A 72,089-nucleotide genomic window follows, 5' to 3' on the forward strand; every position below is an offset into this window, starting at 1 on the left:
GTGAGAAAATCTTTGATATAAAATAATCATTCTGTAAGCACCTAAGCAAGCCAACAAAATTACCAAGCATATGACCAAACGACGCTTCAAACGTCGACATGCCACAACATGGTAAAATAACAGCCACAAATATTGAATTTTCTATACAATAGACTTCTCTTCCGATTCTCGTGTCAAAACACAAATCAAATCGAAATAGTTTTCTCAATAAAACCATGAAACCAACGCGTGACCAGACAACGCGTAGCCACAACACAAGCTTAAAGATTTATCACAAAAATCCTTTAAAAACCAGATATGGCCAACGCCTAACGTATCATAGTACGTGCCAGCCTATTTGGCACACAACCACACAGCAAAACCAACTATGCTCACCGACAAGGTGAAAACAATCCAATTATAATCAAAATCATCAAAGGCGTAAAAGCCAAGAACTAATCACCCAAGGTAAAAATCATATAACGAACAACATCGTAGAAAGCATCACCCTAAGTAGACACCATATAAGGCACAACAGTCAACCAAAACGTCAACCGAAGTAAACACCATATAAGGTGCAAAAGCCGACAAAATATCACCCAATGTATATCTCATATATGGCACAACAGCCAACAAAAAAATTGCTCAAGTATATCTCATATATGGCACAACAGCCAACAAGTCAGCCAATATATAAGCAGTAAACATTCCAAAGCAAGGCATCAGTAACACATAAGACCGACACTCAACATCCCTATAGATGAAGGTAGGCAGTTTTGAAAACAAATGATGACGTTTCAAAGACAAGACTTGAATCCTAATTCCGCAGTAGATCCTATGACACAACAACACTTAACATACCTCAAAGCGATAAACACATAACATGCAAATATTTGGCCTTAGTTCGAAACTAAAGTTCTGATACCAAGTTTGTCACGACCCATTTTCATGAATCGCGACCGGCGCTAGGGTATGGGTAATGTAGTACCGAAACCCGTAGCTAGCCTTCCATTTATCACATAAACACATAAACCTGCAGAAAACCAATACTCAGGGGCAACTGAGACTTCAGCCTAAAACTAACAGTTATAATATTCAACAGTTAATATAACATGCTTAATCAATTCCGAGCCTAAAATAGGTTTATCATCAACCAATGTAAATAATATAACATGCCAAAGCAATAAAATCAGCCGAACCAATCCGACAAAAATATAATAATTATAAAGACGTCTAGTTACTACTGCGGTCTAAGAATAAAACAGTTTTACAGTTTTATTAAAAATAAAAGAAACCTCCGAGGAAAAGTAAATGCGGAGATCACCAGACTCTCTCAGATCATAACCCTGGGGAAAATTGGGAAAACAACGGGGTCAGATATACTGAGATGAGTTTATACCACTATCTACATTTATTAAGTGGAAACCTTTAAAACCGTTTAAAACGTTTAAATACGATATTACGAATAATAGTTGGAACCCTAATCCACAATTCTAAATAATAAACATAATCCAACAGGTCTGGTCCCGAGAGCTGAGCTACACCGAGTTACCACTGACCACAATTATACTAGAGTCCCGAGAGCTGAGCTACACCGAGTTACTCTACTTGGTCCCGAGAGCTATGCTCACACCGAGTTACCACATTACCATAATTATCTTTCCCAGATCATTACCGGTGCGCACGCAGTCCTAATGATGCCCATTAGGTAGCATGTTCCAACTAAGAGCCATAATACAAAAACAGTTCGAAATATACGTACTGTATATATACTTAATATTAAAATAGCAATTTACTTAATAAAGCGGTAAATAGCAAGTACAAACTCACTGCTTGCTTGTCCACGTGAATCTTGGCAAACAGCTAACCCTGCGTAGACTCCGAAGCACGAGCAGTGGACGGGTCTAAAACATATATAAGTTAAAATCTGATCAACCCCTAACTCTAAGATTACTAGACACCACGTAGGACTAGCATTTCAAAACACAACCAAGGTACAACCAAAGTATCCATACAAACCAAATAACAAAATTAGGCAAGTTAAGCTTAGGTGAGTTCTTATCTTTTAAAACGAAATCAAAGTTCTTAAATACTTTTATAGTCCTTTCAAAATCCAAGAGTTTTCCCAAAGTAGTGTGCTAGCCTTAACTGTAGTATAGCTCAACACAATATGTCGGGCGACACAAGTCTAACCCGACCCAACCATAAGCCAAAGTAAAACCATAGTAAATCTGATCCTTAAATAAAACTAAGTTTAAAATAAGAACTCATTCCCTAACTTAATAATGCCAAAATCATGATAAGCAAATAAGCCAAATAACTTGCCAACACTAGGCAAGTAACACCCAAAGTACATACACTTAAATACACCACTTAAATGGAATCAAAAGATTTAACGCCTTTCAAGTCTCATCTTGAACCTAAAATAGTTTAGCCAAAACAATACACACAATATAACACCTTACATGCCTTTAACAAAATTGTTTAACCCAACAACCTAAGATGAAACTAATATCTTTATATGTGTTCAAAACCGTTTTATAAACAAAGTTTCCAGCCATTAACAATTTGATAAAACCAAAATTAAGCCAAAGCACACAAATAATCAAACATGGCAATTTTGCCGAAAATTGCCTAAACTAGCCAAACGATTCAAAACCAATAATCGACAAACCAAAGTATGTTATTACTGATTTAAAACCTTTAAAACATCACTTAGAATATATTATATCAGTAGGTATAGCATTTGAAACCATTTTGCAATTATAGCGTTTAACTTTCATAAAATTGTCAATTTCGCAAATCGTAGAGATTTTTACAAAATAGATCAAACCCAATTCTCACTTCTAGATCTTAAATCATTAGATCATTAGCCATTGTAGCACAAACACATAATATCCCAAATAACTCAGATTCAACACTTTAACAAATCATTAAACAAATCAATTTCATACAAACCTAGAATTAGCCAATTCGTTGTTTAAATCATGCAAATCCAATTCCAATCATAATACATCATCATATTATAATAATATTAAAATATATTTAAAACATATTATTCAAATCATAAATCTCAGACCATTGAACAATAAGTTCCAAACTCCAAAACACCCTAAATCATGCCATTCTACGCAAAACACATGACAACGATTCACCAATACATAAGAGATTGAAATCATTACCTTAGAATGAAGAATAACAAGATTAAATAAGTATTAAACCCTAGGGAAGGGTCTGGACAAGAAGCAACAAGAGTCACAATCACACCAACGAAGAACACCACAAGCAAATCGCGTAGAAATCGCAAAACGAATATATAATCACCAATCAATTGTTAAAAACCATCAAGGATCATAAAGGAATGATAGAAATAGGGTTTATCTGAATGTAGGGTCGCATTAGGTTTGATAGGGTGAAAAAGGGCTGAAAGAATCGAGTTAAGGAGCTATTTATAGCAAAACAGCGAACCCTACAGTGCCGCGTCGCGCCCAAGATGTCTCAATCGCGCCCGTGATGGTGTATCACGACCGTGATGCTCCTGGCACGACCGTGATACACCCCCTGCTTCCAAAAATATTAATTTTCTGGGCCTTAAGCCCAAGGTCGATCCACACGGCCTAAACCGCACTCAAAACAAGCTCAAACATCGAAATAACTATTTTGCAACCCAAACCAAAGTTCAAAGGAACTAAACCACCAAACATCAACCCAAAACACATTGAAAAACTCATCGTAACAAGCCGGAAAAATACGGGGTGTTACAAGCAAAATGTTTATAAACGCTACGAAACAAATCCAAACGTTTCCCCTTTATAGCATTTTAAGCCAAACGTTTACAAACGTTATGAAACAAATCAAATCGTTTCACCTTTTTAGCAATTTAAGCCAAATGTTAGAAATCAAATCCAAACCTTTCACCTTTTTAGCGATTGAATCCAAATGTTTACAAACGATACGAAATAAATTTAAACGTTTCGCCTCTTTAGCGATTTATGCCAAACTTTTACAAACGTTACGAAAAAATCCAAACGTTTCATCTTTTTAGCGATTTAAGCCAAACGTTTACAAACGTTTTGAAACACATCCACACATTTTGCCTTTATAGCGATTTAAGCCAAACGTTTACAAACGTTACGAAACAAATACAAACGTTTCACCTTTTTAGCAATCTAAGCCAATCGTGTACAAACGTTACGAAACAACACCAAATGTTAAAAACGTTACAAAACAAATTCAAACGTTTCACATTTTTAGCGATTTAAGCAAAACCTTTAGAAACATTACGAAATAAACCAAGCATTTCACCTTTTTAGCATTTGAAGCCAAACGTTTACAAACATTATGAAATAAATCCAAGCGTTTCACCTTTTTAGCAATTTAAGCCAAACGTTTACAAACATTCTGAAACAAATCCAAGCGTTTCACCTTTTTAGTAATTTAAGCCAAACATTTACAAACATTACGAAACAAATACAAAAGTTTCACCTTTTTAGCGATTGAAGCGAAACGTTTACAAATTTTACGCAACAAATCCAAACGTATCCCCTTTTTAGTGATTTAAGCTAAACGTTTACAAACGTTACGAAATAGAATCCAAACGTTTCACCTTTATTGCGATTTAAGGCAAACGTTTACAAAGGTTATGAAACAAATCCAAATGTTTCAAGTTTTTAGCAAGTTAAGCCAAACGTTTACAAATGTTTCGAAACAAATCCAAGCGTTTCACCTTTTTAGGAATTTAAGCCAAGCGTTTACAAACGTTACGAAACAAATCCAAACGTTTCACATTTTTAGCAATTTAAGCCAAACATTTACAAACGCTACTAAACAAATCCAAACGTTTCCCCTTTTTAGCGATTTAAAACAAACGATAACAAACGTTACGAAACAAAACCAAATGTTTTAAACGTTACGAAAAAAATCCAAACGTTTCACATTTTTAGCAATTTAAGCCAAACCTTTACAAACGTTACGAAACAAAACCAAACGTTTAAAACGTTACGAAACAAATCCAAACGTTTCACATTTTTAGCGCTTTAAGGCAAACCTTTACAAACGTTACGAAACAAAACCAAGCGTTTCACCTTTTTATCAATTTAAGCCAAACGTTTACAAATGTTACGAAACAAATCAAAGCGTTTCACCTTTTTAGCAATTTAAGCCAAACGTACAAAACAAATCCAAACGTTTCGCCTTTTTAGCGATTTAAGCCAAACGTTACAAACGATACGAAATAAATCAAAACGATTCACCTTTTTAGCGATTTAAGCCAAACGTTTACAAACGTTACGAAACAAATCCAAACGTTTCATCTTTTTAGCGATTTAAGCGAAACGTTACGAAACAAATCAAAACGTTTCGCCTTTATTGCGATTTATGCCAAACGTTTACAAACTTTACGAAACAAATCCAAACGTTTCTCCTTTTTAGCGATTTTAGCCAAACGTTTACAAACGTTACAAAACAAAACCAAACTTTTAAAACATTATGAAACCTATTCAAAGATTTCACATTTTTAGCGATTTAAGCCAAACCTTTACAAACGTTACAAAACAAAACCAAGCATTTCACCTTTTTAGCAATTTAAGCCAAACTTTTACCAACGTTACGAAACAAATTCAAAAGGTTTTCCTTTATAGCGATTTAAGCTAAACGTTTACAAACGTTACGACACAAATCCAAACGTTTCTCCTTTTTAGCGATTTTAGCCAAACGCTTATAAACGTTACGAAACAAAACCAAACATTTAAAACGTTACAAAACCTATCCAAACATTTCACTTTTTTAGCGATTTAAGCCAAACCTTTACAAACGTTACGAAACAAAACCAAGCATCTCACCTTTTTAGCAATTTAAGCCAAACGTTTACAAACGTTCCGAAACAAATCCAAGCGTTTCACCTTTTAACAAATTTAAGTCAAACGTTTACAAACGTAACGAAACAAATCCAAGCGTTTAACCCTTTTAGCAATCCAAGCCAAACGTTTACAAACGTTGCGAAAGAAATCCAAACATTTCACCTTTTAGTGATTTAAGCCGAACGTTTACAAATATTACGAAACAAATCCGAACGTTTCACCCTTTTAGCAATTTAGACAAAACGTTTGCAAACGTTGCAAAACAAATCGAAATTGTTCCCCATTTTAGCGATTTGAGCCAAACGTTTACAAACGTTACGAAACAAATCCAAAAACTTTTCCCCTTTCTCCGATTGAAGCCAAACGTTTACAAACATTACGAAACAAATTCAAAGCGTTTCACCGTTTTAGAAATATAATCCAAACGTTTACAAACGTTACAAAACAAATCCAAACGTTTCACCTTTTTAGTGATATAAGTCAAACGTTTACAAACGTTACGAAACAAATCAAAATGTTTTCCCATATTTGCGATTTAAAGCAAACGTATAAAACATACCGAAAGAAATCCAAACGTTTCACCTTTTTAGAGATTTAAGCCAATTGTTTACAAATGTTACGAAACAAATCCAAACATTACACCTTTTCAGCGATGTAAGCAAAACGTTTACAAACGTTACGAAACAAATCCAAATGTTTTCCCATTTTAGCTATTTAGGCCAAACGTTTTGAAATTAAACCAAACGTTTCCCCTTTTTAGCGATTTAAGTGAAAAGTTTACAAACGTTACGGAACAAAAACCAATATTTCACCTTTTTAGCGATTTAAGCCAAACGTTTAAAATGTTGCGAAACAAATCCAAGCGTTTCACCTTATTTGCAATTTATGCCAAACATTTACATACGTTACGAAAAAAATCTAAACGTTACAACCTTTTAGAGATTTAAGCCAAACGTTTACAAACGTTGCGAAACAAACCCAAACATTTTCCCATTTTAGCGATTTAAGCCAAACGTTTACAAATATTACGAAACATATCCAAGCGTTTCACCTTTTTAGCGATTTAAGCCAAAATTTTACAAACGATACAAAACAAAACCAAACGTTTAAAATGTTACGAAACAAATCCAAACGTTTCACCTTTTTAGCATTTCACCGTTTTAGCATTATAAACCAAACGTTTACAAACGTTTTAAAAGAAATCCAAGCGTTTCACCTTTTTAGCAATTTAAGCCAAACGTTTACAAGCATTACGAAACAAATCCAAACGTTTCACCTTCTTAGCGATTGAAGCAAACGCTTACAAACATTGTGAAACAAAACAAACGTTTACAAACGTTACGAAGCAAATGCAAGCATTTAACCTTTTTAGCAATTTAAGCCAAAAGTTTACAAACATTCCGAAACAAATCCAAAGGTTTAACCTTTTTTGTTATTTAAGCCAAACGTTTGCAATTTTTTAGTGAATGAAGCCAAATGTTACGAAACAGATCCAAACGTTTCACGTTTTTAGCTAATTAAGCCAAACATTTACAAACATTACGAAACAAATCCAAACGTTTCCCCATTTTAGCGATTGAAGCCAAACATTTACAAACGTTGCGAAACAAGTCCCAACGTTTTTCCTTTTTAGCGATTTAAGCCAAACGTTTACAAACGTTATGAAACAAATCCAAAAGTTTCCCCATTTTAGCGATTTAAGACAAACGTTTACAAACGTTACGAATCAAATACAAACGTTTCACCTTTTTAACGATTTAAGCTAAACGTTTATAAACGTTAAGAAACAAAACCAAACGTTTAAAACGTTACGAAAATCCAAACGTTTCATATTTTTAGCTATTTAAGCCAAACGTTTAAACGTTACGGAACAAAACAAAACGTTTCCCATTTTCGATTTAAGCCAAACGTTTGCAAATGTTACGAAACAAATCCAAGCATTTCACCTTTTTAGCGATTTAAGCCAAACGTTTACACAAGTTACGAAAAAAATCCAAGCGTTTCACCTTTTTAACAATTTAAGCCAAATGTTTACAAACGTTACGAAATAAATCCAAACATTTCACCTTTTTAGCAATTTAAGCCAAACGTTTACAAACGTTACGAAACAAAATCAAAACGTTTACAAACGTTACGAAATAAAATCCAAACGTTTACAAACGTTACGAAAAAAATCTAACATTTTCCTATTTCAACGATTTAAGCCAAACGTTTACAAACGTTACGAAAAAATCCAAACTTTTCACCTTTTTAGCGATTTAAGCCAAACGTTTACCAACGTTACGAAACAAATCCAAACCTTTACAAATATTACGGAACAAAAACAAACTATTCTCATTTTGAGCAATTTAAGCCAAACATTTACAAACGTTACAAAACAAATCCAAACGTTTTACCTTTTTAGCGGTTGAAGCCAAACATTTACATATGCTAAGAAACAAATCCAAACTATTCCCCATTTTAGCGATTTAAGCCAAATGTTTATAAACGTTACAAAACAAAACCCAAACGTTCACAAACGTTACGAAACATATCCAAATGTGTACAAACGTTACAAAACAAATCCAAACGTTTCACCATTTTTAGCGATTTAAGCCAAACGTTTACAAACGTCACGAAACAAATCCAAATGTTTCACCTTTTTAGCGATTTAAGCCAAACGTTTACAAATGTTACGAAATAAATCCAAAGGTTTTCCAATTTTAGCTATTTAAGCCAAACGTTTATAAACGTTACGAAACAAATCCAAAAGTTTCCTCAATTTTAAGATTGAAGGCAAACGTTTACAAATATTACGAAACAAATCCAAAAGTTTCACCTTTTTATCAATATAATCCAAATTTTTACAAACGTTACGAAACAAATCCAATCGTTTATTTCCCCTTTTTATGAATATAAGCCAAACGTTTACAAACGTTACGAAACAAATCCAAATGTTTCACCTTTTTAGCGATTTAAGCCAAACGTTTACAAACGTCACGAAACAAATCCAACCGTTTCACCTTTTTAGCGATTTAAGCCAAACGTTTACAAATGTTACGAAATAAATCCAAAGGTTTTCCAATTTTAGCAATTTAAGCCAAACGTTTACAAACGTTACGAAACAAATCCAAACGTTTCCCCTTTTTCGCAATTGAAGGCAAACGTTTATAAATATTACGAAACAAATCCAAAAGTATCACCTTTTTAGCAATATAATCCAAACTTTTACAAACGTTACGAAACAAATCCAAGCGTTTATTTCCCCTTTTTATCAATATAAGACAAACGTTTACAAACATTACGAAACAAATCCAAATGTTTCACCTTTTTAGTGATTTAAGTCAAACGTTTACAAACGTTACGAAACAATTCCAAATGTTTCCCCATTTTTAGCAATTTAAGCCAGACGTTTACAAACGTTACGAAACAAATCCTAACGTTTCACCTTTTTAGAGACTTAAGCCAAACGTTTACAAACGTTACTAAACATAGCCAAACGTTTCACCTTTTTAGAGATTGAAGCCAAACGTTTACAAATGTTACGAAATAAATCCAAACGTTTCACCTTTTTAGCAATTTAAGACAAACTATTACAAACTTTACGAAACAAATCCAAATGTTTCACCTTTTTAACGATTTATGCCAAACGTTTACAAACGTCACGAAACAATACCAAACGTTTAAAACATTACAAAACAAATTAGAAAATTTCACATTTTTAGCGATTTAAGCCAAACATTTACAAACATTACGAAACAAAACCAATCATTTACAAACATTACGAAACAAATCAAAACGTTTCCCCTTTTTAACAATTCAAGCCAAACAGTTACAAACGTTACGGAACAAATCCAAACGTTTCCCCTTCATAGCGATTTAAGCCAAACGTTTACGAATGTTACGAAACAAAACCAAACGTTTCACCTTTTTAGCTATTTAAGCAGCACGTTTACAAACGTTACTAAACAAAACCAAACATTTCACCTTTTTAGCGATTTAAGCCGAACGTTTACAAACATTACGAAACAAAACCAAACGTTTTGCCTTTTTAGCAATTTAAGCCAAACGTTTACAAACGTTGCAAAAAAAATCCAAACATTTCACCTTTTAAGCGATTTAAGCCGAACAATTACAAACGCTACGAAACAAATCTAAACGTTTCACCTTTTTGTCAATTTAAGCCGATCGTTTACAAACGTTACTAAACAAAACCAAACCTTTACAAACATTACGGAACAAAAACAAACTTTTCTCATTTTTAGCAATTTAAGCCAAACATTTACAAACTGACAAAACAAATCCAAACGTTTCACCTTTTTAGCGATTGAAGCCAAACATTTACACACGTTAAGAAACAAATCCAAACTTTTCCCCATTTTAGCGATTTAAGCCAAATGTTTATGAACGTTACGAAACAAAACCCAAACGATTACAAACGTTACGAAACATATCCAAATGTGTACAAACATTACAATACAAATCCAAACGTTTCACTATTTTTAGCGATTTAAGCCAAACGTTCACAAACGTCACGAAACAAATCCAAACGTTTCACCTTTTTAGCGATTTAAGCCAAACGTTTACAAATGTTACGAAATAAATCCAAAGGTTTTCCAATTTTAGCGATTTAAACCAAACGTTTACAAACGTTACGAAACAAATCCAAACGTTTCCCCAATTTAGAGATTGAAGGCAAACGTTTACAAATATTACGAAACAAATCCAAAAGTTTCACCTTTTTAGCAACATAATCCAAACTTTTACAAACGTTACGAAACAAATCCAAGCGTTTATTTCCCCTTTTTATCAATATCAGTCAAACGTTTACAAATGTTAAGAAACAAATCCAAATGTTTTAACTTTTTAGCAATTTAAGTAAAACGTTTACAAACGTTACGAAACAAATCCAAATGTTTCCCCATTTTAGCGATTTAAGCCAAACATTTAAAACGTTATGAAACAAATCTAAACGTTTCACGTTTTTAGCGATTTAAGCCAAACGTTTACAAACGTTACTAAACAAATCCAAACGTTTCACCTTTTTAGAGATTGAAGCCAAACGTTTACAAATGTTACGAAACAAATCCAAACGTTTCACCTTTTTAGCAATTTAAGGCAAACTATTATAAACTTTACGAAACAAATCCAAATGTTTCACCTTTTTAGCGATTTAAGCCAAACGTTTACAAACGCTACGAAACAATACCAAACGTTTAAAACATTGCAAAAAAAATTAAAAAAATTCACATTTTTAGCGATTTAAGCCAAACATTTACAAACATTGCGAAACAAAACCAATCGTTTACAAACATTACGAAACAAATCAAAACGTTCCCCCTTTTTAGCAATTTAAGCCAAACATTTACAAACGTTACGGAACAAATCCAAACGTTTCCCCTTCATAGCAATTTAAGCCAAACGTTTACGAATGTTACGAAACAAAACCAAACGTTTCCCCTTTTTAGCTATTTAAGCCGAACGTTTACAAACGTTACTAAACAAAACCAAACATTTTACCTTTTTAGCCATTTAAGCCGAACGTTTACAAACATTACGAAACAAACCCAAACATTTCGCCTTTTTAGCAATTTAAGCCAAAGGTTTACAAACGTTACAAAAAAATCCAAACATTTCACCTTTTTAGCGATTTATGGCAAACGTATACAAACATTACGTAACAAATCCAAACGTTTCACCTTTTAAGCGATTCAAAGCCAAACATTTACAAACGTTACGAAAAAAACCAAACGTTTCACCTTTTTCGCAATTTAAGCCAAACGTTTACAAACGTTACGAAACAAATCCAAGCATTTCACCTTTTTAGCAATATAAACCAAACGTTTACAAACGTTAAGAAACAAATCAAAGTGTTTCACATTTTTAGCAATTTAAGCCAAACGTTTACAAACGTTACGAAACAAATCCAAGCGTTTCACCTTTTTAGCAATTTAAACCAAACGTTTACAAACGTTATCAAACAAATCCAAGAGGTTCACCTTTTTAGAAATTTAAGCCAAACGTTTACAAACGTTAGGAAACAAATCCAATCGTTTCACCTTTATAGCGATATAAGCCAAACGTTTACAAACGTTACCAAACAAATCCCAACATTTCACCTTTTTAGCGATTTAAGCCAAACGTTTACAAACGTTACGAAACAAATCCTAATGTTTCAGCTTTTAGCTATTTAAGCCAAACGTAAAAAAACGTTACGAAAAAAAACAAAACGTTTAAAATGTTACGAAGCAAATCCAAACGTTTTACCTTTTTAGCGATTTAATCCAAACTTTTAGAAACGATACAAAACAAATCCAAACGTTTCACCTTTTTAGCGATTTAAGCCAAACGTTTACAAATGTTACGAAATAAATCCAAAGGTTTTCCAATTTTAGCGATTTAAACCAAACGTTTGCAAACGTTACGAAACAAATCCAAACGTTTCCCCAATTTTGAGATTGAAGGCAAACGTTTACAAATGTTACGAAACAAATCCAAAAGTTTCACCTTTTTAGCAACATAATCCAAACTTTTACAAACGTTACGAAACAAATCCAAGAGTTTATTTCCCCTTTTTATCAATATAAGTCAAACGTTTACAAATGTTACGAAACAAATCCAAATGTTTTACCTTTTTAGCAATTTAAGTAAAACGTTTACAAACGTTACGAAACAAATCCAAATGTTTCCCTATTTTAGCGATTTAAGCCAAACATTTAAAACGTTATGAAACAAATCTAAACGTTTCACCTTTTTAGCGATTGAAGCCAAACGTTTACAAACGTTACTAAACAAATCCAAACGTTTCCCCTTTTTAGAGATTGAAGCCAAACGTTTACAAATGTTACGAAACAAATCCAAACGTTTCACCTTTTTAGCAATTTAAGGCAAACTATTATAAACTTTACGAAACAAATCCAAATGTTTCACCTTTTTAGCGATTTAAGCCAAACGTTTACAAACGCTACGAAACAATACCAAACGTTTAAAACATTGCAAAAAAAATTAAAAAAATTCACATTTTTAGCGATTTAAGCCAAACATTTACAAACATTGCGAAACAAAACCAATCGTTTACAAACATTACGAAACAAATCAAAACGTTCCCCCTTTTTAGCAATTTAAGCCAAACATTTACAAACGTTACGGAACAAATCCAAACGGTTCCCCTTCATAGCAATTTAAGCCAAACGTTTACGAATGTTACGAAACAAAACCAAACGTTTCCCCTTTTTAGCTATTTAAGCCGAACGTTTACAAACGTTACTAAACAAAACCAAACATTTTACCTTTTTAGCCATTTAAGCCGAACGTTTACAAACATTACGAAACAAACCCAAACATTTCGCCTTTTTAGCAATTTAAGCCAAAGGTTTACAAACGTTACAAAAAAAATCCAAACATTTCACCTTTTTAGCGATTTATGGCAAACGTATACAAACATTACGTAACAAATCCAAACGTTTCACCATTTAAGCGATTCAAAGCCAAACATTTACAAACGTTACGAAAAAAACCAAACGTTTCACCTTTTTCGCAATTTAAGCCGAACGTTTACAAACGTTACGAAACAAATCCAAGCGTTTCACCTTTTTAGCAATATAAACCAAACGTTTACAAACGTTAAGAAACAAATCAAAGTGTTTCACATTTTTAGCAATTTAAGCCAAACGTTTACAAACGTTACGAAACAAATCCAAGCGTTTCACCTTTTTAGCAATTTAAACCAAACGTTTACAAACGTTATCAAACAAATCCAAGAGGTTCACCTTTTTAGAAATTTAAGCCAAACGTTTACAAACGTTAGGAAACAAATCCAATCGTTTCACCTTTATAGCGATATAAGCCAAACGTTTGCAAACGTTACCAAACAAATCCCAACATTTCACCTTTTTAGCGATTTAAGCCAAACGTTTACAAACGTTACGAAACAAATCCAAATGTTTCACCTTTTTAGCAATATAAACCAAACGTTTACAAACGTTAAGAAACAAATCAAAGTGTTTCACATTTTTAGCAATTTAAGCCAAACGTTTACAAACGTTACGAAACAAATCCAAGCGTTTCACCTTTATAGCAATTTAAGCCAAACATTTACAAACGTTACGGAACAAATCCAAACGGTTCCCCTTCATAGCAATTTAAGCCAAACGTTTACGAATGTTACGAAACAAAACCAAACGTTTCCCCTTTTTAGCTATTTAAACCGAACGTTTACAAACGTTACTAAACAAAACCAAACATTTTACCTTTTTAGCCATTTAAGCCGAACGTTTACAAACATTACGAAACAAACCCAAACATTTCGCCTTTTTAGCAATTTAAGCCAAAGGTTTACAAACGTTACAAAAAAAATCCAAACATTTCACCTTTTTAGCGATTTATGGCAAACGTATACAAACATTACGTAACAAATCCAAACGTTTCACCATTTAAGCGATTCAAAGCCAAACATTTACAAACGTTACGAAAAAAACCAAACGTTTCACCTTTTTCGCAATTTAAGCCGAACGTTTACAAACGTTACGAAACAAATCCAAGCGTTTCACCTTTTTAGCAATATAAACCAAACGTTTACAAACTTTAAGAAACAAATCAAAGTGTTTCACATTTTTAGCAATTTAAGCCAAACGTTTACAAACGTTACGAAACAAATCCAAGCGTTTCACCTTTTTAGCAATTTAAACCAAACGTTTACAAACGTTATCAAACAAATCCAAGAGGTTCACCTTTTTAGAAATTTAAGCCAAACGTTTACAAACGTTACGAAACAAATCCAATCGTTTCACCTTTATAGCGATATAAGCCAAACGTTTGCAAACGTTACCAAACAAATCCCAACATTTCACCTTTTTAGCGATTTAAGCCAAACGTTTACAAACGTTACGAAACAAATCCAAATGTTTCACCTTTTAGATATTTAAGCCAAACGTCAAAAAACGTTACGAAAAAAAACAAAACGTTTAAAATGTTACGAAGCAAATCCAAACGTTTTACCTTTTTAGCGATTTAATCCAAACTTTTAGAAACGATACAAAACAAATCCAAACGTTTCACCTTTTTAGCGATTTAAGCCAAACGTTTACAAATGTTACGAAATAAATCCAAAGGTTTTCCAATTTTAGCGATTTAAACCAAACGTTTACAAACGTTACGAAACAAATCCAAACGTTTCCCCAATTTTGAGATTGAAGGCAAACGTTTACAAATGTTACGAAACAAATCCAAAAGTTTCACCTTTTTAGCAACATAATCCAAACTTTTACAAACGTTACGAAACAAATCCAAGAGTTTATTTCCCCTTTTTATCAATATAAGTCAAACGTTTACAAATGTTACGAAACAAATCCAAATGTTTTACCTTTTTAGCAATTTAAGTAAAACGTTTACAAACGTTACGAAACAAATCCAAATGTTTCCCTATTTTAGCGATTTAAGCCAAACATTTAAAACGTTATGAAACAAATCTAAACGTTTCACCTTTTTAGCGATTGAAGCCAAACGTTTACAAACGTTACTAAACAAATCCAAACGTTTCACCTTTTTAGAGATTGAAGCCAAACGTTTACAAATGTTACGAAACAAATCCAAACGTTTCACCTTTTTAGCAATTTAAGGCAAACTATTATAAACTTTACGAAACAAATCCAAATGTTTCACCTTTTTAGCGATTTAAGCCAAACGTTTACAAACGTTACGAAACAATACCAAACGTTTAAAACATTGCAAAACAAATTAAAAAATTTCACATTTTTAGCGATTTAAGCTAAACATTTACAAACATTGCGAAACAAAACCAATCGTTTACAAACATTACGAAACAAATCAAAATGTTTCCCCTTTTTAGAAATTTAAGCCAAACATTTACAAACGTTACGGAACAAATCCAAACGTTTCCCCTTCATAGCGATTTAAGCCAAACGTTTACGAATGTTACGAAACAAAACCAAACGTTTCCCCTTTTTAGCTATTTATGCCGAACGTTTACAAACGTTACTAAACAAAACCAAACATTTTACCTTTTTAGCCATTTAAGATGAACATTTACAAACATTACGAAACAAACCCAAACGTTTCGCCTTTTTAGCAATTTAAGCCAAACGTTTACAAACGTTACAAAAAAATCCAAACATTTCACCTTTTTAGCGATTTATGGCAAACGTATACAAACATTACGTAACAAATCCAAATGTTTCACCTTTTAAGCGATTTAAAGCCAAACATTTACAAACGTTACGAAAAAAACCAAACGTTTCACATTTTTAGAAAATTTAAGCCAAACGTTTACAAACGTTACGAAACAAATCCAAGCGTTTCACCTTTTTAGCAATATAAACCAAACGTTTACAAACGTTACGAAAAATCCAAGTGTTTCACATTTTTAGCAATTTAAGCCAAACGTTTACAAACGTTACGAAACAAATCCAAGCGTTTCACCTTTTTAGCAATTTAAACCAAACGTTTACAAACGTTATCAAACAAATCCAAGAGGTTCACCTTTTTAGAAATTTAAGCCAAACATTTACAAACGTTAGGAAACAAATCCAAACGTTTCACCTTTATAGCGATATAAGCCAAACGTTTACAAAAGTTACCAAACAAATCCAAACGTTTCACCTTTTTAGCGATTTAAGCCAAACGTTTACAAACGTTACGAAACAAATCCAAATGTTTCACCTTTTAGTTATTTAAGCAAAACGTCAAAAAACGTTACGAAAAAAAAACAAAACGTTTAAAATGTTACGAAGCAAATCCAAACGTTTTACCGTTTTAGCGATTTAATCCAAACTTTTAGAAACGATACAAAACAAATCCAAACGTTTCACCTTTTTAGCGATTTAAGCCAAACGTTTACAAGCGGTACGAAACAAATCCAAAAGTTTTCCCTTTTTAGCGATTTAAGCCAAACGTTTACAAACACTACGAAATCAATCTAAACGTTTCCCCTTTTTAGCAATATAAGCCAAACGTTTAAAAACATTACGAAATAAATCCAAACGTTTCACCTTTTTAACGATTTAAGACAAACATTTGCAAATGTTACGAAACAAATCCAAACGTTTAACCTTTTTCGCGATTTAAGCCGAATATTTACACACGTTACGAAACCAATTCAAACGTTTCACCTTTTTAGCGATTTAAGGCGAACGTTTCCAAACGTTACGAAACAAATCCAAAAACTTACCCTATTTAGCGTTGCAAGCCAAACATTTACAAACGTTACGACACCAATCCAAACGTTTCACATTTTTAGCGATTGAAACCAAACCTTTACAAACGTTACGAAACAAATTCAAATGTTTCTCATATTTAACAATTTAAGCCAAACGTTTACAAAATTTACGAAACAAAACCAAGAGGTTTACCTTTAAGCAATTTAAGCCAAATGTTTACAAACGTTACGAAACAAATCCAAATGTTTCATATTTTTAGCGATTTAAGCCAAACGTTTACAAACGGTACGAAAGAAATCCAAACGTTTCCCCTTTTTAGCGATTTAAGCCAAACGTTTACAAACGCTATGAAACAAATCCAAACGTTTCACCTTTTTAGCGATTTAAGCCAAACGTTTACAAACGCTAAGAAACAAATCCAAATGTTTCCCCATTTTAGCGATTTAACCAAACGTTTAAAACGTTTCAAAACAAATCCAAACATTTCACCTTTTTAGCGATTTAAGCCAAACGTTTACAAACGTTACGAAACAAATCCAAATGTTTCACCTTTTAGCTATTTAAGCCAAACGTCAAAAAACGTTACGATTTAAGCCAAACGTTTAAAATGTTACGAACCAAATCCAAACATTTTACCTTTTTAGCTATTTAATCCAAACTTTTAGAAACGATATAAAAAAATCCAAACGTTTCATCTTTTTAGCGATTTAAGCCAAACGTTTACAAACGTTACGAAATAAATCCAAACGTTTCACCTTTTTAACAATTTAAGACAAACGTTTGCAAACGTTACGAAACAAATCCAAACGTTTAACCTTTTTAGCGATTTAAGCCGAACATTTACACACGTTATGAAACAAATTCAAACGTGTCACCTTTTTAGCGATTTAAGGCGAACGTTTCCAAACGTTACGAAACAAATCCAAACACTTCCCCTATTTAGCGTTGAAAGACAAACATTAACAAACGTTACGACACAAATCCAAAGGTTTCACATTTTTAGCGATTGAAACCAAACCTTTACAAACGTTACGAAACAAATTCAAATGTTTCTCATATTTAACAATTTAAGCCAAACGTTTACAAAATTTACGAAACAAAACCAAGAGTTTCAACTTTTTAGCAATTTAAGCCAAACGTTTACAAACGTTACGAAACAAATCCAAACGTTTCATATTTTTAGCGATTTAAGCCAAACATTTACAAACGGTACGAAAGAAATCCAAACATTTCACCTTTTTAGCGATTTAAGCCAAACGTTTACAAACGCTACGAAACAAATCCAAACGTTTCACCTTTTTAGCGATTTAAGCCAAACGTTTACAAACGTTAAGAAACAAATCCAAATGTTTCCCCATTTTAGCGATTTAACCAAACGTTTAAAACGTTTCAAAAGAAATCCAAACATTTCAACTTTTTAGCGATTTATGCCAAGCGTTTACAAACGTTACGAACAAATCCAAACGTTTCACCTTTTTAGCGATTTAAGCCAAACGTTTACAAACGTTACGAAACAAATCCAAACGTTTCACCTTTTTAGCAATTTAAGCCAAATGTATACAAACCTTACGAAACAAATCAAAACGTGTCACCTTTTAGCGATATAAGCCAAACGTTTACAAATGTTGGAAAACAAAACCAAACGTTTCTCATATTTAATAATTTAAGCCAAACGTTTACAAACGTTACGAAACAAAACCAAGTGTTTCACCTTTTCAGCAATTTAAGCCAAACATTAACAAACGTTACGAAACAAATCCAAACGTTTCACCTTTTTATCGATTTAAGCCAAACGTTTCACCTTTTTAGCGATTTAAGCCATACGTTTATAAACGTTAAAACCAAACTTTCAAAACGTTACGAAATGAATCCAAACGTTTACAAAAGTTACAAAACAACACCAAATTAATGTTTCCCCATTTTAGCAATTTAAACCAAACGTTTACAAACATTGCGAAACAAAACCAAACGATGCTAAACGTTACGAAACAAATCCAAACGTTTCCCATTTTTAGTGATTTAAGCCAAACGTTTACAAACGTTACGCAACAAATCCGAACGTTTCACCATTTTAGTTATTGAAGCCTAACATTTACAAACATTATGAAAAAAATCCAAACGTTTCGAAACAAATTTAAAACGTTAAAAACGTTACAAACAAATCCAACCGTTTCACGTTTTTAGCAATTTAAGCCGAACGTTAACAAAGGTTACAAAACAAATCCAAATGTTTCACCTTTTCAATAATTTAAGCCAAACGTTTACAAACGTTACAAAACTAATCAAAACGTTTAAAATGTTAAGAAACATTTATTAGCATTGTAAGCCAAATGTTTACAAACCATACAAAACAAATCCAAACGTTTCACCTCTTTAGCGATATAAAACAAATGTTTACAAACATTACGAAACAAATTCAAACGTTTCACCTTTTTAGTGATTTAAGCCAAATGTTTACAAACGTAACAAAACAAAACCAAACATTTTACCTTTTTAATGATTTAAGCCAAATATTTACAAACGTTACGAAACAAATCCAAAAGTTTCACCTTTTTAGCGATTTAAGCCAAACATTTACAAATGTTACGAAACAAATCTAAACGTTTCCCCTTTTTATCTATTTAAGCCAAATGTTTATAAATCCAAGCGTTTCACCTTTTTGCGATTTAAGCCAAACGTTTCAAAACGTTACGAAACAAATCCAAACGTTCCTGCTTTTTAGCGAATTAAGTCAAACGTTTACAAAGATTATGAAACAAATCCAAACGTTTCACCTTTTTAGCGATTTAAGCCAAACATTTACAAAAGTTACGAAACAAAACAGGACGTTTCACCTTTTTTACGATTTTAGTCAAACGTTTACAAACATTACGAAACAAAACAGGACGTTTCACCTTATTAGCGATTTAAGCCAAACATTTACAAACATTATGAAACAAATCCAAAAGTTTCGCCTTTTAGCGATTTAAGCCAAAAGTTTACAAACTTTATGAAACAAATCCAAACGTTTCACATATTTAACAATTTAAGCCAAACGTTTACAAACGTTATGAAATAAAACAAAGTGTTTTCAAATATTACGAAACAAAACAGGATGTTTCACCTTTTTTAGCGATATAAGCCAAACGTTTACAAACATTACGAAACATAACATGACGTTTATCCATTTTTAGAATTTAAGCCAAACGTTTACAAACATTACGATATGAAACCAAACGTTTAAAACGTTACGAAACAAATCCAAACATTTCACCTTTTTAGCGATTTAAGCCAAACGTTTACAAACGCTACGAAACAAATCCAAACGTTTCACCTTTTTAGCTATTTAAGCCAAACGTTTACAAACGTTTCCAAACATTACGAAACAAATCCAAGCGTTTCACCTTTTTTAGCAATATAAGACAAACGTTTACAAAAGTTGCGAACAAATCCAATTATTTCACATTTTTAGCGATTTAAGCCAAACCTTTACAAAATGTTACGAAACAAATCCAAACGTTTCGCCTTTTAAGCAATTTAAGCCAAACGTTTACAAACGTTACCAAACAAATCTAAACGTTTTCCCATTTTAGCAATTTAAGCCAAACGTTTAAAAAGTTACGAAACAAATCCAAACGTTTCACCTTTTTAGCGATTTAAGCCAAACGTTTACAAACGCTAAGAAACAAATCCAAATGTTTCCCCATTTTAGCGATTTAACCAAACGTTTAAAACGTTTCAAAACAAATCCAAACATTTCACCTTTTTAGCGATTTAAGCCAAACGTTTACAAACGTTACGAAACAAATCCAAATGTTTCACCTTTTAGCTATTTAAGCCAAACGTCAAAAAACGTTACGATTTAAGCCAAACGTTTAAAATGTTACGAACCAAATCCAAACATTTTACCTTTTTAGCTATTTAATCCAAACTTTTAGAAACGATATAAAAAAAATCCAAACGTTTCATCTTTTTAGCGATTTAAGCCAAACGTATACAAACGTTACGAAATAAATCCAAACGTTTCACCTTTTTAACAATTTAAGACAAACGTTTGCAAACGTTACGAAACAAATCCAAACGTTTAACCTTTTTAGCGATTTAAGCCGAACATTTACACACGTTATGAAACAAATTCAAACGTGTCACCTTTTTAGCGATTTAAGGCAAACGTTTCCAAACGTTACGAAACAAATCCAAACACTTCCCCTATTTAGCGTTGAAAGACAAACATTAACAAACGTTACGACACAAATCCAAAGGTTTCACATTTTTAGCGATTGAAACCAAATCTTTACAAACGTTACGAAACAAATTCAAATGTTTCTCATATTTAACAATTTAAGCCAAACGTTTACAAAATTTACGAAACAAAACCAAGAGTTTCAACTTTTTAGCAATTTAAGCCAAACGTTTACAAACGTTACGAAACAAATCCAAACGTTTCATATTTTTAGCGATTTAAGCCAAACATTTACAAACGGTACGAAAGAAATCCAAACATTTCACCTTTTTAGCGATTTAAGCCAAACGTTTACAAACGCTACGAAACAAATCCAAACGTTTCACCTTTTTAGCGATTTAAGCCAAACGTTTACAAACGTTAAGAAACAAATCCAAATGTTTCCCCATTTTAGCGATTTAACCAAACGTTTAAAACGTTTCAAAAGAAATCCAAACATTTCAACTTTTTAGCGATTTATGCCAAGCGTTTACAAACGTTACGAACAAATCCAAACGTTTCACCTTTTTAGCGATTTAAGCCAAACGTTTACAAACGTTACGAAACAAATCCAAACGTTTCACCTTTTTAGCAATTTAAGCCAAATGTATACAAACCTTACGAAACAAATCAAAACGTGTCACCTTTTAGCGATATAAGCCAAACGTTTACAAATGTTGGAAAACAAAACCAAACGTTTCTCATATTTAATAATTTAAGCCAAACGTTTACAAACGTTACGAAACAAAACCAAGTGTTTCACCTTTTCAGCAATTTAAGCCAAACATTAACAAACGTTACGAAACAAATCCAAACGTTTCACCTTTTTATCGATTTAAGCCAAACGTTTCACCTTTTTAGCGATTTAAGCCATACGTTTATAAACGTTAAAACCAAACTTTCAAAACGTTACGAAATGAATCCAAACGTTTACAAAAGTTACAAAACAACACCAAATTAATGTTTCCCCATTTTAGCAATTTAAACCAAACGTTTACAAACATTGCGAAACAAAACCAAACGATGCTAAACGTTACGAAACAAATCCAAACGTTTCCCATTTTTAGTGATTTAAGCCAAACGTTTACAAACGTTACGAAACAAATCCGAACGTTTCACCATTTTAGTTATTGAAGCCTAACATTTACAAACATTATGAAAAAAATCCAAACGTTTCGAAACAAATTTAAAACGTTAAAAACGTTACAAACAAATCCAATCGTTTCACGTTTTTAGCAATTTAAGCCGAACGTTAACAAAGGTTACAAAACAAATCCAAATGTTTCACCTTTTCAATAATTTAAGCCAAACGTTTACAAACGTTACAAAACTAATCAAAACGTTTAAAATGTTAAGAAACATTTATTAGCATTGTAAGCCAAATGTTTACAAACCATACAAAACAAATCCAAACGTTTCACCTCTTTAGCGATATAAAACAAATGTTTACAAACATTACGAAACAAATTCAAACGTTTCACCTTTTTAGTGATTTAAGCCAAATGTTTACAAACGTAACAAAACAAAACCAAACATTTTACCTTTTTAATGATTTAAGCCAAATATTTACAAACGTTACGAAACAAATCCAAAAGTTTCACCTTTTTAGCGATTTAAGCCAAACATTTACAAATGTTACGAAACAAATCTAAACGTTTCCCCTTTTTATCTATTTAAGCCAAATGTTTATAAATCCAAGCGTTTCACCTTTTTGCGATTTAAGCCAAACGTTTCAAAACGTTACGAAACAAATCCAAACGTTCCTGCTTTTTAGCGAATTAAGTCAAACGTTTACAAACATTATGAAACAAATCCAAACGTTTCACCTTTTTAGCGATTTAAGCCAAACATTTACAGAAGTTACGAAACAAAACAGGACGTTTCACCTTTTTTACGATTTTAGTCAAACGTTTACAAACATTACGAAACAAAACAGGACGTTTCACCTTATTAGCGATTTAAGCCAAACATTTACAAACATTATGAAACAAATCCAAAAGTTTCGCCTTTTAGCGATTTAAGCCAAAAGTTTACAAACGTTATGAAACAAATCCAAACGTTTCACATATTTAACAATTTAAGCCAAACGTTTACAAACGTTATGAAATAAAACAAAGTGTTTTCAAATATTACGAAACAAAACAGGATGTTTCACCTTTTTTAGCGATATAAGCCAAACGTTTACAAACATTACGAAACAAAACATGACGTTTATCCATTTTTAGAATTTAAGCCAAACGTTTACAAACATTACGATATGAAACCAAACGTTTAAAACGTTACGAAACAAATCCAAACATTTCACCTTTTTAGCGATTTAAGCCAAACGTTTACAAACGCTACGAAACAAATCCAAACGTTTCACCTTTTTAGCTATTTAAGCCAAACGTTTACAAACGTTTCCAAACATTACGAAACAAATCCAAGCGTTTCACCTTTTTTAGCAATATAAGACAAACGTTTACAAAAGTTGCGAACAAATCCAATTATTTCACATTTTTAGCGATTTAAGCCAAACCTTTACAAAATGTTACGAAACAAATCCAAACGTTTCGCCTTTTAAGCAATTTAAGCCAAACGTTTACAAACGTTACCAAACAAATCTAAACGTTTTCCCATTTTAGCAATTTAAGCCAAACGTTTAAAAAGTTACGAAACAAATCCAAACGTTTCACCTTTTTAGCGATTTAAGCCAAACGTTTACAAACGCTAAGAAACAAATCCAAATGTTTCCCCATTTTAGCGATTTAACCAAACGTTTAAAACGTTTCAAAACAAATCCAAACATTTCACCTTTTTAGCGATTTAAGCCAAACGTTTACAAACGTTACGAAACAAATCCAAATGTTTCACCTTTTAGCTATTTAAGCCAAACGTCAAAAAACGTTACGATTTAAGCCAAACGTTTAAAATGTTACGAACCAAATCCAAACATTTTACCTTTTTAGCTATTTAATCCAAACTTTTAGAAACGATATAAAAAAAATCCAAACGTTTCATCTTTTTAGCGATTTAAGCCAAACGTTTACAAACGTTACGAAATAAATCCAAACGTTTCACCTTTTTAACAATTTAAGACAAACGTTTGCAAACGTTACGAAACAAATCCAAACGTTTAACCTTTTTAGCGATTTAAGCCGAACATTTACACACGTTATGAAACAAATTCAAACGTGTCACCTTTTTAGCGATTTAAGGCAAACGTTTCCAAACGTTACGAAACAAATCCAAACACTTCCCCTATTTAGCGTTGAAAGACAAACATTAACAAACGTTACGACACAAATCCAAAGGTTTCACATTTTTAGCGATTGAAATCAAACCTTTACAAACGTTACGAAACAAATTCAAATGTTTCTCATATTTAACAATTTAAGCCAAACGTTTACAAAATTTACGAAACAAAACCAAGAGTTTCAACTTTTTAGCAATTTAAGCCAAACGTTTACAAACGTTACGAAACAAATCCAAACGTTTCATATTTTTAGCGATTTAAGCCAAACATTTACAAACGGTACGAAAGAAATCCAAACATTTCACCTTTTTAGCGATTTAAGCCAAACGTTTACAAACGCTACGAAACAAATCCAAACGTTTCACCTTTTTAGCGATTTAAGCCAAACGTTTACAAACGTTAAGAAACAAATCCAAATGTTTCCCCATTTTAGCGATTTAACCAAACGTTTAAAACGTTTCAAAAGAAATCCAAACATTTCAACTTTTTAGCGATTTATGCCAAGCGTTTACAAACGTTACGAACAAATCCAAACGTTTCACCTTTTTAGCGATTTAAGCCAAACGTTTACAAACGTTACGAAACAAATCCAAACGTTTCACCTTTTTAGCAATTTAAGCCAAATGTATACAAACCTTACGAAACAAATCAAAACGTGTCACCTTTTAGCGATATAAGCCAAACGTTTACAAATGTTGGGAAACAAAACCAAACGTTTCTCATATTTAATAATTTAAGCCAAACGTTTACAAACGTTACGAAACAAAACCAAGTGTTTCACCTTTTCAGCAATTTAAGCCAAACATTAACAAACGTTACGAAACAAATCCAAACGTTTCACCTTTTTATCGATTTAAGCCAAACGTTTCACCTTTTTAGCGATTTAAGCCATACGTTTATAAACGTTAAAACCAAACTTTCAAAACGTTACGAAATGAATCCAAACGTTTACAAAAGTTACAAAACAACACCAAATTAATGTTTCCCCATTTTAGCAATTTATACCAAACGTTTACAAACCTTACGAAACAAAACCAAACGATGCTAAACGTTACGAAACATATCCAAACGTTTCCCATTTTTAGTGATTTAAGCCAAACGTTTACAAACGTTACGAAACAAATCCGAACGTTTCACCATTTTAGTTATTGAAGCCTAACATTTACAAACATTATGAAAAAAATCCAAACGTTTCGAAACAAATTTAAAACGTTAAAAACGTTACAAACAAATCCAACCGTTTCACGTTTTTAGCAATTTAAGCCGAACGTTAACAAAGGTTACAAAACAAATCCAAATGTTTCACCTTTTCAATAATTTAAGCCAAACGTTTACCAACGTTACAAAACTAATCAAAACGTTTAAAATGTTAAGAAACATTTATTAGCATTGTAAGCCAAATGTTTACAAACCATACGAAACAAATCCAAACGTTTCACCTCTTTAGCGATATAAAACAAATGTTTACAAACGTTACGAAACAAATTCAAACGTTTCACCTTTTTAGTGATTTAAGCCAAATGTTTACAAACGTAACAAAACAAAACCAAACATTTTACCTTTTTAATGATTTAAGCCAAATATTTACAAACGTTACGAAACAAATCCAAAAGTTTCACCTTTTTAGCGATTTAAGCCAAACATTTACAAATGTTACGAAACAAATCTAAACGTTTCCCCTTTTTATCTATTTAAGCCAAATGTTTATAAATCCAAGCGTTTCACCTTTTTTGCGATTTAAGCCAAACGTTTCAAAACGTTACGAAACAAATCCAAACGTTTCACCTTTTTAGCGATTTAAGCCAAACATTTACAAAAGTTACGAAACAAAACAGGACGTTTCACCTTTTTTACGATTTTAGTCAAACGTTTACAAACATTACGAAACAAAACAGGACGTTTCACCTTATTAGCGATTTAAGCCAAACATTTACAAACATTATGAAACAAATCCAAAAGTTTCGCCTTTTAGCGATTTAAGCCAAAAGTTTACAAACGTTATGAAACAAATCCAAACGTTTCACATATTTAACAATTTAAGCCAAACGTTTACAAACGTTATGAAATAAAACAAAGTGTTTTCAAATATTACGAAACAAAACAGGATGTTTCACCTTTTTTAGCGATATAAGCCAAACGTTTACAAACATTACGAAACAAAACATGACGTTTATCCATTTTTAGAATTTAAGCCAAACGTTTACAAACATTACGATATGAAACCAAACGTTTAAAACGTTACGAAACAAATCCAAACATTTCACCTTTTTAGCGATTTAAGCCAAACGTTTACAAACGCTACGAAACAAATCCAAACGTTTCACCTTTTTAGCTATTTAAGCCAAACGTTTACAAACGTTTCCAAACATTACGAAACAAATCCAAGCGTTTTACCTTTTTTAGCAATATAAGACAAACGTTTACAAAAGTTGCGAACAAATCCAATTATTTCACATTTTTAGCGATTTAAGCCAAACCTTTACAAAATGTTACGAAACAAATCCAAACGTTTCGCCTTTTAAGCAATTTAAGCCAAACGTTTACAAACGTTACCAAACAAATCTAAACGTTTTCCCATTTTAGCGATTTAAGCCAAACGTTTAAAAAGTTACGAAACAAATCCAAACGTTTTACCTTTTTAGCAATTTATGCCAAACGTTTACAAACGTTACGAAACAAATCCAAACATTTCACATTTTTAGCGATTGAAGCCAAACAAATCCAAACGTTAAGAACCAAATTTAAATGTTTCACATTTTTAGCAATATAAGCCAAACATTTACAAAAGTTACAAAACAAAAACCAAGAGTTTAACATTTTTTGCAATTTAAGCCAAACGTTTACAAACGCTACGAAACAAATCCAAGCGTTTCACCTTTTTAGCAATTTAAACCAAACGTTTAAAAACATTATCAAACAAATCCAAGAGTTTCACCTTTTTAGCAATTTAAGCCAAACGTTTACAAACGTTAGGAAACAAATCCAAACGTTTTACCTTTATAGCGAATTAAGCCAAACGTTTACAAACGTTACGAAACAAATCCAAACGTTTCACCTTTTTAGCGATTTAAGCCAAACGTTTACAAACGTTACGAAACAAATCCAAACGTTTCACCTTATAGCGATTTAAGCCAAATGTCGAAAAACGTTATGAAAAAAACCAAACGTTTAAAATGTTACGAAACAAATCCAAACGTTTCACCTTTTTAGCGATTTAAGCCAAACTTTTAGAAATAATACAAAACAAATCCAAACGTTTCACCTTTTTAGCGATTTAAGCCAAACGTTTACAATCGGTACGAAAAAATCTAAACGTTTCCCCTTTTTAGCGATTTAAGCCAAATGTTTACAAACGCTACGAAATCAATCTAAACGTTTCACCTTTTTAGCAATATTAGCCAAACGTTTACAAAGTTACGAAATAAATCCAAACGTTTCACCTTTTTAGCGATTTAAGACAAACGTTTGCAAACGATACGAAAGAAATCCAAACGTTTAACCTTTTTAGCGATTTAAGCCGAACGTTTACACACGTTACGAAACGAATTCAAACGTTTCACATTTTTAGCGATTTAAGCCGAACGTTTTCAAACGGTACGAAACAAATCCAAACGATTCCCCTTTTTAGCGATGAAAGCCAAACGTTTACAAACGTTACGAAACAAATCCAAACATCTCACATTTTTAGCGATTGAAACCAAACCTTTACAAACGTTACGAAACAAATTTAAATGTTTCTCATATTTAACAATTTAAGCCAAAAATTTACAAAATTTACGAAACAAAACCAAGAGTTTCACCTTTTTAGCAATTTAAGGCAAACGTTTACAAACGTTACGAAACAAATCCAAATGTTTCACCTTTTCAGTAATTTAAGCCAAACGTTTACAAACGGTACGAAAGAAATCCAAACGTTTCCACTTTTTAGCGATTTAAGCCAAACGTTTACAAACGCTACGAAACAAATCCAAACGTTTCACCTTTTTAGCGATTTAAGCCAAACGTTTACAAACGTTAAGAAACAAATCCAAATGTTTCCCCATTTTAGCGATTTAAGCCAAACGTTTAAAACGTTACAAAACAAATCCAAACATTTCACCTTTTTAGCGATTTATGCCAAACGTTTACAAACGTTTCGAACAAATCCAAACGTTTCCCCTTTTAAGCGATTTAAGCCAAACGTATACAAACGTTACGAAATAAATCCAAACGTTTCACCTTTTCAGCAATTTAAGCCAAATGTATACAAACTTTACGAAACAAATCAAAATGTTTCACCTATTAGCGATTTAAGCCAAACGTTTACAAACGTTGGGAAACAAATCCAAACGTTTCTCATATTTAATAATTTAAGCCAAACGTTTACAAACGTTACGAAACAAAACCAAGTGTGTCACCTTTTCAGCAATTTAAGCCAAACGTTAACAAACGTTACGAACAAATCCAAACGTTTCACCTTTTTATCGATTTAAGCTAAACGTTTCACCTTTTTAGCGATTTATGCCAAACGTTTATAAACGTTAAAACCAAACTTTCAAAACGTTACGAAACGAATCCAAACGTTTACAAAAGCTACAAAACAATACCAAACGTTTCCCTATTTTAGCGATTTAAGCCAAACGTTTATAAACGTTACGAAACAAAACCAAACGATGGTAAACGTTATGAAACAAATCCATTTGTTTAACATTTTTAGTGATCTAAGCCAAACTGACGAAAAAAATCCAAACGTTTCACCATTTTAGTGATTGAAGCGAAACATTTACAAACGCTATGAAAAAAATCCAAACGTTTCGAAACAAATCAAAAGGTTTAAAATGCTACGAAACAAATCCAGCCGTTTAACCTTTTTAGCAATTTAAGCCGAACGTTTACAAAGGTTACAAAACAAATCCAAATATTTCACCTTTTCAGTAATTTAAGCCAAACGTTTACAAACGTTACGAAACTAATCAAAACGTTTAAAATGTTGAGAAACCCTTTTTAGCATTTTAAGCCAAATGTTTACAAACGTTACGAAACAAATCCAAACGTTTCTTCTCTTTGGTGATAGAAAACAAACGTTTACAAACGTTACGAAACAAATCCAAACGTTTGACATTTTTTAGTGATTTAAGACAAACGTTTACAAATGTAACAAAACAAAACCAAACGTTTCACCTTTTTAGCGATTTAAGCCAAACATTTACAAACGTTACGAAACAAATCCAAAAGTTTCACCTTTTTAGCGATTTAAGCCAAACGTTTACAACTGTTGAGAAACAAATCCAAACGTTTCCCCTTTTTATATATTTAAGCCAAAAGTTTACAAACGTTACGAAAAAAATCCAAGCGTTTCACCTTTTTAGCTATTTAAGCCAAACATTTCAAAACGTTACGAAACAAATCCAAACGTTTCTGCTTTTTAGCGAATTAAGCCCAACGTTTGCAAACTTTATGAAACAAATCAAAACGTTTCACCTTTTTTAGCGATTTAAGGCAAACGTTTACAATCATTACGAAAAAAAACATGACATTTCACCTTTTTTACGATTTAAGTCTAACGTTTACAAACATTACGAAACAAAACAGGACGTTTCACCTTTTTAGCGATTTAAGCCAAACATTTACAAACATTATGAAACAAATCCAAACGTTTCACCTTTTAGCGATTTAAGCCAAATGTTTACAAACTTTATGAAACAAATCCAAACGTTTCCAATATTTAACAATTTAAGCCAAACGTTTACAAACGTTATGAAACAAAACCAAGTGTTTACAAACATTACGAAACAAAACAGGACGTTTCACCTTTTTTAGCGATTTAAGCCAAACGTTTACAAACATTACGAAACAAAACATGACGTTTATCATTTTTTAGAATTTAAGCCAAACGTTTACAAACATTACGATATGAAACCAAACGTTTAAAACATTAGGAAACAAATCCAAACGTTTCACCTTTTTAGGGATTTATGCCAAACCCTTACAAACGCTACGAAACAAATCCAAACATTTCACCTTTTTAGCAATTTAAGCCAAACGTTTCCAAACGTTACGAAACAAATCCAAGCGTTTCACCTTTTTTAGCAATTTACGCCAAACGTTTACAAAAGTTACGATACAAATCCAATCGTTTCACCTTTTTAGCGATTTAAGCGAAACCTTTACAAAATGTTGCGAAACAAATCCAAACGTTTCCCCTTTTAAGAAATTTAAGAAAAACATTTACAAACGTTACAAAAAAATCCAAACGTTCCCCCATTTTAGCGATTTAAGCCAAACGTTTAAAAATTTACGAAACAAATCCAAACGTTTTACATTTTTAGCAATTTATGCCAAACGTTTACAAACGTTACGAAACAAATCCAAACATTTTACATTTTTAGCGATTGAAGCCAAACAAATCCAAACGTTACGAAACAAATCTAAACGTTTCACATTTTTAGCAATTTAAGCCAAACATTTACAAACATTACGAAACAAAAACCAAGCCTTTTACATTTTTAGCAATTTAAGCCAATCGTTTACAAACGTTACGAAACAAATCCAAGCGTTTCACCTTTTTAGCAATTTAAACCAAACGTTTACAAATGTTATCAAACTAATCCAAGAGTTTCACCTTTTTAGCAATATAAGCCAAACGTTTACAAACGTTAGGAAACAAATCCAAACTTTTCACATTTATAGCGATTTAAGCCAAACGTTTACAAACATTACGAAACAAATCCAAACATTTTACTTTTTTAGCGATTTAAGCCAAATATTTACAAACGTTACGAAAGAAATCCAAACGTTTCACCTTTTAGCGATTTAAGCCAAACGTCGAAAAACGTTACGAAAAAAAACCAAACGTTTAAAATGTTACGAAACAAATGTTAGTAGTATATGCCCTAGGGCCATTTGATCGTGTATATTTGTAGAATTAATCCCAATGGCAAAGATATATATGTTCTATTTGAACTAAGTGTCTCATCAACTAAGTGTTCATGTATTACGTATTGTCCTTATCACATTGTGATAGAATCTATTCTTAAGGTGTTAAGAATATGAGTGGCAGATTCTATTATACAAGTGATCTAAATAACCGTTCACGATCGATGGGGTCCTGCGAATAAGGTCATCGCATTATCCCGGAAAGATTGTCACCTCTATTTATTCTCCTGATTAGTAAAGAGTTGCTAATTATAGGAAGTAGTGAGTCTCATAATACTTGATGGGGATCAGAATAAACATTTGCACACTCAAGGTGTTGAGTAAGTCGAACAAGTGACGCTAGATGACTTATACATGGTAATTCATTAAAGTCAATTTAATGTCATCTAGTTCATAATTGTACATATGTCCTTTGACTTGCGGTGACACTATCTTGTATATAGGTGATTAGAGTTTGATACTCCTTAACCCTAGATCTTTCATGAGGTAGGGGCCGCGGGATGTGTTGGCTTTAGTTAGTTGTATATGGAGATAGGGGTTTAACCTAGAAAGGATTCATCACTCTGGATGAACGGAGACAAGATTCTATGCTATCTCAAATTGTTCTTGATGGATGATAAAACCTGCGCAGGTGTATATGACTTACATAGAAAGTTGTTTCTAGTGGAAGTCATATTTATCAAGAATTAGAACTGAGAGATGAGGTCATATAATCAAGACATACAGTGTTTGACATAACCGTGAAACTAGTCAAGATTGGAATCTTAGATGAAGGGAATTTTGAGTGTACGGTAATTATGAACATTGGTTCAAAAAGAATGCATCGAAACATTCATCTCTATTTGGGGTCGTGATATGTTGCTAGACGTCACTCTCGATCTACGAGAATTAATAATTAAATGGTATTTAATTATTTAATATAATAAAGGCGTTTCTTATGTCTCTCGTTGCCATATTGATGTGAACCTAGTTAGTCATACACAATAGAGTGTGCAACCGATTGAGTTTACGAAAGATCAATTTCATATGGATACTAGCATATCTCGGAAATTAATCTAAGATGAAAAACAAGTACAAATTAGGGACTAATATGTATGAGTTATAAATTAGTATGAACCTAATTGTACTATGTCCAAGTTAATTAGGGACTAATTTATAAAAGTTATAAATTAGTAGGAACCTAATTTTATTTTAACCAAGTTTTATGATTAAAAGGCTTAAGTAATTAATTAGTGTAATTAATGATACTTCAATCATTAATCATAAGCTAATGGAATGATGATGTCATGGTGATGATGTAATGAGATAAGCTTATGTCATATATGTGATATCATATGATGACATCACCTATATGATGTCACCTATGTGATGTCACCACATGAAAGGTGTCATGTGGTGGCAACACCTTTGCTTGGTGTGTGACACCTAGCATGCAAGGTGTTGCATTCCTAAGACATGCTCTAGCCTATAAATAGAGCATGTCCTTACTCATTTCAATATACCACACAACACACATCTCACTACAAAGTTGTAGAGAGAGAAAGCACTTGAAGGAGTTCAAATAGTCATCAATCACGGGAAAAACTTGGCGACGTTTTTCATACATCCGAGCAAGGTAGTGATCGCGGCGAGAGTTTGAACTTAGGGCTGCTCGACAAGAGGAACTCTTGCAGATTACTTCAAGGCGAGGATTCAATCGGACGCATACTCGTGTGGACGAGCTTGAGGTCACCGTACTTTCGGGACTACAAGAATCGTTGGAGAATCGATATAGGTATTCTTCTTATGATTCCTAGATGCGTGCTTTAATTATTAAATGATACGACGATCCATTTGTTGTTGAAATGATCAACTTTAGGATCCGGATTGCTGGAATTTTGATTTTGAATTGAAATATATGATCCGGACCCGCGCCTCCCGCTGCGCCAACAACAAATCCAAACGTTTCACCGTTTTAGCGATTTAAGCCAAACTTTTAGAAACGATACAAAACAAATCCAAATGTTTAACCTTTTTAGCGATTTAAGCCAAATGTTTACAATCAGTACGAAACAAATCCAAACGTTTCCCCTTATTAGCGATTTAAGCGAAACGTTTACAAACGCTACGAAATCAATCTAAACGTTTCACCTTTTTAGCGATATAAGCCAAACGTTTACAAACGTTACTAAATAAATCCATACGTTTCCCCTTTTTATCGATTCAAGACAAACCTTTGCAAATGTTACGAAACAAATCCAAACGTTAAACCTTTTTAGCGATTTAAGCAGAACGTTTACACACGTTAGGAAACAAATTCAAACGTTTCACCTTTTTAGCGATTTAAGCCGAACGTTTCCAAACGTTACGAAACAAATCCAAACGCTTCCCCTTTTTAGCGACGAAAGCCAAACGTTTACAAACGTTACGAAACAAATCCAAACGTTTCACATTTTTAGCGATTGAAACCAAACCTTTACAAACGTTACGAAACAAATTCAAATGTTTCTCATATTAAACAATTTAAGCCAAATGTTTACAAAATTCACTAAACAAAACCAAGAGTTTCACCTTTTTATCAATTTAAGCCAAACGTTTACAAACGATATGAAACAAATCTAAACGTTTCACATTTTTAGCGATTGAAGCCAAACATTAACAAACGGTACGAAAGAAATCCAAACGTTTCCCCTTTTTAGCGATTTAAACCAAACGTTTACAAACGCTACGAAACAAATCCAAACGTTTCCCCTTTTTAGCGATTTAAGCCAAACGTTTACAAACGTTAAGAAACAAATCCAAATGTTTCCTCATTTTAGCGATTTAAGCCAAACGTTTAAAACGTTACAAAACAATTCCAAACATTTCACTTTTTTAGCGTTTTATGCCAAACGTTTACAAACGTTACGAACAAATCCAAACATTTCACCTTTTTAGCGATTTAAGCCAAACGTTTACAAACGTTACGAAACAAATCCAAACGTTTCACCTTTTTAGCGATTTAAGCCAAATGTATACAAACTTTACGAAACAAATCAAAACGTTTCACCTTTTAGCGATTTAAGCCAAACATTTACAAACGTTGGGTAACAAATCCAAACATTTCTCATATTTAATAATTTAAGCCAAACATTTACAAACGTTACGAAACAAAACCAAGTGTTTCACCTTTTCAGCAATTTAAGCCAAACCTTAACAAACGTTATGAAACAAATCCGAACGTTTCACCTTTTTATCGATTTAATCCAAACGTTTCACCTTTTTAGCGATTTAAGCCAAACGTTTACAAACGTTAAAACCAAACTTTCAAAACGTTACGAAACGAATCCAAACGTTTCCCCATTTTAGCGATTTAAGCCAAACGTTTATAAACGCTACGAAACAAAACCAAACGATGGTAAATGTTATGAAACAAATCCAAACGTTTAACCTTTTTAGTGCTTTAAGCCAAACGTTTACAAACGTTACGAAACAAATCCAAACGTTTCACTATTTTATGATTGAAGCCAAACATTTACAGACGTTATAAAAAAGATCCAAACATTTCGAAACAAATCAAAACGTTTAAAACGTTGAAACAAATCCAACCGTTTCACCTTTTTAGCAATTTAAACTGAACGTTTAGAAAGGTTACAATACAAATCCAAATGTTTCACCTTTTCAATAATTTAAGCCAAGCGTTTACAAAGGTTACAAAACTAATCAAAACGTTTAAAATGTTAAGAAACCCTTTTTAGCATTTTAAGCCAAATATTTACAACGTTACGAAACAAATCCAAACAATTCACCTCTTTAGCGATATAAAACAAACGTTTACAAACCTTACGAAACAAATTCAAAAGTTTCACCTTTTTAGTGATTTAAGCCAAACGTAACAAAACAAAACCAAAAGTTTTACCTTTTTAGCGATTTAAGCCAAACGTTTACAAATGTTACGAAACAAATCCAAACGTTTCCCCTTTTTATCTATTTAAGCCAAACGTTTACAAACGTTACGAAGAAAATCCAAGCGTTTCACCTTTTTAACGATTTAAGCCAAACGTTTCCAAATGTTACGAAACAAATCCAAAGGTTTCTGCTTTTTAGCGAATTAGGAAACAAATATAAACATTTCACCTTTATAGCGATTTAAGCCAAACATTTACAAACGTTACGAAACAAATCCAATCGTTTCACATTTTTATCGATTTAAGCCAAACCTTTACAAAATGTTTCGAAACAAATCCAAACGTTTCTCCTTTTAAGCAATTTAAACCACACGTTTAAAAAGTTACGAAACAATTCCAAACGTTTTACCTTTTTAGCAATTTATGCCAATCGTTTACAAACGTTACGAAACAAATCCAAAATTTCACAGTTTTAGCGATCGAAGCAAAACAAATCCAAACGTTACAAAGCAAATCCAACGTTTCACATTTTTAGCAATTTAAGCCAAAATTAGCAAACGTTACGAAACAAAAACCGAGCGTTTCACATTTTTATCAATTTAAGCCAAACGTTTACAAACATTACGAAACAAATCCAAGCGTTTCACCTTTTTAGCAATTTAAACCAAACGTTTACAAACGTTATCAAACAAATCCAAGAGTTTCACCTTTTTAGCAATTTAAGCCAAACGTATACAAACGTTAGGAAACAAATCCAAACGTTTCACCTTTATAGCGATTTAAGCCAAACATTTACAAACATTGCGAAACAAATCCAAACGTTTCACCTTTTAGCATTTTAAGCCAAACGTCCAAAAACGCTACGGAAAAAAAAAACGTTTAAAATGTTACAAAACAAATACAGACGTTTCACCTTTTTAAGCGATTTAATCCAAACTTTTAGAAACGATACAAAACAAATCCAAACATTTCACCTTTTTAGCAATTTAAGCCAAACGTTTACAATCGGTACGAAGCAAATCCAAACGTTTCCCATTTTTAGCGATTTAAGCCAAACGCTTACAAACGTTACGAAACAAATCCAAACGTTTAACCTTTTTGGCGATTTAAGCCGAACGTTTACACACGTTACGAAACTAATTCACATGTTTCACCTTTTTAGCGATTTAAGCCGAACGTTTCCAAACGTTACGAAACAAATCCAAACGCTTCCCCTTTTTAGCGATGAAAGCCAAATGTATACAAACGTTACGAGACGAATCCAAACGTTTCACTTTTTTAGCGATTGAAAGCAAACCTTTACAAACGTTACGAAACAAATTCAAATGTTTCTCATATTTAACAATTTAAGACAAACGTTTGCAAAATTTACGAAACAAAACCAAGAGTTTCACCTTTTTAGCAATTTCAACCAAACGTTTACAAACGTTACGAAACAAATCCAAAAGTTTCACATTTTTAGCGATTTAAGCCAAACGTTTACAAACGGTACGAAAGAAATCCAAATGTTTCACCTTTTTAGCGATTTAAGCCAAACGTTTACAAACGTTGAAACAAATCCAAATGTTTCCCAATTTTAGTGATTTAAGCCAACGTTTAAAACGTTACAAAACAAATCCATACATTTCACCTTTTTGACGATTTATGCCAAACATTTACAAACGTTACGAACAAATCCAAACGTTTCCCCCTTTTAGCGATTTAAGCCAAATGTTTACAAAAATTACAAAACAAATCCAAACGTTTCACCTTTTAGCGGTTTAAGCCAAACATTTACAAACGTTGGGAAACAAATCCAAACATTTCTCATATTTAATAATTTAAGCCAAACGTTTACAAACTTTACGAAACAAAACCAAGTGTTTCAGCTATTCAGCAATTTAAGCCAAATTTTACGAAACAAATTCAAACGTTTCACCTTTTTATCGATTTAAGCCAAACGTTTCACCTTTTTAGCGATTGAAGCCAAACGTTTACAAACATTAAAACCAAACTTTCAAAATGTTATGAAACGAATCCAAACGTTTACAAAAGTTACAAAACAACACCAAACGTTTCCCCATTTTAGCGATTTAAGCCAAACGTTTAGAATAGTTAAGAAACAAAACCAAACGATGGTAAACGTTACGAAACAAATCTAAACGTTTCACATTTTTAGTGATTTAAGCCAAACGTTTACAAACATTACGAAACAAATTCAAACGTTTCACCATTTTAGTGATTGAAGCCAAACATTTACAAATATTATGAAAAAAATACAAACGCTACGAAACGAATCCAAACATTTACAAAAAATACAAAACAACACAAAACGTTTCCCCGTTTTAGCGATTTAAGCCAAACGTTTATAAACGTTACGAAACAAAACCAAACGATGGTAAAAGTTACGAAACAAATCCAAACGTTTCACATTTTTAGTGATTTAAGTCAAACATTTACAAACGTTACGAAACAAATCAAAACGTTTCACCATTTTAGTGATTGAAGCCAAACATTTACAAACATTATGAAAAAAATCCAAACGTTTCGAAACAAATCAAAACGTTTAAAACGTTACGAAACAAATCCAACTGTTTCACCTTTTTAGCAATTTAAGCCGAACGTTTACAAAGGTTACAAAACAAAACCAAACGTTTCACCTTTTTAGCAATTTAAACCAAACGTTTACAAACGTTACGAAACAAATCCAAACGTTTCACCTTTTTAGCGATTTAGGACAAATGTATACAAACTTTACGAAACAAATCAAAATGTTTCACCTTTTAGTGATTTAAGCCAAACGTTTACAAATGTTGGGAAACAAATCTAAACGTTTCTCATATTTAATAATTTAAGCCAAACGTTTACAAACGATACGAAACAAAACCAAGTGCTTCACCTTTTCAGCAATTTAAGCCAAACATTAACAAACGTTACGAAACAAATCCAAATGTTTCACCTTTTTAGCGATTTAAGCCAAACGTTTACAAACGTTACGAAACTAATCCAAACGTTTCACCTTTTAGCGAATTAAGCCAAACGTCGAAAAACGTTTACGAAAAAAAAACCAAACGTTTAAAATGTTACGAAACAAATCCAAATGTTTCACCTTTTTACCGATTTAAGCCAAACTTTTGGAAACGATACAAAACAAATCCAAATGTTTCCCCTTTTTAGCGATTTAAGCCAAACGTTTACAATCGGTACGAAACAAATCCAAACGTTTCCCCTTTTTAGCGATTTAAGCCAAACGTTTACAAACGCTATGAAATCAATCTAAACGTTTCCCCTTTTTAGCACTATAAGCCAAACGTTTATAATCGGCACGAAACAAACCCAAACGTTTCACCTTTTCATCGATTTAAGCCTAACGTTTCACCTTTTTAGCGATTTAAGCCAAACGTTTACGAACGTTAAAACCAAACTTTCAAAACGTTACGAAACGAATCCAAACGTTTACAAAAGTTACAAAACAACACCAAACGTTTCCTCGTTTTAGCGATTTAAGCCAAACAGTTTTAAACGTTACGAAACTAAACCAAACGATGGTAAATGTTACGAAACAAATCCAAACGTTTCACATTTTTAGTGATTTAAGACAAATATTTACAAACATTACGAAACAAATCCAAACGTTTCACCATTTTAGTGACTGAAGCCAAACATTTACAAACGTTATGAAAAAAATCAAAACATTTAAAACATTACCGAACAAATCCAACTGTTTCACCTTTTTAGCAATTTAAGCCGAACGTTTACAAAGGTTACAAAACAAATCCAAATGTTTCACCTTTTCAGTAATTTAAGTCAAACATTTACAAACGTTAAGAAACTAATCAAAACATTTAAAATGTTAAGAAACCCTTTTTAGCATTTTAAGCCAAATGTTTACAAACGTTACGAAACAAATCCAAACGTTTCACCTCTTTAGCAATATAAAACAAACGTTTACAAACGTTACGAAACAAATTCAAACGTTTCACCTTTTTAGTGATTTAAGCCAAACGTTTACAAACGTAACAAAACATAACCAAATGTTTCACCTTATTAGCGATTTAAGCCAAACATTTACAAACGTTACGAAACAAATCCAAAAGTTTCACCTTTTTAGCGATTTAAACCAAACGTTTAAGATGTTACGAAACAAATCCAAACGTTTCACCTTTTAAGCGATTTAAGCCAAACTTTTAGAAATAATACAAAACAAATCCAAACGTTTCACCTTTTTAGCGATTCAAGCCAAACGTTTATAATCGGTACGAAAAAAATCCAAATGTTTCCCCTTTTTAGCGATTTAAGCCAAATGTTTCCAAACGCTACGAAATCAATCTAAACGTTTCACCTTTTTAGCAATATAAGCCAAACGTTTACAAACCTTACGAAATAAATCCAAACGTTTCACCTTTTTAGCGATTTAAGACAAACGTTTGCAAACGTTACGAAACAAATCCAAACGTTTAACCTTTTTAGCGATTTAAGCCGAACGTTTACACATGTTAGGAAACAAATTCAAACGTTTCACCTTTTTAGCGATTTAAACCGAACGTTTCCAAACTGTACGAAGCAAATCCAAACGATTCCCCTTTTTAGCGATGAAAGCCAAACGTTTACAAAAACGTTACGAAACAAATCCAAACGTTTCACATTATTAGCGATTGAAACCAAACCTTTACAAACGTTTCGAAACAAATTCAAATGTTTCTCATATTTAACAATTTAAGCCAAATGTTTACAAAATTTACGAATCAAAACCAAGAGTTTCACCTTTTTAGCAATTTAAGCCAAACGTTTACAAACGTTACGAAACAAATCCAAACGTTTCACATTTTTAGCGATTTAAGCGAAACGTTTACAAACGTTAAGAAACAAATCCAAATGTTTCCCCGTTTTAGCGATTTAACCAAACGTTTAAAACGTTTCAAAACAAATCCAAACATTTTACCTTTTTAGCGATTTATGCTAAACGTTTAAAAACATTACGAAAAAATCCAAACGTTTCACCTTTTTAGCGATTTAAGCCAAACGTTTACAAACGTTACGAAACAAATTCAAACGTTTCACCTTTTTAGCAATTTAAGCCAAACGTTTACAAACGTTACGAAACAAATCCAAACGTTTCACCTTTTTAGCGATTTAAGCCAAATGTTTACAAACGTTACGAAACAAATCCAAACGTTTCACCTTTTTAGCAATTTAAGCCAAATGTATACAAACTTTACGAAACAAATCAAAACGTTTCACCTTTTAGCGATTTAAACCAAACGTTTACAAACGTTGGGAAACAAATCCAAACGTTTCTCATATTTAATAATTTAAGCCAAACGTTTACAAATGTTACGAAGCAAAACCAAGTGTTTCACCTTTTCAGCAATTTAAGCCAAACGTTAACAAACGTTATGAAACAAATCCGAATGTTTCACCTTTTTATCGATTTAAGCCAAACGTTTCACCTTTTTAGCGATTTAAGCCAAACTTTTACAAACGTTACGAAACAAATCCAAACGTTTCACCTTTTTAGCGATTTAAGCCAAATGTATACAAACTTTACGAAACAAATCAAAACGTTTCACCTTTTAGCGATTTAAGACAAACATTTACAAACATTGGGTAACAAATCCAAACATTTCTCATATTTAATAATTTAAGCCAAACATTTACAAACGTTACGAAACAAAACCAAGTGTTTCACCTTTTCAGCAATTTAAGCCAAACGTTAACAAACGTTATGAAACAAATCCGAACGTTTCAACTTTTTATCGATTTAAGCCAAACGTTTCACCTTTTTAGCGATTTAAGCCAAACGTTTACAAACGTTAAAACCAAACTTTCAAAACGTTACGAAACGAATCCAAACGTTTACAAAAGTTACAAAACAACACCAAACGTTTCCCCATTTTAGCGATTTAAGCCAAACGTTTATAAACGCTACGAAACAAAACCAAACGATGGTAAATGTTACGAAACAAATCCAAACATTTAACCTTTTTAGTTCTTTAAACCAAACGTTTACAAACGTTACGAAACAAATCCAAACGTTTCACCATTTTAGTGATTTAAGCTAAACATTTACAGACGTTATAAAAAAGATCCAAACATTTCGAAACAAATCAAAACGTTTAAAACGTTGAAACAAATCCAACTGTTTCACCTTTCTAGCAATTTAAACCGAACGTTTACAAAGGTTACAAAACAAATCCAAATGTTCCACCTTTTCAATAATTTAAGCCAAGCGTTTACAAACGTTACGAAACTAATGAAAACGTTTAAAATGTTAAGAAACCCTTTTTAGTATTTTAAGCCAAATGTTTACAACGTTATGAAACAAATCCAAACAATTCACCTCTTTAGCGATATAAAACAAACGTTTACAAACCTTACGAAACAAATTCAAAAGTTTCACCTTTTTAGTGATTTAAGCCAAACGTTTACAAACGTAACAAAACAAAACCAAAAGTTTTACCTTTTTAGCGATTTAAGCCAAACATTTACAAACGTTAGGAAACAAATCCAAAAGATTCACCTTTTTAGCGATTTAAGCCAAACGTTTACAAATGTTACGAAACAAATCCAAACGTTTCCCCTTTTTATCTATTTAAGCCAAACGTTTACAAACGTTACGAAGAAAATCCAAGCGTTTCACCTTTTTAGCGATTTAAGCCAAACGTTTCAAAATGTTACGAAACAAATCCAAACGTTTCTGCTTTTTTAGCGAATTAGGAAACAAATATAAACATTTCACATTTCTAGCGATTTAATCCAAACGTTTACAAACGTTAAGAAACAAATCCAATCGTTTTACATTTTTATCGATGTAAGCCAAACCTTTACAAAATGTTATCGAAACAAATCCAAACGTTTCTCCTTTTAAGCAATTTAAACCAAACGTTTAAAAAGTTACGAAACAAATCCAAACGTTTTACCTTTTTAGCAATTTATGCCAATCGTTTACAAACGTTACGAAACAAATCCAAAATTTCACAGTTTTAGCGATTGAAGCAAAAGAAATCCAAACGTTACAAAGCAAATCCAACGTTTCACATTTTTAGCAATTTAAGCCAAAATTAACAAACGTTACGAAACAAAAACCAAGCGTTTCACATTTTTATCAATTTAAGCCAAACGTTTACAAACATTACAAAACAAATCCAAGCATTTCACCTTTTTAGCAATTTAAACCAAACGTTTACAAACGTTATCAAACAAATCCAAGAGTTTCACCTTTTTAGCAATTTAAGCCAAACGTATACAAACGTTAGGAAACAAATCCAAACGTTTCACCTCTATAGCGATTTAAGCCAAACATTTACAAATATTGCGAAACAAATCCAAACGTTTCACCTTTTAGCATTTTAAGCCAAACGTCGAAAAATGCTATGAAAAAAAAACGTTTAAAATGTTACGAAACAAATACAGACGTTTCACCTTTTTAGCGATTTAAGCAAAACTTTTAGAAACGATACAAAACAAATCCAAACGTTTCACCTTTTTAGCGATTTAAGCCAAACGTTTACAATCGGTACGAAGCAAATCCAAACGTTTCCCCTTTTTAGTGATTTAAGCCAAACATTTACAAACGCTACGAAATCAATCTAAACGTTTTACCTTTTAAGCAATATAAGCCAAGCGTTTACAAACGTTACGAAATAAATCCAAATGTTTCACCTTTTTAGCGATTTAAGACAAACGTTTGCAAATGTTACGATACAAATCCAAACGTTTTACCTTTTTGGCGATTTAAGCCGAACGTTTACACACGTTACGAAACTAATTCACATGTTTCACCTTTTTAAAGATTTAAGCCGAACGTTTCCAAACGTTATGAAACAAATCCAAACGCTTACCCTTTTTAGCGATGAAAGCCAAATGTTTACAAACGTTACGAAACAAATCCAAACGTTTCACTTTTTTAGCGATTGAAACCAAACCTTTACAAACGTTACGAAATAAATTCAAATGTTTCTCATATTTAACAATTTAAGACAAACGTTTACAAAATTTACGAAACAAAACCAAGAGTTTCACCTTTTTAGCAATTTCAGCCAAACGTTTACAAACGTTACGAAACAAATCCAAACGTTTCACATTTTTAGCGATTTAAGCCAAACGTTTACAAACGGTACGAAAGAAATCAAAACGTTTCACCTTTTTAGCGATTTAAGCCAAACGTTTGCAAACGCTAAGGAATCAATCCAAACGTTTCACCTTTTTAGCGATTTAAGCCAAACGTTTACAAACGTTGAAACAAATCCAAATGTTTCCCAATTTTAGCGATTTAAGCCAACGTTTAAAACGTTACAAAACAAATCCAAACGTTTCACCTTTTAGCGATTTAAGCCAAACATTTACAAACGTTGGGAAACAAATCCAAACGTTTCTCATATTTAATAATTTAAGCCAAACGTTTACAAACGTTACGAAACAAAACCAAGTGTTTCAGCTTTTCAACAATTTAAGCCAAATTTTACGAAACAAATTCAAACGTTTCACATTTTTATCGATTTAAGCCAAACGTTTCACCTTTTTAGCGATTGAAGCCAAACGTTTACAAACATTAAAACAAAACTTTCAAAATGTTATGAAACGAATCCAAACGTTTACAAAAGTTACAAAACAAGACCAAACGTTTCCCCATTTTAACGATTTAAGCCAAACATTTAGAATAGTTACGAAACAAAACCAAACGATGGTAAACGTTACGAAACAAATCTAAACGTTTCATATTTTTAGTGATTTAAGCCAAACGTTTACAAACGTTACGAAACAAATTCAAACGTTTCACCATTTTAGTGATTGAAGCCAAACATTTACAAATGTTATGAAAAAAATCCAAACGTTACGAAACGAATCCAAACATTTACAAAAAATACAAAACAACACAAAACGTTTCCCCGTTTTAGCGATTTAAGCCAAACGTTTATAAACGTTACGAAATAAAACCAAACGATGGTAAAAGTTACGAAACAAATCCAAACGTTTCACATTTTTAGTGATTTAAGCCAAACATTTACAAACGTTACGAAACAAATCCAAACATTTCACCATTTTAGTGATTGAAGCCAAACATTTACAAACGTTATGAAAAAAATCCAAACGTTTCGAAACAAATCAAAACGTTTAAAACATTACGAAACAAATTTAACTGTTTCACCTTTTTAGCAATTTAAGCCAAACGTTTACAAACGATACGAAACAAAACCAAGTGTTTCACCTTTTCAGCAATTTAAGCCAAACGTTAACAAATGTTACGAAACAAATCCAAACGTTTCGCCTTTTTAGCGATTTAAGCCAAACGTTTACAAATGTTACGAAACAAATCCAAACGTTTCACCTATTAGCGATTTAAGCCAAACGTCGGAAAACGTTACGAAAAAAAAACCAAACGTTTAAAATGTTACGAAACGAATCCAAACGTTTCACCTTTTTACCGATTTAAGCCACACTTTTGGAAACGATACAAAACAAATCCAAATGTTTCACCTTTTTAGCGATTTAAGCCAAATGTTTACAATCGATACGAAACAAATCCAAACGTTTCCCCTTTTTAGCGATTTAAGCCAAACGTTTACAAACGCTACGAAATCAATCTAAACGTTTCCCCTTTTTAGCACTATAAGCCAAACGTCTATAATCGGCACGAAACAAATCCAAACGTTTCACCTTTTCATCGATTGAAGCCAAATGTTTCACCTTTTTAGCGATTTAAGCCAAACGTTTACGAACGTTAAAACCAAACTTTCAAAACGTTACGAAACGAATCCAAACGTTTACAAAAGTTACAAAATAACACCAAACGTTTCCCTATTTTAGCGATTTAAGCCAAACATTTTTAAACGTTACGAAACTAAACCAAACGATGGTAAACGTTACGAAACAAATCCAAACGTGTCACATTTTTAGTGATTTAAGACAAACGTTTACAAACGTTACGAAACAAATCCAAACGTTTCACCATTTTAGTGGCTGAAGCCAAACATTTACAAACGTTATGAAAAAAATCCAAACGTTTCGAAACAAATCAAAACGTTTAAAACATTACGAAACAAATTCAACCGTTTCACCTTTTTAGCAATTTAAGCCGAACGTTTACAAAGGTTACAAAACAAATCCAAATGTTTCACCTTTTCAGTACTTTAAGTCAAACATTTACAAATGTTAAGAAACTAATAAAAACATTTAAAATGTTAAGAAACCCTTTTTAGCGATTTAAGCCAAATGTTTACAAACGTTACGAATTAAATCCAAACGTTTCATCTCTTTAGCGATATAAAACAAACGTTTACAAACGTTACGAAACAAATTCAACCGTTTCACCTTTTTAGTGATTTAAGCCAAACGTTTACAAACGTAACAAAACAAAACCAAACGTTTCACCTTATTAGCGATTTAAGCCAAACATTTACAAACGTTACGAAACAAATCCAAAAGTTTCACCTTTTTAGCGATTTAAACCCAACGTTTAAGATGTTACGAAACAAATCCAAACGTTTCACCTATTTAGCGATTTAAGCCAAACTTTTAGAAATAATACAAAACAAATCCAAACGTTTCACCTTTTTAACGATTTAAGCCAAACGTTTACAATCGGTACAAAAAAAAATCCAAATGTTTCCCCTTTTTAGCGATTTAAGCCAAATGTTTACAAATGCTACGAAATCAATCTAAACGTTTCACCTTTTTAGCAATATAAGCCAAAAATTTACAAACCTTACGAAATAAATCCAAACGTTTCACCTTTTTAGCGATTTAAGACAAACGTTTGCAAACGTTACGAAACAAATCCAAACGTTTAATCTTTTTAGCGATTTAAGCCGAACGTTTACACATGTTACGAAACAAATTCAAACGTTTCACCTTTTTAGCGATTTAAACCGAACGTTTCCAAACGGTACAAAGCAAATCCAATCGATTCCCCTTTTTAGCGATGAAAGCCAAACGTTTACAAAAACGTTACGAAACAAATCCAAACGTTTCACATTATTAGCGATTGAAACCAAACCTTTACAAACGTTTCGAAACAAATTCAAATGTTTCTCATATTTAACAATTTAAGCCAAATGTTTACAAAATTTACGAATCAAAACCAAGAGTTTCACCTTTTTAGCAATTTAAGCCAAACGTTTACAAACGTTACGAAACAAATCCAAACGTTTCACATTTTTAGCGATTTAAGCCAAACGTTTACAAACGTTAAGAAACAAATCCAAATGTTTCCCCGTTTTGGCGATTTAACCAAACGTTTAAAACGTTTCAAAACAAATCCAAACATTTTACCTTTTTAGCGATTTATGCTAAACGTTTAAAAACATTACGAAAAAATTCAAACGTTTCACCTTTTTAGCGATTTAAGCCAAACGTTTACAAACGTTACGAAACAAATCCAAAAGTTTCACCTTTTTAGCAATTTAAGCCAAATGTATACAAACTTTACGAAACAAATCAAAACGTTTCACCTTTTAGCGATTTAAACCAAACGTTTACAAACGTTGGGAAACAAATCCAAACGTTTCTCATATTTAATAATTTAAGCCAAACGTTTACAAATGTTACGAAACAAAACCAAGTGTTTCACCTTTTCAGCAATTTAAGCCAAACGTTAACAAACGTTATGAAACAAATCCGAACGTTTCACCTTTTTATCGATTTAAGCCAAACGTTTCACCTTTTTAGCGATTTAAGCCAAACGTTTACAAACGTTAAAACCAAACTTTCAAAATGTTACGAAACGAATCCAAATGTTTACAAAAGTTACAAAACAACACCAAACGTTTCCCCATTTTAGCGATTTAAGCCAAACGTTTATAAACGCTACGAAACAAAACCAAACGATTGTAAATGTTACGAAACAAATCCAAACGTTTAACTTTTTATTGCTTTAAGCCAAACGTTTACAAACGTTACGAAACAAATCCAAACGTTTCACCATTTTAGTGATGGAAGCCAAACATTTGCAGACGTTATAAAAAAAGATCCAAACGTTTCGAAACAAATCAAAACGTTTAAAACGTTGAAACAAATCCAACTGTTTCACCTTTTTAGCAATTTAAACCGAACGTTTACAAAGGTTACAAAACAAATCCAAATGTTTCACCTTTTCAATAATTTAAGCCAAGCGTTTACAAACGTTACGAAACTAATCAAAACGTTTAAAATGTTAAGAAACCCTTTTTAGCATTTTAAGCCAAATGTTTATAACGTTACGAAACAAATCCAAACAATTCACCTCTTTAGCGATATAAAACAAACGTTTACAAACCTTACGAAACAAATTCAAAATTTCACCTTTTTAGTGATTTAAGCCAAATGTTTACAAACGTAACAAAACAAAACAAAAAGTTTTACCTTTTTAGCGATTTAAGCCAAACATTTACAAACATTAGGAAACAAATCCAAAAGATTCACCTTTTTAGCGATTTAAGCCAAACGTTTACAAATGTTACGAAACAAATCCAAACGTTTCCCCTTTTTATCTATATAAGCCAAACGTTTACAAACGTTACGAAGAAAATCCAAGCGTTTCACCTTTTTAGTGATTTAAGCCAAACGTTTCATAACGTTAGGAAACAAATCCAAACGTTTCTGCTTTTTAGCGAATTAGGAAACAAATATAAACATTTCACCTTTTTAGCGATTTAAGCCAAACTTTTACAAACCTTACGAAACAAATCCAATCGTTTCACATTTTTATTGATTTAAGCCAAACCTTTACAAAATGTTTCGAAACAAATCCAAATGTTTCTCCTTTTAAGCAATTTAAACCAAACGTTTAAAAAGTTACGAAACAAATCCAAACGTTTTACCTTTTTAGCAATTTATGCCAATCGTTTACAAACGTTACGAAACAAATCCAAATATTTCACAGTTTTAGCGATTGAAGCAAAACAAATCCAAACGTTACAAAACAAATCCAACATTTCACATTTTTAGCAATTTAAGCCAAAATTAACAAACGTTGCGAAACAAAAACCAAGCGTTTCACATTTTTATGAATTTAAGCCAAACGTTTACAAACATTACGAAACAAATCCAAGCGTTTCACCTTTTTAGCAATTTAAACCAAACGTTTACAAACGTTATCAAACAAATTCAAGAGTTTCACCTTTTTAGCAATTTAAGCCAAACGTATACAAACGTTAGGAAACAAATCCAAACGTTTCACCTTTATAGCGATTTAAGCCAAACATTTACAAACGTTGCGAAACAAATCCAAACGTTTCACCTTTTAGCATTTTAAGCCAAACGTCGAAAAACGCTACAAAAAAAAGGTTTAAAATGTTACGAAACAAATACAGACGTTTCACCTTTTTAGCGATTTAAGCCAAACTTTTAGAAACGATACAAAACAAATCCAAACGTTTCATCTTTTTAGCGATTTAAGCCAAACGTTTACAATCGGTACGAAGCAAATCCAAACGTTTCCCCTTTTTAGCGATTTAAGCCAAACGTTTACAAACGCTACGAAATCAATCTAAACGTTTTACCTTTTTAGCAATATAAGCCAAGCGTTTACAAACGTTACGAAATAAATCCAAACGTTTAACCTTTTTGGCGATTTAAGCCGAACGTTTACACACGTTACGAAACAAATTCACATGGTTCACCTTTTTAGCGATTTAAGCCGAACGTTTCCAAACGTTACGAAACAAATCCAAACGCTTCCCCTTTTTAGCGATGAAAGCCAAATGTTTACAAACGTTACGAAACAAATCCAAACGTTTCATTTTTTAGCGATTGAACCCAAACCTTTACAAACGTTACGAAACAAATTCAAATGTTTCTCATATTTAACAATTTAAGACAAACGTTTACAAAATTTACGAAACAAAACCAAGAGTTTCACCTTTTTAGCAATTTCAGCCAAACGTTTATAAATGTTACGAAACAAATCTAAACGTTTCACATTTTTAGCGATTTAAGCCAAACATTTACAAACGGTACGAAAGAAATCCAAACGTTTCACCTTTTTAGCGATTTAAGCCAATCGTTTGCAAACGCTACGAAATCAATCCAAACGTTTCACCTTTTTAGCGATTTAAGCCAAACGTTTACAAACGTTGAAACAAATCCAAATGTTTCCCAATTTTAGCGATTTAAGCCAACGTTTAAAACGTTACAAAACAAATCCAAACATTTCACCTTTTTAGCGATTTATGCCAAACGTTTACAAACGTTACGAAAAAATCCAAACGTTTCCCCCTTTTAGCGATTTAAGCCAAACGTTTACAAAAATTACAAAACAAATCCAAACGTTTCACCTTTTAGCGATTTAAGCCAAACATTTACAAACGTTGGGAAACAAATCCAAACGTTTCTCATATTTAATAATTTAAGCCAAACGTTTACAAACGTTATGAAACAAAACCAAGTGTTTCAGCTATTCAGCAATTTAAGCCAAACTTTACGAAACAAATTCAAACGTTTCACCTTTTTATCGATTTAAGCCAAACGTTTCACCTTTTTAGCGATTGAAGCCAAACGTTTACAAACATTAAAACCAAACTTTCAAAATGTTATAAAACGAATCCAAACGTTTACAAAAGTTACAAAACAACACCAAACGTTTCCCCATTTTAGCGATTTAAGCCAAACGTTTAGAATAGTTACGAAACAAAACCAAACGATGGTAAACGTTACGAATTAAATCTAAACGTTTCACATTTTTAGTGATTTAAGCCAAACGTTTACAAACGTTACGAAACAAATTCAAACGTTTCATCATTTTAGTGATTGAAGCCAAACATTTACAAACGTGATGAAAAAAATCCAAACGTGACGAAACGAATCCAAACATTTACAAAAAATACAAAACAACACAAAACGTTTCCCCGTTTTAGCGATTTAAGCCAAACGTTTATAAACGTTACGAAACAAAACCAAACGATGGTAAAAGTTACGAAACAAATCCAAACGTTTCACATTTTTAGTGATTTAAGCCAATCATTTACAAACGTTACGAAACAAATCCAAACGTTTCACCATTTTAGTGATTGAAGCCAAACATTTACAAACGTTATGAAAAAAATCCAAACGTTTCGAAACAAATCAAAACGTTTATAACGTTACGAAACAAATCCAACCGTTTCACCTTTTTAGCAATTTAAGCCGAACGTTTACAAAGGTTACAAAACAAAACCAAACGTTTCACCTTTTTAGCAATTTAAACCAAACGTTTACAAACGTTACGAAACAAATCCAAACGTTTCACCTTTTTAGCGATTTAGGACAAATGTACACAAACTTTACGAAACAAATCAAAACGTTTCACCTTTTAGCGATTTAAGCCAAACGTTTACAAATGTTGGGAAACAAATCTAAACGTTTCTCATATTTAATAATTTAAGCCAAACATTTACAAACGATACGAAACAAAACCAAGTGTTTCACCTTTTCAGCAATTTAAGCCAAACGTTACGAAACAAATCCAAACGTTTCACCTCTTTAGCGATTTAAGCCAAATGTTTACAAACGTTACGAAACAAATCCAAACGTTTCACCTTTTAGCGATTTAGGCCAAATGTCGAAAAACGTTACGAAAAAAAACCAAACGTTTAAAATGTTACGAAACAAATCCAAACGTTTCACCTTTACCGATTTAAGCCAAACTTTTGGAAACGATACAAAACAAATCCAAATGTTTCACCTTTTTAGCGATTTAAGCCAAATGTTTACAATCGGTACGAAACAAATCCAAACGTGTCCCCTTTTTAGCGATTTAAGACAAACGTTTACAAACGCTACGAAATCAATCTAAACGTTTCCCCTTTTTAGCATTATAAGCCAAACGTTTATAATCGGCACGAAACAAATCCAAACGTTTCCCCTTTTCATCGATTTAAGCCAAACGTTTCACCTTTTTAGCAATTTAAGCCAAACGTTTACGAACGTTAAAACCAAACTTTCAAAATGTTACGAAACGAATCCAAACGTTTACAGAAGTTACAAAACAACACCAAACGTTTCCCCATTTTAGCGATTTAAGCCAAATATTTTTAAACGTTACGAAACTAAACCAAACGATGGTAAACGTTACGAAACAAATCCAAACGTTTCACATTTTTAGTGATTTAAGACAAACTTTTACAAACGTTACGAAACAAATCCAAACGTTTCACCATTTTAGTGACTGAAGCCAAACATTTACAAACGATATGAAAAAAATTCAAACGTTTCGAAACAAATCAAAACGTTTAAAACGTTACGAAACAAATCCAAGAGTTTCACCTTTTTTAGCAATTTAAGCCGAACGTTTACAAAGGTTACAAAACAAATCCAAATGTTTCACCTTTTCAGTAATTTAAGTCAAACATTTAAAAACGTTAAGAAACTACTCAAAACATTTAAAATGTTAAGAAACCCTTTTTAGCATTTTAAGCCAAATGTTTACAAACGTTACGAAACAAATCCAAACGTTTCACCTCTTTAGCGATATAAAACAAACGTTTACAAACGTTACGAAACAAATTCAAACGTTTCACCTTTTTAGTGATTTAAGCAAAACGTTTACAAACGTAACAAAACAAAACCAAATGTTTCACCTTATTAGCGATTTAAGCCAAACATTTACAAACGTTACGAAACAAATCCAAAAGTTTCACCTTTTTAGCGATTTAAACCAAACGTTTGAAATGTTACGAAACAAATCCAAACGTGTCACCTTTTTAGCGATTTAAGCCAAACTTTTAGAAATAATACAAAAGAAATCCAAACGTTTCACCTTTTTAGCGATTTAAGCCAAACGTTTACAATCGGTACGAAAAAAATCAAAATGTTTCCCCTTTTTAGAGATTTAAGCCATATGTTTACAAACGCTATGAAATCAATCTAAACGTTTCACCTTTTTAGCAATATAAGCCAAACGTTTACAAATCTTACGAAATAAATCCAAACGTTTCCCCTTTTTCGCGATTTAAGACAAACGTTTGCAAACGTTACGAAACAAATCCAAACTTTTAACCTTTTTAGCGATGTAAGCCGAACGTTTACACACGTTACGAAACAAATTCAAACATTTCACCTTTTAAGCGATTTAAGCCGAACGTTTCCAAACGGTACGAAACAAATCCAAATGATTCCCCTTTTTAGCGATGAAAGCCAAACGTTTACAAACGTTACGAAACAAATCCAAACGTTTCGCATTTTTAGCGATTGAAACCAAACATTTACAAACGTTACGAAACAAATTCAAATGTTTCTCATATTTAACAATTTAAGCCAAACGTTTACAAAATTTACGAATCAAAACCAAGAGTTTCACCTTTTTAGCAATTTAAGCCAAACGTTTACAAACGTTACGAAACAAATCCAAACGTTTCACATTTTTAGCGATTTAAGCCAAACGTTTACAAACGGTACGAAAGAAATCCAAACGTTTCCCCTTTTTAGCGATTTAAGACAAATATTTAGAAACGCTACGAAACAAATCCAAACGTTTCACCTTATTAGCGATTTAAGCCAAACATTTACAAACGTTAAGAAACAAATCCAAATGTTTCCCCATTTTAGTGATTTAACTAAACGTTTAAAACGTTTCAAAACAAATCCAAACATTTCACATTTTTAGCGATTTATGCCAAACGTTTACAAACGTTACGAACAAATCCAAACGTTTCACCTTTTTAGCGATTTAAACCAAACGTTTACAAACGTTACGAAACAAATCCAAACGTTTCACCTTTTTATCGATTTAAGCCAAATGTATACAAACTTTACGAAACAAATCAAAACGTTTCACCTTTTAGGGATTTAAGCCAAACGTTTACAAACGTTGAGAAACAAATCCAAACGTTTCTCATATTTAATAATTTAAGCCAAACGTTTACAAATGTTACGAAACAAAACCAAGTGTTTCACCTTTTCAGCAATTTGAACCAAACTTTAACAAATGTTACGAAACAAATCCAAACGTTTCACCTTTTTATCGATTTAAGCCAAACGTTTCACCTTTTTATCGATTTAAGCCAAACGTTTCACCTTTTTAGCGATTTAAGCCAAACGTTTACAAACGATAAAATAAAATTTTCAAAACGTTACGAAACGAATCCAAACGTTTACAAAAGTTACTAATCAACACCAAATGTTTCCCCATTTTAGCGATTTAAGCCAAACTTTTATAAACATTATGAAACAAAACCAAACGGTGGTAAACGTTACGAAACAAATCCAAACATTTCACATTTTAAATGATTTAATCCAAACGTTTACAAACGTTACGAAACAAATCCGAACGTTTCACCATTTTAGTGATTGAAGCCTAACATTTACAAACGTTATGAAAAAAATCCAAATGTTTCGAAACAAATTTAAAACGTTTAAAACGTTACGAAACAAATCCAAACGTTACGAAACAAATCCAAACGTTTCATATTTTTAGCGATTTAAGTCAAACGTTTACAAACGGTACGAAAGAAATCCAAACGTTTCCCCTTTTTAGCTATTTAAGACAAACGTTTGCAAACGTTACGAAACAAATCCAAACGTTTAACCTTTTTAGAGATTTAAGCCGAACGTTTACACACGTTATGAAACAAATTCAAACGTTTCACCTTTTTAGCGATTTAAACCGAACATTTCCAAACGGTACGAAACAAATCCAAACGATTCCCCTTTTTAGCGGTGAAAGCTAAACGTTTACAAACGTTACGAAACAAATCCAAACGTTTCACATTTTTAGCGATTGAAACCAAACCTTTACAAACGTTACGAAACAAATTCAAATGTTTCTCATATTTAACAATTTAAGCCAAACGTTTACAAAATTTACGAAACAAAACCAAAAGTTTCACCTTTTTACCAATTTAAGACAAACGTTTACAAAATTACGAAACAAATCCAAACGTTTCACATTTTTAGCGATTTAAGTCAAACGTTTACAAACGGTACGAAAGAAATCCAAACGTTTCCCCTTTTTAGCGATTTAAGACAAACGTTTGCAAACGTTACGAAACAAATCCAAACGTTTAACCTTTTTAGAGATTTAAGCCGAACGTTTACACACGTTATGAAACAAATTCAAACGTTTCACCTTTTTAGCGATTTAAACCGAACATTTCCAAACGGTACAAAGCAAATCCAATCGATTCCCCTTTTTAGCGATGAAAGCCAAACGTTTACAAAAACGTTACGAAACAAATCCAAACGTTTCACATTATTAGCGATTGAAACCAAACCTTTACAAACGTTTCGAAACAAATTCAAATGTTTCTCATATTTAACAATTTAAGCCAAATGTTTACAAAATTTACGAATCAAAACCAAGAGTTTCACCTTTTTAGCAATTTAAGCCAAACGTTTACAAACGTTACGAAACAAATCCAAACGTTTCACATTTTTAGCGATTTAAGCGAAACGTTTACAAACGTTAAGAAACAAATCCAAATGTTTCCCCGTTTTAGCGATTTAACCAAACGTTTAAAACGTTTCAAAACAAATCCAAACATTTCACCTTTTTAGCGATTTATGCTAAACGTTTAAAAACATTACGAAAAAATTCAAACGTTTCACCTTTTTAGCGATTTAAGCCAAACGTTTACAAACGTTACGAAACAAATCCAAACGTTTCACCTTTTTAGCAATTTAAGCCAAATGTATACAAACTTTACGAAACAAATCAAAACGTTTCACCTTTTAGCGATTTAAACCAAACGTTTACAAACGTTGGGAAACAAATCCAAACGTTTCTCATATTTAATAATTTAAGCCAAACGTTTACAAATGTTACGAAACAAAACCAAGTGTTTCACCTTTTCAGCAATTTAAGCCAAACGTTAACAAACGTTATGAAACAAATCCGAACGTTTCACCTTTTTATCGATTTAAGCCAAACGTTTCACCTTTTTAGCGATTTAAGCCAAACGTTTACAAACGTTAAAACCAAACTTTCAAAATGTTACGAAACGAATCCAAATGTTTACAAAAGTTACAAAACAACACAAAACGTTTTCCCATTTTAGCGATTTAAGCCAAACGTTTATAAAATCTACGAAAAAAAACCAAACGATTGTAAATGTTACGAAACAAATCCAAATGTTTAACCTTTTTATTGCTTTACGCCAAACGTTTACAAACGTTACGAAACAAATCCAAACGTTTCACCATTTTAGTGATTGAAGCCAAACATTTGCAGACGTTATAAAAAAGATCCAAACGTTTCGAAACAAATCAAAACGTTTAAAACGTTGAAACAAATCCAACTGTTTCACCTTTTTAGCAATTTAAACCGAACGTTTACAAAGGTTACAAAACAAATCCAAATGTTTCACCTTTTCAATAATTTAAGCCAAGCGTTTACAAACGTTATGAAACTAATCAAAACGTTTAAAATGTTAAGAAACCCTTTTTAGCATTTTAAGCCAAATGTTTATAACGCTACGAAACAAATCCAAACAATTCACCTCTTTAGCGATATAAAACAAACGTTTACAAACCTTACGAAACAAATTCAAAAGTTTCACCTTTTTAGTGATTTAAGCCAAATGTTTACAAACGTAACAAAACAAAACAAAAAGTTTTACCTTTTTAGCGATTTAAGCCAAACATTTACAAACATTAGGAAACAAATCCAAAAGATTCACCTTTTTAGCGATTTAAGCCAAACGTTTACAAATGTTACGAAACAAATCCAAACGTTTCCCCTTTTTATCTATTTAAGCCAAACGTTTACAAACGTTACGAAGAAAATCCAAGCGTTTCACCTTTTTAGTGATTTAAGCCAAACGTTTCAGAACGTTAGGAAACAAATCCAAACGTTTCTGCTTTTTAGCGAATTAGGAAACAAATATAAACATTTCACCTTTTTAGCGATTTAAGCCAAACTTTTACAAACGTTACGAAACAAATCCAATCGTTTCACATTTTTATTGATTTAAGCCAAACCTTTACAAAACGTTTCGAAACAAATCCAAACGTTTCTCCTTTTAAGCAATTTAAACCAAATGTTTAAAAAGTTACGAAACAAATCCAAACGTTTTACCTTTTTAGCAATTTATGCCAATCGTTTACAAACGTTACGAAACAAATCCAAACATTTCACAGTTTTAGCGATTGAAGCAAAACAAATCCAAACGTTACAAAACAAATCCAACATTTCACATTTTTAGCAATTTAAGCCAAAATTAACAAACGTTGCGAAACAAAAACCAAGCGTTTCACATTTTTATGAATTTAAGCCAAACGTTTACAAACATTACGAAACAAATCCAAGCGTTTCACCTTTTTAGCAATTTAAACCAAACGTTTACAAACGTTATCAAACAAATTCAAGAGTTTCACCTTTTTAGCAATTTAAGCCAAACGTATACAAACGTTAGGAAACAAATCCAAACGTTTCACCTTTATAGCGATTTAAGCCAAACATTTACAAACGTTGCGAAACAAATCCAAACGTTTCACCTTTTAGCATTTTAAGCCAAACGTCGAAAAACGCTACAAAAAAAAAAGTTTAAAATGTTACGAAACAAATACAGACGTTTCACCTTTTTAGCGATTTAAGCCAAACTTTTAGAAACGATACAAAACAAATCCAAACGTTTCATCTTTTTAGCAATTTAAGCCAAACGTTTACAATCGGTACGAAGCAAATCCAAACGTTTCCCCTTTTTAGCGATTTAAGCCAAACGTTTACAAACGCTACGAAATCAATCTAAACGTTTTACCTTTTTAGCAATATAAGCCAAGCGTTTACAAACGTTACGAAATAAATCCAAACGTTTCACCTTTTTAGCGATTTAAGACAAATGTTTGCAAACGTTACGAAATAAATCCAAACGTTTAACCTTTTTGGCGATTTAAGCCGAACGTTTACACACGTTATGAAACAAATTCACATGGTTCACCTTTTTCGCGATTTAAGCCCAACGTTTCCAAACGTTACGAAACAAATCCAAACGCTTCCCCTTTTTAGCGATGAAAGCCAAATGTTTACAAACGTTACGAAACAAATCCAAACGTTTCATTTTTTAGCGATTGAACCCAAACCTTTACAAACGTTACGAAACAAATTCAAATGTTTCTCATATTTAACAATTTAAGACAACCGTTTACAAAATTTACGAAACAAAACAAAGAGTTTCACCTTTTTAGCAATTTCAGCCAAACGTTTACAAATGTTACGAAACAAATCTAAACGTTTCACATTTTTAGCGATTTAAGCCAAACATTTACAAACGGTACGAAAGAAATCCAAACGTTTCACCTTTTTAGCGATTTAAGCCAATCGTTTGCAAACGCTACGAAATCAATCCAAACGTTTCACCTTTTTAGCGATTTAAGCCAAATGTTTACAAACGTTGAAACAAATCCAAATGTTTCCCAATTTTAGCGATTTAAGCCAACGTTTAAAACGTTACAAAACAAATCCAAACATTTCACCTTTTTAGCGATTTATGCCAAACGTTTACAAACGTTACGAAAAAATCCAAACGTTTCCCCTTTTAGCGATTTAAGCCAAACGTTTACAAAAATTACAAAACAAGTCCAAACTTTTCACCTTTTAGCGATTTAAGCCAAACATTTACAAACGTTGGGAAACAAATCCAAACGTTTCTCATATTTAATAATTTAAGCCAAACGTTTACAAACGTTATGAAACAAAACCAAGTGTTTCAGCTATTCAGCAATTTAAGCCAAACTTTACGAAACAAATTCAAACGTTTCACCTTTTTATCGATTTAAGCCAAACGTTTCACCTTTTTAGCGATTGAAGCCAAACGTTTACAAACATTAAAACCAAACTTTCAAAATGTTATGAAACGAATCCAAACGTTTACAAAAGTTACAAAACAACACCAAACGTTTCCCCATTTTAGCGATTAAAGCCAAACGTTTAGAATAGTTACGAAACAAAACCAAACGATGGTAAACGTTACGAATTAAATCTAAACGTTTCACATTTTTAGTGATTTAAGCCAAACGTTTACAAACGTTACGAAACAAATTCAAACGTTTCACAATTTTAGTGATTGAAGCCAAACATTTACAAACGTGATGAAAAAAATCCAAACGTGACGAAACGAATCCAAACATTTACAAAAAATACAAAACAACACAAAACGTTTCCCCGTTTTAGCGATTTAAGCCAAACGTTTATAAACGTTATGAAACAAAACCAAACGATGGTAAAAGTTACGAAACAAATCCAAACGTTTCACATTTTTAGTGATTTAAGCCAATCATTTACAAACGTTACGAAACAAATCCAAACGTTTCACCATTTTAGTGATTGAAGCCAAACATTTACAAACGTTATGTAAAAAATCCAAACGTTTCGAAACAAATCAAAACGTTTAAAACGTTACGAAACAAATCCAACCGTTTCACCTTTTTAGCAATTTAAGCCGAACGTTTACAAAGGTTACAAAACAAAACCAAACGTTTCACCTTTTTAGCAATTTAAACCAAACGTTTACAAACGTTACGAAACAAATCCAAACGTTTCACCTTTTTAGCGATTTAGGACAAATGTACACAAACTTTGTCACGACCCATTTTCATGAATCGCGACCGGCGCTAGGGTATGGGTAATGTAGTACCGAAACCCGTAGCTAGCCTTCCATATAATTCATAAACACATAAACCTGCAGAAAACCAATGCTCGGGGGCAACCGAGACTTCAACCTAATCTAGCAGATATAACAATCAACAGTTAATATAACATGCCAAAGCAATATAACCAGTCGAACCAATCCGACAAAATAAATAATAATAACAAAGACGTCTAGTTACTACTGCGGTCTAAGAATAAAACAGTTTTACAGTTTTATTAAAATAAAAGGAACCTCCGAGGAAAAGTAAATGCGGAGATCACCAGACTCTCTCAGATCATAACCCTGGGGAAAATTGGGAAAACAACGGGGTCAGATATACTGAGATGAGTTCATACCACTATTTACATTTATTAAGAGGAAAACCTTTAAAACGTTTAAAACATTTAATAACGATATTACAGATAATAGTTGGAACCCTAATCCACAATTCTAAATAATAATCATAATCCAATAGGTCTGGTCCCGAGAGCTGAGCTACACCGAGTTACCACTGACCACACTTATACCAGAGTCCCGAGAGCTGAGCTACACCGAGTTACTCTACCTGGTCCCGAGAGCTATGCTCACACCGAGTTACCACATTTCCATAAATACCTTACCCAGATCAATACCGGTGCGCACGCAGTCCTAATGATGCCCATTAGGTAGCGAGTTCCAACTAAGAGCCATAATATAAAACAGTTCGAAATATACGTACAGTATATATATTTAATATTAAAATAACAATTTACTTAATAAAGCGGTAAATAGTAAATATAAACTCACTGCTTGCTAATCCACGTGAAATACCGGCAAGCAACTAACTCTGGTTCGCCTCAGAAGCACGAACAGTAGACGAGTCTAGACAAATAAAATAATTATTAAAATCAGACCCTAACTCTAGAGAGTACTAGACACCACATAAGACTAGCACAATTAACACGTAGTAAATAAACAATCCAAAATAACACAAATATATACAAAAGGTAATAAAGCCCAATTAATATAAGTCTATTGAGTTCCCGCTTAAAATCCAATTTATAAATATTATTTAATAACTTTAAATAATAAATAATTTCCAAATAGTGGGTTAGCCGAGTTATCATAAACTACCAAGCTAACCTCACTTGTCGAGTGACCCAAGTCTAACCCGACTCAAAACAATTATCAAATATAAATCCAAGTTTATATTTATAATACAATTTAACAAAATAAAAATCCATTTTAAAAGCGGAACTCAATAACTTCAATTCTAAGTAACCCAAGTTACAAATCAAAAACTTAATCATTTTAAGTTAATAAAAGTTTAGGGACTAAATCGTACTTTTGCCAAATAAGGACTAAATTGTACTTTTGCCAATTAGGGACTAAATTGCACTTTAGTCAATTTGATATCCGAAATCAATTTATTGCTTTTCTTTATAATTAAAACCAATAATAAGGTTATTAACCAAAAATCCACTTAATTAAGTTATAAAATAAGTTTAGGGGCTAAATTGTAATTTAGCCAACTTTTGACAAACGACATTTGAAAACAAATATAATTACCCGAGTAATTATATTAACTTAATTTATAATTATCTATCATTTCCACTATTTAATTTGTATTCAAAATAAAACCCAAGTTATTAGTTTAAAGTTTAACCTTAAGGATTAAGTTGATTAAAGTTAAAGTCTTTGGTGATTAAAATGAGAATTTAACCATCTTTCTCAATTCAAAATAAGAACAGACCCCGCCATGCCCAAACAACCAATTCACCATTTGTATGATTCTGAAACTAAGCTCATTCATCAATCTTAACAAAGTCAAAGCAACCTAATTACCATAAATCAATCCAAATCACATAACACAATTTCTACATACCCATAATCATTCAACACCAAGATTCAAACATCAAATGTTACTGCCGAACCCAACCTTCAACACGAACATGGAGAACAGAATGATAACCCCATGAAATCATAAACTAACAACAACCCAAGAATCTATAATTTCCAAACAATCAAGAACAAGGCAAAATGAAAAGAACTCCACGGCAGTAACCCATGCCAAACAAGACAGAATCTAACAAACTTAGAAAACGGAAACCGTACGGCAATCAACAAATCGATATAACACATCACTTATCAATTTATTGTGAAACACAACATTCTTAGAGCTCTAAACAACATGAAGACCAAGCCAACAAAAAGAAGTAGATCGGCAGAATCCTATCAAGCATGAACAGCAACCATAGCAACCAAAAACGATAAAACGGGATTGATTATAACGAGATCGACGGCGTACCGTTCAGCGAAATTGAGGTAGAGAAACGTAGATACGTGAGTCTAGATCGTCTGGGATCAAACGGAATCAGTTTCGATCTAGAAACGAAAGAGAACGAACCAAATTACGTAATGTCGTTCATAAGCAAAATCTGGAAATCCAAGGAATCAGAAAACTTACCGGACAGCTATCTTTGGCAGATGATAACAGCTTCGATACTCAGCGAAATGACAAGAGGAAAACGGCTAGGGTTTCAGTGATGAGTGGTGAAGATTTTCTGTTTAGAAGTCGACTTAAAATATCGAGAGGAGATGGGTCGAAAATGAGTACGAAGTGGGCTGGGCGAAGGGGTCCAAAAGGCAGACCTGTTCCCGAACGGGAATGGCCAAATTTGGCCTGATCCCGTTCGAGAAAGGGCCTGGTCCCGAACGGGATCAGGCCTGAAAAAGGATTCTCGTTCGAGAATCCTTGGATTCTCGAACGGGAACAATCGTTTTTCTCAGGTCTCAAATGAGACCTGAGTCAAACGAGAGTGGTTCAACCAATTCGGTTGAACCACAACCCAAAGAAGAAGTTTATATTTTTTTAAACCGAACCAAAACGAATCGAACCACGAAAATTTACGAAACTTCAAATACCCCTCAAAACACATTCGTAACCACGTCGGAAATTAACAAAATAAAATTTAAAATTTTACGGGATATTACATTCTCCCCAACTAATTAAAAATTCGTCCTCGAATTTAACACGATAAGCAATTACCAACAGAACAACACGTAACACCAGTAAAAATCATAAAAGCCACAGAAATCAAGATATCGAACCTCACGGAAAAAGAAAAGGATAGCGATTCCGCATATCCAACTCGGTCTTCCAAGTACACTCCTCTACAGAATGATTGCGCCAGAGAACTTTGACCATCGGAATCTCCTTGTTCCGCAATTTACGCACCTGCGTATCAACAATCTCAACTGGCTGCTCCTCATAGGACAGCTCCTGGTCAATCTCAACACTCTGAGGCACAATCACGTGCGAAGGATCAGAAATGCACTTTCTCAACATAGAAACGTGAAACACCGGATGTACTAACGACATGTCTGGCGGTAGAACCAGGCGATAAGCCACAGCTCCAATCCTCTCCGAAATCTCATAAGGACCAATATACCTCGGTGCCAACTTTCCCTTGACACCAAAACGAACCACGCCTTTCATAGGCGAAACCCGAAGAAATACGAAATCACCAACCTGGAACTCAATGTCTTTCCTCTTCGGATCAGCATAACTCTTATGCCGACTAAAAGCAGTCTCTAACCTCCGCTTAATCAACGGTACCTTCTCAGAGGTAATCTGAATAATTTCCGCTCCCGAGAGTTTACGCTCTCCGACCTCCTCCCAACAGATAGGAGATCTACACTTGCGCCCGTACAAAGCCTCATACGGCGCCATCTCGATACTCGCATGATAACTGTTGTTATAGGAAAACTCAATCAACGGCAAATGAGTATCCCAGCTACCCTGAAAATCGAGAACACACATCCTGAGCATATCCTCCAACGTCTGAATAGTCCTCTCAGACTGACCGTCAGTCTGAGGATGAAAAGCTGTACTGAAATCCAACTGAGAACCCAAGGATTCCTGTAACGCTTTCCAAAACCTCGAAGTAAACACAGAACCTCTGTCTGAAACAATAGAAACCGGTACACCATGCAAACTGACAATCCTGTCGATGTACAACTGAGCCAACCTTGAAGCAGTATACGAAACCTTAATCGGAAGGAAATGAGCTGACTTGGTCATACGGTCAACTATCACCCAGATGGAATCGTATCCCTGTCGAGTACGTGGTAACCCAACCACAAAATCCATAGCAATCCGCTCCCACTTCCACTCTGGAATAGGTAGTGGTTGCAAATAGCCAAAAGGTCTCTGATGTTCCAGCTTCACCTGCTGGCAAGTCAGACACTTAGAAACATACTCAGCGACATCCTTCTTCATCCCGCTCCACCAGTAGGTACCCTTAAGATCATGGTACATCTTAGTAGAACCCGGATGAACACTGTAAGCAGACTTGTGCGCTTCTTCCAGAATCTGGTCCCTCAAACCATCTGAATCCGGAACACACAATCTCGAACCATGTCTCAGAACACCATCCACGAAAGTAAACTCAGAATTACTGTCCTGCTGAATCTCCTCAATAATCCGTTTCAACTGTGGATCCTCAGCTTGTAAAGCTTTGATCCGATCAATCAAAACGGGTTGCACATGCAACTGTGCTAACAAACAACCAGTCTGAGAAATCTGAAATCCATAGCCTGAAGCTATCAAACTGTGCCACTCTCTAACCATGGGTCTACGCCCAATCTCAGAAATATGAGCCAAACTGCCTGAAGACTTGCGACTCAACGCATCGGCTACCACATTAGCCTTACCAGGATGGTACTGAATAGTACAGTCGTAGTCTTTCAGCAACTCTAACCACCTCCTCTGTCTCAAGTTCAATTCTCTCTGATCAAAGATATACTTCAGACTCTTATGATCAGTGAAAATCTCACAAGTAGCACCATACAAATAATGCCTCCAGATTTTCAGCGCAAAAACCACAGCTGCCAGCTCTAAATCATGCGTAGGGTAATTCACCTCATGCTTCTTCAACTGTCTTGAAGCATAGGCAATCACCTGTCCATGTTGCATCAGAACGCAACCCAAACCAATCCGAGACGCATCACAATACACTGTGAAACCATCAATGCCAGAAGGCAATGCCAAAACCGGAGCTTTAGTCAAAATCTCTTTGAGCTTCTCAAAGCTCGCCTCGCACTTGTCAGTCCACTCAAACTTGACACCCTTCTGTGTCAGTTTAGTCAAAGGTGCAGATATTCTGGAGAAATCTTGCACGAACCGACGATAGTAGCCAGCTAAACCCAGAAAACTTCTGATCTCGGTAACTGACCTTGGCCTTTGCCAATCCATGACCGCCTCAATCTTCTTCGGATCAACCTTGATCCCATCTTTCGACACCACGTGTCCTAGAAAGGTAACCTGATCCAACCAGAACTCACATTTTGAGAACTTAGCGTACAACTGATGCTCACGCAACGTCTGTAGTATAGTCCTCAAATGGTAAGCATGCTCCTCCTCACTCCGAGAATAGATCAAGATGTCATCAATGAAGACGATAACAAATTGATCCAAAAACGGTTTGAACACTCTGTTCATCATATCCATAAACGCTGCTGGTGAGTTCGTCAGACCAAAGGACATAACCAGAAACTCAAAATGTCCATAACGAGTCCGAAAAGCAGTCTTAGGCACATCTGCATCACGGATCCGTAGCTGATGATACCCAGACCTCAAATCAATCTTGGAAAAACACTTCGCACCCTGCAACTGGTCAAACAGATCATCGATGCGAGGAAGAGGATATATGTTCTTGACAGTAGCCTTATTCAACTGTCTGTAGTCGATACAGAGCCGAAAGGAACCGTCTTTCTTCTTTACAAACAGAACTGGAGCACCCCACGGAGAAGTACTCGGTCTTATGAACCCGCTATCCAACAACTCTTGTAGCTGGTCCTTCAACTCCTTCAGTTCTGCAGGAGCCATCCGATACGGCGGTATCGAAATCGGAGCTGTACCAGAAACCACATCAATGCAAAACTCAATATCACGATCAGGTGGTAATCCAGGCAATTCCTCTAGAAACACATCAGTGAACTCGTTCACTATCGGCACACTATGCATATCACTACCACCAGCCTCCAAATCACGAACCACAGCAAGAAAACCCTGGCAACCCTTGCCTAACATCCGCTTCGCCTTGATGGCGGAAATCAGATTCTTAGGTGTCTCTGCCTTCTCTCCCTGAAAGGAAAAAGGTAGGCCACCTGGAATCCTGAACTCGACTGACTTCCCTCGACAGTCAATAGAAGCATAATGGCGTGACAACCAGTCCATCCCCAAGATAACATCAAAAGAAAGAACGTCAAGTACAATCAAATCAGCACATAATTCTCTACCCTGAATAACCACTGGACACGAAGGATAAACAACGTCCACTACTACACCTTCAGACATAGGTGTAGACACAGCTAGAGGTTCACTCAAAACAGATGGTGCTCTACCCAATTTCCCAGCAAAACAAGTAGAAATAAACGAATGGGTCGCACCCGCATCAAATAATACCAAAGCATCAGTAAAAGAAATCGGAATGGTACCTTGCACCACAGCATTTGATGCACGCGCATCCTGAGGAGTAAGTGCGAACACTCTGGCCTGACCCTGCGGCTGCTGCTGCGAACTCTGTCCAGTACCATAACCGTTGGAACCTCTACCGCCGTTACCACGGCCACCAAAACCTCTGCCACCAGAACCACGGCCCCGCTGGCCACCAAAAGATGCTGCAGGTTGAGCGTACCCTACAGACTGTGTAAACGCAAGTCTCTGCTGCTGATAAGATGACTGCGCCACACTGGAGTTAGACATCTGCTGCCCAGATGTCGGACACTCCCTAGAAAAATGACCCGGCTGGCCACAAGTGAAACAACCTCCAGGAGCTAACTGGCACTGACCATAATGCCTACGTCTGCAATTCTGGCAGAACGGAATGTTCGATCCACCACTGTACCCGCGTCCTGAACCACGGTTGCTTCCACTGCTACTGGAACTGTACGGAGCACTCCTGGCACTATGCCTCCCTTTGTTGTGAGTCCGTCGACTCCCCCTGTTGGCCTGAGAAGAGCCACTGTAGTAGTTCCCACTACCATGCTGCACTGGGGCCTGCTGCCCCCCACTAGGAACGTCACTCTTTCCCTTCTGATTCTGGAAAGGGTCAGAGATCGTCCCAAACTGAACCATCGAATTCTCCATCCGCCGCGCACTATCCACTAACCGAGCAAACTCCATGTTTGTCCCTATCAGCAAAGGAAGAAACTCCGAGCCTAAACCCCTAACACAACGGTCGTTCACTCGCTCTTGATCACCCTGAAGATCTGTAGCAAACCGCCCCAAACGTACAAACTCAGTAGTGTAGTCTGTCACTGATCTATCCCCCTTCTTCAAATTTAACAGCTTTTCTCTGAAACTTTCAGTAACAGAGAAGGGTAGATAGTAACCTCTGAACCTGATCACAAAATCAGCCCAAGACAAAGTATCCATAACTGGCCTGATGTTATCACGATACCAGTCCTTAGCTGGACCCTTCAGCGACATCTCCACAAGCATCACTGATTGACGATCAGAAGCTTGAATCCTCTGACTGTTGTACTCAAATTCCTCCAAAAAGTCAAGAGCATCCCCAGTACTATCAAAAGAAGTCGGATTCAACTTCAAGTAGGTCATCACCAACTCTCTGTCTGTTGGAATATGACCGGCACCAGCAAGTCCACCAATACCAGCTACAGCACCAACCTGAGGTTGCTGTTGCTGCGCTAACTGACCCAGTATATTACACTGATTCTGCAGTAGAGCCTGATTGTTCTGCATCTCGACAACGCCAGCCAAGAAAGTAGTGAAGTCGAACGCTTGCATATTTGGTGCTTGCTGCACCCCTGGTGCCTGCTGCACATTCGGTGCCTGAACACCTGCTGCACCGCGCCCTCTAGCTCCACCTCTACCAGCACCGGCTCCCCTGCCTCTACCAGCACCTTTACCTCTGCCAGCACCTCCACCTCGACCACGTCCAGCATTAGCCTGAACTGGTGGTACGTTCTGATCGACTTCCATGGAAATCGCATCATCAGCCACAGCTTCTTGCTCTGCCGCAGCACGAGCACGAGTACGAATAACGTTGTTCATATCCTAAGATTGAACAACAACAATTTAAATAACAGATATTTCATACCCAAGTATGAACAAAACAAGCAACATATAGGATTTCCCAAGAAATCAACAGCAATAAAATGTTCACCCAAGTGAAATAAAATTAACATTTAACAACATCAAAACAACATACAATGACTGACTCGACGCAATCCTATTGGTGTAGGCAGAAAGTTTTAAAATCAAAAGATGACGTTTTTAAAGACATGACAGAATCCTATATCCGCAGTAGTTCCTAAGACACAACCATACTTAACAGAGTAAACACATAGCAAGCAATTGGCCTTGGTTTGAAACCAAAGCTCTGATACCAAGTTTGTCACGACCCATTTTCATGAATCGCGACCGGCGCTAGGGTATGGGTAATGTAGTACCGAAACCCGTAGCTAGCCTTCCATATAATTCATAAACACATAAACCTGCAGAAAACCAATGCTCGGGGGCAACCGAGACTTCAACCTAATCTAGCAGATATAATAATCAACAGTTAATATAACATGCCAAAGCAATATAACCAGTCGAACCAATCCGACAAAATAAATAATAATAACAAAGACGTCTAGTTACTACTGCGGTCTAAGAATAAAACAGTTTTACAGTTTTATTAAAATAAAAGGAACCTCCGAGGAAAAGTAAATGCGGAGATCACCAGACTCTCTCAGATCATAACCCTGGGGAAAATTGGGAAAACAACGGGGTCAGATATACTGAGATGAGTTCATACCACTATTTACATTTATTAAGAGGAAAACCTTTAAAACGTTTAAAACATTTAATAACGATATTACAGATAATAGTTGGAACCCTAATCCACAATTCTAAATAATAATCATAATCCAATAGGTCTGGTCCCGAGAGCTGAGCTACACCGAGTTACCACTGACCACACTTATACCAGAGTCCCGAGAGCTGAGCTACACCGAGTTACTCTACCTGGTCCCGAGAGCTATGCTCACACCGAGTTACCACATTTCCATAAATACCTTACCTAGATCAATACCGGTGCGCACGCAGTCCTAATGATGCCCATTAGGTAGCACGTTCCAACTAAGAGCCATAATATAAAACAGTTCGAAATATACGTACAGTATATATATTTAATATTAAAATAACAATTTACTTAATAAAGCGGTAAATAGTAAATATAAACTCACTGCTTGCTAATCCACGTGAAATACCGGCAAGCAACTAACTCTGGTTCGCCTCAGAAGCACGAACAGTAGACGAGTCTAGACAAATAAAATAATTATTAAAATCAGACCCTAACTCTAGAGAGTACTAGACACCACATAAGACTAGCACAATTAACACGTAGTAAATAAACAATCCAAAATAACACAAATATATACAAAAGGTAATAAAGCCCAATTAATATAAGTCTATTGAGTTCCCGCTTAAAATCCAATTTATAAATATTATTTAATAACTTTAAATAATAAATAATTTCCAAATAGTGGGTTAGCCGAGTTATCATAAACTACCAAGCTAACCTCACTTGTCGAGTGACCCAAGTCTAACCCGACTCAAAACAATTATCAAATATAAACCCAAGTTTATATTTATAATACAATTTAACAAAATAAAAATCCATTTTAAAAGCGGAACTCAATAACTTCAATTCTAAGTAACCCAAGTTACAAATCAAAAACTTAATCATTTTAAGTTAATAAAAGTTTAGGGACTAAATCGTACTTTTGCCAAATAAGGACTAAATTATACTTTTGCCAATTAGGGACTAAATTGCACTTTAGTCAATTTGATATCCGAAATCAATTTATTGCTTTTCTTTATAATTAAAACCAATAGTAAGGTTATTAACCAAAAATCCACTTAATTAAGTTATAAAATAAGTTTAGGGGCTAAATTGTAATTTAGCCAACTTTTGACAAACGACATTTGAAAACAAATATAATTACCCGAGTAATTATATTAACTTAATTTATAATTATCTATCATTTCCACTATTTAATTTGTATTCAAAATAAAACCCAAGTTATTAGTTTAAAGTTTAACCTTAAGGATTAAGTTGATTAAAGTTAAAGTCTTTGGTGATTAAAATGAGAATTTAACCATCTTTCTCAATTCAAAATAAGAACAGACCCCGCCATGCCCAAACAACCAATTCACCATTTGTATGATTCTGAAACTAAGCTCATTCATCAATCTTAACAAAGCCAAAGCAACCTAATTACCATAAATCAATCCAAATCACATAACACAATTTCTACATACCCATAATCATTCAACACCAAGATTCAAACATCAAATGTTACTGCCGAACCCAACCTTCAACACGAACATGGAGAACAGAATGATAACCCCATGAAATCATAAACTAACAACAACCCAAGAATCTATAATTTCCAAACAATCAAGAACAAGGCAAAATGAAAAGAACTCCACGGCAGTAACCCATGCCAAACAAGACAGAATCTAACAAACTTAGAAAACGGAAACCGTACGGCAATCAACAAATCGATATAACACATCACTTATCAATTTATTGTGAAACACAACATTCTTAGAGCTCTAAACAACATGAAGACCAAGCCAACAAAAAGAAGTAGATCGGCAGAATCCTATCAAGCATGAACAGCAACCATAGCAACCAAAAACGATAAAACGGGATTGATTATAACGAGATCGACGACGTACCGTTCAGCGAAATTGAGGTAGAGAAACGTAGATACGTGAGTCTAGATCGTCTGGGATCAAACGGAATCAGTTTCGATCTAGAAACGAAAGAGAACGAACCAAATTACGTAATGTCGTTCATAAGCAAAATCTGGAAATCCAAGGAATCAGAAAACTTACCGGACAGCTATCTTTGGCAGATGATAACAGCTTCGATACTCAGCGAAATGACAAGAGGAAAACGGCTAGGGTTTCAGTGATGAGTGGTGAAGATTTTATGTTTAGAAGTCGACTTTAAATATCGAGAGGAGATGGGTCGAAAATGAGTACGAAGTGGGCTGGGCGAAGGGGTCCAAAAGGCAGACCTGTTCCCGAACGGGAATGGCCAAATTTGGCCTGATCCCGTTCGAGAAAGGGCCTGGTCCCGAACGGGATCAGGCCTGAAAAAGGATTCTCGTTCGAGAATCCTTGGATTCTCGAACGGGAACAATCGTTTTTCTCAGGTCTCAAATGAGACCTGAGTCAAACGAGAGTGGTTCAACCAATTCGGTTGAACCACAACCCAAAGAAGAAGTTTATATTTTTTTTAAACCGAACCAAAACGAATCGAACCACGAAAATTTACGAAACTTCAAATACCCCTCAAAACACATTCGTAACCACGTCGGAAATTAACAAAATAAAATTTAAAATTTTACGGGATATTACATTCTCCCCAACTAATTAAAAATTCGTCCTCGAATTTAACACGATAAGCAATTACCAACAGAACAACACGTAACACCAGTAAAAATCATAAAAGCCACAGAAATCAAGATATCGAACCTCACGGAAAAAGAAAAGGATAGCGATTCCGCATATCCAACTCGGTCTTCCAAGTACACTCCTCTACAGAATGATTGCGCCAGAGAACTTTGACCATCGGAATCTCCTTGTTCCGCAATTTACGCACCTGCGTATCAACAATCTCAACTGGCTGCTCCTCATAGGACAGCTCCTGGTCAATCTCAACACTCTGAGGCACAATCACGTGCGAAGGATCAGAAATGCACTTTCTCAACATAGAAACGTGAAACACCGGATGTACTAACGACATGTCTGGCGGTAGAACCAGACGATAAGCCACAGCTCCAATCCTCTCCGAAATCTCATAAGGACCAATATACCTCGGTGCCAACTTTCCCTTGACACCAAAACGAACCACGCCTTTCATAGGCGAAACCCGAAGAAATACGAAATCACCAACCTGGAACTCAATGTCTTTCCTCTTCGGATCAGCATAACTCTTATGCCGACTAAAAGCAGTCTCTAACCTCCGCTTAATCAACGGTACCTTCTCAGAGGTAATCTGAATAATTTCCGCTCCCGAGAGTTTACGCTCTCCGACCTCCTCCCAACAGATAGGAGATCTACACTTGCGCCCGTACAAAGCCTCATACGGCGCCATCTCGATACTCGCATGATAACTGTTGTTATAGGAAAACTCAATCAACGGCAAATGAGTATCCCAGCTACCCTGAAAATCGAGAACACACATCCTGAGCATATCCTCCAACGTCTGAATAGTCCTCTCAGACTGACCGTCAGTCTGAGGATGAAAAGCTGTACTGAAATCCAACCGAGAACCCAAGGATTCCTGTAACGCTTTCCAAAACCTCGAAGTAAACACAGAACCTCTGTCTGAAACAATAGAAACCGGTACACCATGCAAACTGACAATCCTGTCGATGTACAACTGAGCCAACCTCGAAGCAGTATACGAAACCTTAATCGGAAGGAAATGAGCTGACTTGGTCATACGGTCAACTATCACCCAGATGGAATCGTATCCCTGTCGAGTACGTGGTAACCCAACCACAAAATCCATAGCAATCCGCTCCCACTTCCACTCTGGAATAGGTAGTGGTTGCAAATAGCCAAAAGGTCTCTGATGTTCCAGCTTCACCTGCTGGCAAGTCAGACACTTAGAAACATACTCAGCGACATCCTTCTTCATCCCGCTCCACCAGTAGGTACCCTTAAGATCATGGTACATCTTAGTAGAACCCGGATGAACACTGGAAGCAGACTTGTGCGCTTCTTCCAGAATCTGGTCCCTCAAACCATCTGAATCCGGAACACACAATCTCGAACCATGTCTCAGAACACCATCCACGAAAGTAAACTCAGAATTACTGTCCTGCTGAATCTCCTCAATAATCCGTTTCAACTGTGGATCCTCAGCTTGTAAAGCTTTGATCCGATCAATCAAAACGGGTTGCACTTGCAACTGTGCTAACAAACAACCAGTCTGAGAAATCTGAAATCCATAGCCTGAAGCTATCAAACTGTGCCACTCTCTAACCATGGGTCTACGCCCAATCTCAGAAATATGAGCCAAACTGCCTGAAGACTTGCGACTCAACGCATCGGCTACCACATTAGCCTTACCAGGATGGTACTGAATAGTACAGTCGTAGTCTTTCAGCAACTCTAACCACCTCCTCTGTCTCAAGTTCAATTCTCTCTGATCAAAGATATACTTCAGACTCTTATGATCAGTGAAAATCTCACAAGTAGCACCATACAAATAATGCCTCCAGATTTTCAGCGCAAAAACCACAGCTGCCAGCTCTAAATCATGCGTAGGGTAATTCACCTCATGCTTCTTCAACTGTCTTGAAGCATAGG

This window comes from Mercurialis annua, linkage group LG3, assembly GCF_937616625.2.
Source record: "Mercurialis annua linkage group LG3, ddMerAnnu1.2, whole genome shotgun sequence".
Classification (NCBI taxonomy): domain Eukaryota; kingdom Viridiplantae; phylum Streptophyta; class Magnoliopsida; order Malpighiales; family Euphorbiaceae; genus Mercurialis; species Mercurialis annua.